General features: G+C 44.3%; 1 protein-coding gene across 1 annotated transcript; it reads left to right on the top strand.

The window, feature by feature from the left end:
- The first annotated feature begins 23,369 nt into the window (after positions 1-23,369).
- LOC309566578 (resistin-like beta) lies at positions 23,370-40,529 on the top strand. The gene is made up of 3 exons (XM_082271766.1): positions 23,370-23,548; positions 38,307-38,384; positions 40,373-40,529. Exons 1-3 carry the CDS (start codon positions 23,431-23,433, stop codon positions 40,504-40,506), a joined length of 330 nt encoding a protein of 109 aa, XP_082127892.1. The 5' UTR covers positions 23,370-23,430; the 3' UTR covers positions 40,507-40,529.
- Positions 40,530-72,089: the final 31,560 nt, after the last annotated feature.

Here is a 72,089-nt window from a genome sequence, read left to right as displayed (position 1 = left end):
GTGGAGTTGTGGGGGGAGGTCTTCTGTGACAAAAAGGTGCGTTTGCACTGCGATAACATGGGGGTGGTGCAGGTCATTAACAGCTTGTCGGGTGCTTCCCCGCCGGTGATTCGGCTGTTGCGCCATCTTGTCTTGCGTTGCTTGCAGTTAAATGTTTACTTGTACGCCGTGCATGTCCCAGGTGTTACCAACTCGGTGGCGGATTCTTTGTCTCGTTTTCAGATGGACAGGTTTCGGGAGTTGGCGCCGGCTGCGGAGCAATGGGGGGAGCCTTGTCCATCGGAGCTCTGGACGATTGCTTTGGGATCGCCACCGACTTGATCAGACGGTCCTTGAGCGCAGGCACTTGGGCGGCGTATTCAAAGGTATGGGGGGAGTGGCGGGCCTTGTTGACTCGGACAGGAGTGGAGGGGGTGAGTATGGGCTCTCGTTCTCTTTTATTGTATTTCGTTTGCTTGAATTTTGAACAAGCGGTGTCAGCGGCGGCCATCACTCGGAAGTTGGCTGGTTTGGCGTTCTTGTTCAAAATGTCTGGGTTGGAAGATTTTACAAAGGATTTTGCGGTACGGCAGGCGTTGAAGGGGTACAGGAGGGGTGTGAGGCGCCCGGATGGGCGTAGGCCGGTCTCCTTTCACCTGCTGGGGGAGTTGGTGGGCAGGTTGGGGAGCACCTGCTCCTCGGTATATGAGTCGCTTTTGTTTACAGCGGCTTTTGTTTTGGCTTTTTACGGGGCATTTCGCATTGGGGAATTGGTTAGCCCTTCTAGGAATGTGCATGGCGGACTGCAGGACGGGGAGGTGAGTTGTTCTGCCTCGGCTGTGGTGATTTTTCTGAGACGTTCCAAGACGGACCAGGATGGCAGGGGTGTGTATGTGCGCCTGTATCGGGTGGGGGGTTCCTCTCTTTGCCCGGTTGCGGTGGTGGAGGAGTTCAGGCGGGTGCGTCCGTCGGTGGCGGGTTCCTTTTTGATGCACAGGGATGGTTCGGCTCTGTCGAGGTTCCAATTTGTGGCTGTGTTTCGGAGGTGCTTGTCCGAGCTGGGTCGTGATGCCGGTAGTTACGCTTCTCACTCCTTCCGCATCGGGGCGGCTACGGAGGCGGCCAGGTGGGGTGTGGATGAAGTGACGTTGAGGCGGATAGGCAGGTGGGAATCTTCTCGTTTTCGTTTGTATGTTCGTCCTCATTTGGTTTAGGTACTTGTGTGGTTTGGGGGGTGGCTGGTTGTTTTGCTGTTTCATTGCCGTGGTTTCTTTTCTTTACAGGGGGAGCTGCATGCCTCGTGTGGATCTTAGGACACTCGTATGTGTATTGGGGGGCCAGGAGGGCTGAGGTGAGGCATGACGGGAGGCAGTTGGGTTTTACAAAAGAGGAGGCCACCGTCCGGTGGATTGGCGTCCCGGGGTTGCTTTGGTGCAGGGTCCTGCCGGAGATTAACCGTTTTGTACAGTTGGACAGAGCCCCTGGGATTTTGGTGTTGCATGCGGGGGGCAATGATTTGGGGGTCAGGTCCATGCGCCACCTTATCCGGGACATAAAATACGATTTTCTTCGTTTGCGATTGGCATTTCCTGACACGGTGGTGATCTGGTCGGAGATTGTCGGCCGCACGGCTTGGCGTTTTGCCAGGTCGGTCGCCAAATTGAACAAGGCCCGCATCAAGGTTAATGCGGCGGTTAGCCGTTTTGTCGTTAGGAACGGGGGGTTGGTGGTCAGGCATCGGGAGTTGGAGGTGGATACCTGGCGGTATCTGCGGGGGGATGGGGTTCACCTTAATGCTGTGGGCACGGATTTGTGGTCACTCGGCATTCAGGAGGGTGTCCAGCGTGCCTTGCGTTTGTGGAGGGGCTCGCAGTTGTAAGGTGTCACGCCTGCGAGCGGTGGCGGTTGGGGGTCTTTGGAGGCGGTATAAAACAGTGTTGGTATAAAAGTGTTTAGGGTGACCCATCTAGGTATGGAGCCCTCTGGTATCCCGGTTAAGAGTGGATATTAACCGGAAGTGTAGGAGGTATCAGTGGTCAAGTGGGTTGTCCCTGAGCTGGTGTTGCGCGGCTGGGGACCGTTTAACGGATTACGCTGATACCAGGTTAATTGGAATCTGTGCCTCCCAAGACCAACAACTTATTTATGGTACTGGAATATTTATGGTTATGTTAATATGTGTTTTTGGTTATTTTGGTTAGTTGTTAATAAATGGCCCACCGGGCCAATTTTTCTCCAAACTGGCGTCACTGGTATTTTGTTTAGTTTAAGTATATGGTTGGGGCTAACAGGGAGTAAGCCTTAGGAATACCCTAATCATGTGTGTACATATATATGTGTGTGTGAGTGTATGTATGTACAATGTATGAAATATGTGTGTGTGTATAGATATATATATATATATGTGTGTGTACAGCATGTGTGTGTGAGGGGATGTACAGTGGGTGTGAATATTTGTGGATGTATGTACGTTACTTTTGATCCTGACCCCTACACTTTGTATGATCAGAACTGCTTTTCTAAGCTAGCAGGACTGCTTTTTTTAGGGCTCCTTTACACTAGCGGTAGAGAATGCTGCTCCACTGAAAAGCAATCCATTCTCAGATTGCTTTTCAGAGGCATTTACAGACAGTATGGAGGCAATGTCGCCTTTTCACTCCCTTTATTCACCACCATTGTGCTGCAACTGCATGCAGTGCATGTGGTTGCAGCAAGGCCCCATTCATCAGTAATGCCCGCTAAACGCAACAGGGGGTATAATTTCTGCAGTTTATGAAGTTTTGTCATGTTATTGTTTTTTTTTGGGGGGGGGGTGGGTGGGGGTTCGCTGGGAGGGAGTCTCGCCCGGGGAGCAATTTAATGTAGAACCGCCACTGGTTGTTAGACTGCACCTAGGGATACTGCCGGGTTAGTTAATGTTAGGATAATATCATCCGCAAATAATCCCAGTTTATGTTGTGTAGGTCCTACTCTGATACCTGTTATGGTGGGGTTTGACCTAACTGCTTCAGCCAATGGCTCAATAGCTAGAGAGAACAAAACTGGCCGATAGTGGGCACCCTTGTCTCGTGCCATTCGTGAGGCTAAAACGTTGCGAGAGCAGGTCATCAATATAAACACTCGCTGACGGGGCAGAATATAGTGCCATGATAGCCGAGTGTATATTGCCTTGGAATCCCAATTTTGTGAGAGTGGCAGATAGGTACCACCAGTGAACTCTGTCAAATGCTTTTTCAGCGTCTAGCGCTAGCAGAACTGAAGGAGTATGGTTAAGCTCTATATGGGACAGTAGATTAATCATACGCCTTGTACCATCTGGGGCCTGTCTACCCTTGACAAAGCCCACCTGGTCTAGTCCTATAAATGACGGAGTTATCTGGAGCAATATATTAGCCAGCACTTTAGCATAAATTTTAATATCGACGTTTAGAAGGGAAATGGGTCTAAAGTTCTGGGGTGTGTCTGGGGCTTTACCTGGTTTGGGGATCGTTATTACCGCTTCTTGCATTTCTTTAGGGAACTCACCCGTGGAAACTGCAGTATTGAAAACTTTAGTTAAATGGGGGATAAGATGTGGGGGAAAGTTTTGTAATACTCCGCGGAGAAGCCGTCGACTCCTGGTGATTTGTGGAGAGGTAGAGATTTTATCACCGAGATTATTTCTTCTTGGGTTATTGGGGCATTAATCGCTTGAAGTGTGGGATCATCTAGACAGGGAAGGTTAAGTGAGTTTAGAAATTTTTGAATGGTTGATGTAGAGGGTTTAATAGAAGGGTCAGAGTCCTCGAGGTTATAGAGGGATGCATGGTAGTCTTTGAAGGCTTCAGCAATGTCTTTGGGATTACTAAATAAATCGTTCGTCCAGTGGTGCTTAAGGTGAGGTATGTGAGCCTTAAGGCGTTTCTGCTTAAGCTGGGAAGCCACCAGATTCCCTGCTTTGTTGTTACTGGAGTACCACGACTCAATCGCTCTCAATCGTTTGTAATGGAAGTCATAATCAGCCAGAAGGGTTTGTTTGAGTTCAGATCTCAAATTGGTAAGATTTGAGAGAATCGCTGCACTCCCATCAGGGGATTGTTTATGTTGGCGTTCTAGTCTAATGATTTCTTCCTGTAAGGATTGAATATGTTGTGATCTCTTCCTTTTTTCCCTAGCAGCTTGTTGGACGAGGAGACCCCTAGCTATGTCCTTGTGGGCACACCAGATCGTGGTGGGGGAGCAGGAACCATCACCATTAAGTTCATAATAATCTGTTAGTTTCTTATCTAATTCTGCACTGAATTGAGGGTGGGCCAATATGAACGTGTTATTGCGCCAAAGGGGTCTATGAACCTTTTTGGTATTATTCACTATATGTATGGTGACTACGGCGTGATCGGACCATCTGATGGGGTGAATGTGAGCTTTAAAGATTTTTTGGAGAGTAAACTTATCCGTTAGGAATAAATCTATTCTGCCATGAACCCCTGAATAATATGAATAATCTTTTTCAGTGGTGTGGAGACACCTCGAGGGGTCATATAAACCCTCTCCATAACAGAAAGGACCTACTGTATATTCGGTCTACGTCTCTGCCCCAATGAAGAACAATCAATGTCTGTATTCATGACAGTGTTGAAATCACCGCATATAACCAATGAACCTTTCTTTTGACTATTAGCAAGTTGTACCATTTTCTTAAAGCGGTAGTATCCCGCTTTTTGACACTTTTACCTACAGGTAAGCCTATAATAAGGCTTACCTGTAGGTACAAATAATATCTCCTAAACCGGCACGGTTTAGGAGATATTTACAGTGCATGCAGCCGCTCGCGCGAGCGGCGCATGCGCTCTGAAGGTCCGGGGGACCTTCAATTAAGTTGCCGGGAGCTTGCCGGAAAAATCACTCCCGCGCGCATGCGTGGGAGTGACGTCATCGCGGCTCCGGCCAATCATCGCGCCGGAGCCGTCTCTTCCGGCCAATCAGCGCGCCGGAGCCGCCGAACCCGGAAGAGACGACGAGGGACCATGGCAGCGCCCGCAGCGATGTCCGGGGGTCCGTGTCGGGGCTTCGTTTTAAGGTAAGTTACACATAATGGGCTAGTATGCGATGCATACTAGCTCATTATGCCTTTGTCTTGCAGGTTTTTATTTTTTTTTATTTTTTTTTTATAGAGTTTACAACCGCTTTAATAAATTTAACCGGCTTTTTGTTAGGTGCATACTGTATATGTTCAGCAAGGTGTAAAGGGCACCGTTTATCTCAGCCACCAACAGGACATATCTACCAAACTCCTCAGATTGTTCACTTAATAGTTTGAAAGAAACAGGTTCCCTTATCGCAATTAGCATACCATTGCGTTTGGATTGGTTATGAGCAGTAAATACATACGGGAATTTTGGATGCAAGCATCTAGGGGCTTTGTCCTTAGCAAAATGAGTCTCTTGAACGCAGATGATGTCGCAACTGGTGTCCAAGGCAGTTTTCCAGAGATTCCTCCTTTTTGCTGGATGGTTCAGGCCTCTGACATTGAAAGACATCAGTTTAAGTGATATGACAAGGATGAGAAGTGCTTTGGCTCCCTCCAGTAGTAGGAATGGAGAATAAGGGAAGGGAAAACAGAAGAAAAGTCAATGGCATAGGGATAATATGGCCATAACAACCGGCCAACAATGCTGAAGTAATTGCTGCATGGTTTGCTCGTGCAAAATGATCCAACATCTCTATTAGGATGCGAGCAATCTCGCAATAATCTTCGGGGTGTAAAACACATGAAACGAGCCCGGGTCCAAGGGCTTCAGCTGCTGTATAAGTGCAAGGAAGGAACATTAAAAGAGGAGCAGAAAATTCTTTCCTTTGGCAGGTATCAGCAGAATGAAATTGCAATCAGCTTCATCTGGCCGGCTTATTGGGACCAGGTCTCCCTTTAGATCTAGAAGCCGGAATTAGGGAGCTTTCATCACGTGGGAGAAGGCCCCATTGCCTCAATAATTCAAGTCCTCTGTCCAAGGAATTGATTGTGATAGCGTTATTCATAGTGACTGTCAGCTTGGCAAGGAATCCCCACTTGTACATTATTTTGTGATTTCGCGGGATTTTGGTAATTGGAATCAGGTTGTTGCGAGCAGCTAGCGTTGCCTGTGAGAGGTCTGCATACAGCGAAATTCCTGCATATGGGTCGGGGAGAGATGCATTTTGCCTGGAGTACCTCATAAGCTGGTCTTTGATGTGGAAGAAGTGTTTTCTAGCTATCACATCTCGTGGTACCGCATCAGGGATGTGAGCTGTTTCGGGAGCCTATGAGCCCTATCAATGATCACGTCTGCTTCTGTGAGATCTGGTATAGTTTCTATCATCAGCTGCTGCAGAAATGATGTGAGTTCAGCTGGTTTCACCGTTTCTGGGACCCCCCTGAACTTGATATTATTTCTGCGGGATCTATCTTCTATATCCGCTACTTTAAGTTCATCTTCCAGTTCAAAATGGACATCAACCAGCTCATTGTGTGCTCCTGTAAATTCGTCCATTTTATGTTCTACATAATCCACTCTGTCCCCCATTTTAGATAGCTCTCTATTACTAGATTTCATGAAAGTTTCCATGTCTTTCTGGAGGGCCCCCCTTAAAGTTTGCAACATGTCTTTCATGGTGATGTCCATTATAGTTTACCCTGTGGTGGGGAAAGCATCAAGTCTTAGGTTTCATCCATATCTTCACACACAGATTGATCAGATATGGCAGTCTCATTAGGGCCAGGGAACCTCCTTTTCTGTTTAACAGGGCTTGTAGAAGGGGAGAATGGTGGTGGATGCTGTGCATCATCTGACTCACCCACAGCTTGGTCAGATGGAGATGGATGCCCGCCGCTGACACACTGTGGAGACATGCTGCTGTGTCTTTCACCGGCGCCATCTTGCCTGACTCAGCCCGCCGCTGGGGAGAAGACTTCTGTGAGTTTTTTCGGCTTCTCACGCTCCTTTCTTTTCCCCGCCGTAGCCATCGTGTTCCTCAGATAGTAGGGCTGGTTTGTGGCTGAAATTCCTGCTCGAATGATCGCTTAGGATAGCTGTGTAAGACCCGGTGTGCAGAGCAGAGGGATTACACTGCCATCCTCTTTGGCTGCCGGCTCCCCCCCCCCCAAAAAAGATTTTCTAATTTCGATTTGACCACAGAATAGTTTTCCGCTTTGCAACAGACCATTTTAAATGAGCTTTGGCCCAGAGAAGACGGAGGTGTTTCTGGATCATGTTCAGATGCGGCTTCTTCTTTGCACAATAGAACTTTATCTTATATCTGATATTCTGGAAATATTCCTGAGCCCGTGCAGTGATGTCCATCACAGAACCATGTCTGGTTTTAATGCATTATAATCTGAGGGCTCGAAGATCACCGTCATCCAATATTGGGTTTCGTCCTTCTCACAGAGATTTCTCTGGATTTTCTGAATCTTGTGATTATATTATGTACTATAAATGATGAGATATTCAAACTCTTTGCATCATTTTTAAGTTGAGGAACATTATTATGACATTTTTAAATGCAGCTTTCACAGATTAATGAACCAGTGCCCATCTTTACTTCTGAGACACTGACTCTCTAAGATGCTCTTTTTATATCCAATCATGTTACGGACCTGTTGCCAATTACCTTGCAAAATGTTCTCCCGGCTCTTCCTTTAGTTAGTTAAGTAAAATGTCCCAACAGTTTCCCAATTTCCTTTGGGTTTAAAAGTATTCTGTTTTATTTACTCTTGTTAATACCATTTACTTTGCCAGCTTTTGGTCGCTCTGTCCCAACTGTTATGAGACATGTTGCTGCCATCAATTTCACAATGACCTGATTTTTTTAAATAGTCAATTTTCTCTTTAGCCTACATTAATGTGGGAGTTTTTAGCTGATGTATTTAGCCATTGTAAAACTAAATGAATTTATTTTGTGTATTATGTATGTGAGTTTTGTGCCTGAGAGAGGTTTTTTGATGCAGCGATCATCAGGGAGGCTCTGCGATATATTATTTACTTTTCCCCCGTCTTTGTCTTCCACTTCCTCCCTTTTGTTTTGCTTATATTGAGGGGAAGTAGTTTTGCATTGCACCTTCCGGTGTTGTAAAATTTTGTCGGACCCGTGAAAAAATCGGACCTCGTCACTTCCGGTGATAGAGCATCACAAAACAGCGGATGGGAGTCGTCCGTGCGCATGCGCAGAAGACATTTTTCGAGGTTTGGCAAAATTATAACAGAGAGCGGACAGCTGATTGAGAGGAGGCGGGGCTGAGGTGCGACGGAGGACGGAGGACACATATGCAGAGCTGGTGGAGGAGGCGGGACGGAGGTGCGGCCATGTAATATATGCAGGACTTTAGCGACTCCTTATGTTTTATTATCTTTAGCAATTATCGTATTATTTATCCTTAGGATTTCATTACATTTAGTATTTCTTATTTTGTATTATATAAATAGTAAATGTAATGAAATCCTAAGGATAAATAATACGATAATTGCTAAAGATAATAAAACAAGGAGTCACTAAAGTCCTGCATCTATTACACGGCCGCACCTCCGCCCGCCTCCTCTATTCAGCTCTGCAGATGACGCGGCGGTGTCTTCCATCCCACCTCAGCCCCGCCTCCTCTCATTCAGCTGCTCGCTATGTGTTATAAGTTTACCAAACCAAGATAATGTCTTATGCGCATGCGTACTTGAGACTCCTATCACCGGAAGTGACGAGGTCCGATTTTTTCACGGGTCCGAGAAAATTTTAGAACACCGGGGTCATGAGTTACTATAGTAGGTTCATTTAATGCAGACAACGCTCTGTGATACTTCCTGGTTGGGCGGGGATACTCGTCTTTCCTCTAATGATGTTCATTTAATGCAGACACTGCTCTGTGATACTTCCTGGATAGGCGGGGATACTCGTCTTTCCTCTAATGATGTTTATTTAATGCAGACAACGCTCTGTGATACTTCCTGGATAGGCGGGGATACTCGTCTTTCCTCTAATGATGTTTATTTAATGCAGACAACGCTCTGTGATACTTCCTGGTTGGGCGGGGATACTCGTCTTTCCTCTAATGATGTTTATTTAATGCAGACAATGCTCTGTGATACTTCCTGGTTGGGCGGGGATACTCGTCTTTCCTCTAATGATGTTTATTTAATGCAGACACTGCTCTGTGATACTTCCTGGTTGGGTGGGGATACTCGTCTTTCCTCTAATGATGTTTATTTAATGCAGACAACGCTCTGTGAAACTTCCTGGTTGGGGCGGGGATACTTGTCTTTCCTCTAATGATGTTTATTTAATGCAGACAACGCTCTGTGATATTTCCTGGTTGGGCGGGGATACTCGTCTTTCCTCTAATGATGTTTATTTAATGCAGACAATGCTCTGTGATACTTCCTGGTTGGGGCGGGGATACTCGTCTTTCCTCTAATGATGTTTATTTAATGCAGACAACGCTCTGTGATATTTCCTGGTTGGGCGGGGATACTCGTCTTTCCTCTAATGATGTTTATTTAATGCAGACAACGCTCTGTGATATTTCCTGGTTGGGCGGGGATACTCGTCTTTCCTCTAATGATGTTTATTTAATGCAGACAATGCTCTGTGATACTTCCTGGTTGGGCGGGGATACTCGTCTTTCCTCTAATGATGTTTATTTAATGCAGACAATGCTCTGTGAAACTTCCTGGTTGGGCGGGGATACTCGTCTTTCCTCTAATGATGTTTATTTAATGCAGACAACGCTCTGTGATACTTCCTGGTTGGGCGGGGATACTCGTCTTTCCTCTAATGATGTTTATTTAATGCAGACACTGCTCTGTGATACTTCCTGGATAGGCGGGGATACTCGTCTTTCCTCTAATGATGTTTATTTAATGCAGACAACGCTCTGTGATACTTCCTGGTTGGGTGGGGATACTCGTCTTTCCTCTAATGATGTTTATTTAATGCAGACACCGCTCTGTGATACTTCCTGGTTGGGTGGGGATACTCGTCTTTCCTCTAATGATGTTTATTTAATGCAGACATCGCTCTGTGAAACTTCCTGGTTGGGCGGGGATACTCGTCTTTCCTCTAATGATGTTTATTTAATGCTGTTTATTTAATGCAGTCAACGCTCTGTGATACTTCCTGGTTGGGCGAGGATACTCGTCTTTCCTCTAATGATGTTTATTTAATGCAGACACCGCTCTGTGATACTTCCTGGTTGGGTGGGGATACTCGTCTTTCCTCTAATGATGTTTATTTAATGCAGACAATGCTCTGTGATACTTCCTGGTTGGGCGGGGATACTCGTCTTTCCTCTAATGATGTTTATTTAATGTAGACATCGCTCTGTGAAACTTCCTGGTTGGGCGAGGATACTCGTCTTTCCTCTAATGATGTTTATTTAATGCAGACACCGCTCTGTGATACTTCCTGGTTGGGTGGGGATACTCGTCTTTCCTCTAATGATGTTTATTTAATGCAGACAATGCTCTGTGATACTTCCTGGTTGGGCGGGGATACTCGTCTTTCCTCTAATGATGTTTATTTAATGTAGACATCGCTCTGTGAAACTTCCTGGTTGGGCGAGGATACTCGTCTTTCCTCTAATGATGTTTATTTAATGCAGACACTGCTCTGTGATACTTCCTGGTTGGGCGGGGATACTCGTCTTTCCTCTAATGATGTTTATTTAATGCAGACAATGCTCTGTGATACTTCCTGGTTGGGCGGGGATACTCGTCTTTCCTCTAATGATCTTTATTTAATGCAGACATCGCTCTGTGATACTTCCTGGTTGGGGCGGGGATACTCGTCTTTCCTCTAATGATGTTTATTTAATGCAGACAATGCTCTGTGATACTTCCTGGTTGGGCGGGGATACTCGTCTTTCCTCTAATGATGTTTATTTAATGCAGACACCGCTCTGTGATACTTCCTGGATAGGCGGGGATACTCGTCTTTCCTCTATTGATGTTTATTTAATGCAGACAACGCTCTGTGATACTTCCTGGTTGGGCGGGGATACTCGTCTTTCCTCTAATGATGTTTATTTAATGCAGACAATGCTCTGTGATACTTCCTGGTTGGGGCGGGGATACTCGTCTTTCCTCTAATGATGTTTATTTAATGCAGACACCGCTCTGTGAAACTTCCTGGTTGGGCGGGGATACTCGTCTTTCCTCTAATGATGTTTATTTAATGCAGACAACGCTCTGTGATATTTCCTGGTTGGGCGGGGATACTCGTCTTTCCTCTAATGATGTTCATTTAATGCAGACAATGCTCTGTGATACTTCCTGGTTGGGCGGGGATACTCGTCTTTCCTCTAATGATATTTATTTAATGCAGACACTGCTCTGTGATACTTCCTGGTTGGGGCGGGGATACTCGTCTTTCCTCTAATGATGTTTATTTAATGCAGACACCGCTCTGTGATACTTCCTGGTTGGGCGGGGATACTCGTCTTTCCTCTAATGATGTTTATTTAATGCAGACAACGCTCTGTGATATTTCCTGGTTGGGCGGGGATACTCGTCTTTCCTCTAATGATGTTCATTTAATGCAGACAATGCTCTGTGATACTTCCTGGTTGGGCGGGGATACTCGTCTTTCCTCTAATGATATTTATTTAATGCAGACACTGCTCTGTGATACTTCCTGGTTGGGGCGGGGATACTCGTCTTTCCTCTGATGATCTTTATTTAATGCAGACACCGCTCTGTGATATTTCCTGGTTGGGCGGGGATACTCGTCTTTCCTCTAATGATGTTTATTTAATGCAGACAACGCTCTGTGATACTTCCTGGTTGGGCGGGGATACTCGTCTTTCCTCTAATGATGTTTATTTAATGCAGACAACGCTCTGTGATACTTCCTGGTTGGGCGGGGATACTCGTCTTTCCTCTAATGATGTTTATTTAATGCAGACAACGCTCTGTGATACTTCCTGGTTGGGCGGGGATACTCGTCTTTCCTCTAATGATGTTTATTTAATGCAGACACTGCTCTGTGATACTTCCTGGTTGGGCGGGGATACTCGTCTTTCCTCTAATGATGTTTATTTAATGCAGACATCGCTCTGTGATACTTCCTGGTTGGGCGGGGATACTTGTCTTTCCTCTAATGATGTTTATTTAATGCAGACAACGCTCTGTGATACTTCCTGGTTGGGCGGGGATACTCGTCTTTCCTCTAATGATGTTTATTTAATGCAGACAACGCTCTGTGATACTTCCTGGTTGGGCGGGGATACTCGTCTTTCCTCTAATGATGTTTATTTAATGCAGACACCGCTCTGTGATACTTCCTGGTTGGGCGGGGATACTTGTCTTTCCTCCAATGAAGAATACCGGCTGTCCATCAGGCCGGCTTTAAAAGGCTGCTGTTAGTGTGTGGGCTCCACCTCTACTGTTGAAGTCAGTGCCCAATAGGCTTAGACGTAACGCGTATAGGGGCGGAGCCTTCCCTGCTGCTCGGTGTATCCTCTCAGCTGTGCGATCTCATTGTTACAAGCATGACTCTAAGTGGCTGTTTGTGAGTATATTGATTTTTAATAAACGGTTGTTACCAGCTTATCCGCACGGAAAGCATTCGATTTCTTTTTGCCTCTTTGCTTATGTGGTGATCTCTATGTGCCCTCTGTGAAAGCTGCACCATTGCTGTTACCTTATTCCTGTGCATCCGTCTGAGACCTCCTTACCATTTGGTGACACCTGCCTGTGACCCCAGAGGGGTAAAAAAGCTGTTTTTGACTCAGTGTTCTGGGTCAAATCTTAAGGTGAGAGGCTTTGATCTCTGGTGGCGGTGGAGTGAAGCACAATACCGTATATTAATCACGTCTGTGGTGGCCATTACTTTGAGGATTGGAATGCACTTATTTATGGACATGGGATAATTTCATGATTTTGAGTGTATGCACATATTGATTTATTGACACTTATTTATTTTTTGATTATTTGTGTGAAATTGGAAAGCGCTTATGATTTAAGGTCATTGAGTTTGCTTATTTTTTACACACATTGTCATTATACATATATTTTTTGTGACATATTCACTATTCATTTTTCTGACGCAGCACCTGTTTGTTTTGAATTACTTATATTGTGGAAGTGGATAACACTATTTGGTGGTGGCTGCCAGATATTTTTTTTTTTTTTTTTTTTTTAATTTTCTCTATTTCACATAACTGCGCTGATAGCTTTTTTGCACAAATTTTCTCAGTTCTCATTTTATATGATTTCTGTTTTCTGTTGTGAATAAAATATGGCTTTATGTGATTTGCAAACCAATGCATTCTGTTTTTATGTAGATTTTACACAGTATCCTAACTTTTTTGGAAATAGGGTTGAACAAAACAGTGAATCTGATGCTCAGACATATACAGACAATCAGACGTAATATATATTCCAGTGTGTCTAAATCACAATGCAGGGGCAGTGTATCTCGGGTGACAGGCCTTAACACACAACACAGACAATTCCAATGCACATGGAACAACCACTTGAGTCCTGTGAGGATTTATTACCTGAAAACATTTCTTCAGACTGTCTGCCAAACTTGAAGATAGAATGTCCACCTACCACAAACCTCTCACTCTTCTCCCATACACCAACTCATCCTGAATTGTGTTACCTAATACCTCCTTCCCTTCCCCTGACCATGCAGCTCTCTTTATACACCCCCACACCTTCTATCTCTTTCCATCTTCTCTCTCCTTACTCTTCACTTGGCATCTTACACTTAATCAGCTGCCCAACGAGCTGCAACCAGCACAACCCCAAAAAGCCCTTTAAATCCAATACTACGATGACTTCCTTCTTACTACTGTCTTGTAATACCAATGTCTTTATGAACAATTTTTGTACCTCATCTGCTTCAAATAGATTTACAAACCCTCCTTGGTTCAGCCTCTGTATGTATAATCTTCTTCTATTTAATAAAAAATATTAAAGAAAAACATTTTTCAGATAGTGATTCTACTCGGCCTATGGGCAATTCCCATTCCTTACAAACAACGTTCCATTTTCAGGAGGTCATCAAAAACCCAAAAATCTGAGGTCATCAGAAACTCAAAAATCTGAGGTCATCAGAAACTCAAAAATCTGAGGTCATCAAAAAATTCCAAAGTCTAACAATTTATGATCATAAATCATTCTCGATATGATCTTGATCATGCTTGATCTTCTTATGGACTGAAAGGTAGGACTTCAGCAATTCTCCTAGACAAGATTTTATCCCAGCCTCCTGCACACGCACAGATGTGCCACAAGGCTTGGGTCCCAAGTAAGCCTAGCTTTACGCCTGCGTATGCACAGAAGTCTGAAACCTTCCCTGTCTTTACGCATGCATGGAAAATCACCTGTGCACGTGCAGAAGTGCCAGTGGGCTTTGCCAGGACCCAAAGGCTAGACAGAATCTGTGCGCTCATCTGAGCATGTGTCATAATGGTGGCACCTGAGTGGGAGCCAAGCCACCTGCAAAGCATGAATGAATGAAAATCCATTTTAAGAACATTGTCAGTAGAGTGTCTGTGGTTTTCTCAGTATCATGTTGGGCAGGTTATCTTCTAAAAGTGTCAGTGCTAACCCCCCCCCCCCCTCATAGATCTTTAAAGTTATCACAGCTGAGTGTGAATGTTTATGGAGCAGTACAGATCTTGGAGGATATTTAAGGGGGTGGTCGGATCATATCTGTGTGTCTATTCTTGTTCAAAAGTCAGCGTTAGGAAAACAAGCGATTTTAGTATCAACCAACAAATGTTTTTTTTAAAGCGGCACTATGGGAGTGTGTGTGATCCTTGCTTTGCTCATTGTCCAGTAATTTGTATCCTACCAGACTACTAGATCCTACCAGAGATCCCTCACAAACCTTTTTAGATCCAAGTTTGCCTCTGGTGAGTAGGTATTTTACCTATTGGTGGTGGACAAGAGCACAAAGATCACAGTATATCTTGTGGAGGATCCAGGGAGGATTCCTGCAAACTTAAAACTGCACGATTTGGAGCACTCTGGTGTTTGGTCGACCAGACTGCAGTTTGTCATCGTAACTGACTTGAGTGGGCAAATACTCACATTTGATGGCGTCCGGCACTTTGGAGAGATGTTCTCTTCACGGATGAATCCCGGTTTTCTTAGATCTTTGAGTTCAGCTCATGAAAAATGGGGGCAAAAACAAGTGTTGCGTTTATAATTTAGTTCACCCCTGGGTAACGGGGTAACGTGACACGTCACTTCCGCCAGTTGGAGCGCAGGTTGAACCTAGTCTGCGTAACCTACTAATTGATTAGAGCTCTGAACACTCGCAAACATTGTAAGTGTATTTTAATCTTTTGTGCTTAATAAAATACTAAATTACTACTTCTGCTTTGTTCCCTTTGATATAGTATATCGCCTAATATAGTATCTCACAAAAGTAAGTACACCCCTCACATTTTTGTAAATATTTTATTCTAACTTTTCATGTGACAACACTGAAGAAATGACACTTTGCTACAATGTAAAGTAGTGAGTGTACAGCTTGTATAACAGTGTAAATTTACTGTCCCCTCAAAATAACTCAACACACAGCCATTAATGTCTAAACTGCTGGCAACAAAAGTCAGTACACCCCTAAATGACAATGTCCAAATTGGGCCCACAGTGTCAATATTTTGTGTGGCCACCATTGTTTTCCAGCACTGCCTTAACCCTCTTGGGCATGGAGTTCACCAGAGCTTCACAGGTTGTCACTGGAGTCCTCTTCCCCTCCTTCATGACAACATCATGGAGCTGGTGAACGTTAGAGACCTTGCTCTCCTCCACCTTCCATTTGAGGGTGCCTCACAGATTCTCAATAGGGTTTAGGTCTGGAGACATGTTTGGCCAGTCCATCACCTTTACCCTCAGCTTCTTTAGCAAGGCAGTGGTCATCTTGAACGTCTTGGAGGTGTGTTTGACATTGTAATGTTGGAATACTGCCCTGCGGCCCAGTCTCTGAAGGGAGGGGATCATGCTCTGCTTCAGTATCTCACAGTACATATTGGCATTCATTGTCCCCTTAATGAACTGTAGCTCCCCAGTGGCGACAGCACTCACTTGACACCATCTGAACCAAATAAGTTTATCTTGGTCTCATCAGACCACAGGACATGGTTCCAGTAATCCATGTCCTTAGTCTGCTTGTCTTCAGCAAACTGCTTGCAGGCTTTCTTGTGCATCACCTTTAGAAGAGGCTTCCTTCTGGGACGTCATCTATTTCCCAAAGACAACCTCTGGATATGACGCTGAGCACGTGCATTCAACATTCGACCATGGTGAGGCCTGTTCTGAGTGGAATCTGTCATGTTAAACCCCTGAATGGTCTTGGCCACCGTGCTGCAGCTCAGTTTCAGGGTCTTGGCAATCTTCTTTTAGCCTAGGCCATCTTTATGTAGAGCAACAATTCTTTTTTTCCGATCCTCAGAGAGTTCTTTGCCATGAGGGGCCATGTTGAACTTCCAGTGACCAGTATGAGAGAGTGAGAGCGATAACACCAAATTTAACACACCTGCCCTGCTCCCCATTCACACCTGAGACCTTGTAACACTAACAAGTCACATGACACCGGGGAGGGAAAATGGCTGATTGGGCCCAATTTGGACATTTTCACTTAGGGGTGTACTCACTTTTGTTGCCAGTGGTTTAGACATTAATGGCTGTGTGTTGAGTTATTTTGAGGGGACAGCAAATTTACACTGTTATACAAGCTGTACACTCACTACTTTACATTGTAGCAAAGTGTCATTTCTTCGGTGTTGTCACATGAAAAGGTATAATAAATATTTAGAAAAATGTGAGGGGTGTACTTACTTTTGTGAGATGCTGTAAATGAAAATGTGGCTGTTTTATACTAACCATTTAATAATGACATCTAAGTGCTCCATTTTGGGGTGTTTGATTGGTACATAGGTTTTTATTAATTCTTTGTAAACCCGACATCAATGGTTGGTTATAATTGTTGGCTCCTATTTACTTTATACAGGTGTGTCTGTCCCTTTATATAACGCACTTTAGGGTCCCTGTCAGTGTGAGCCTTTGAGTTTTGGATGTATTTAGCCCCATATATAAAAATGTGCTGTTTTTATAGATTTCCTATAGTTTGGAATTTTTGTCCTTTTTGGAGATGGCTAAACAGAACACTGATGGTGTACTAATCACCTCTACGGTAGTATACTGTCTTTAATATAGCCATTTTTTATTTTTAATTTGTAATTTTTAATCTATATAGTTTTTATGTGACAACTTATTTCTTACAGTAAGTTTATAAGTGATTTTAGGTGTTTCCACTAGGGGCCGCTCTCAAATCCAATTGTAGGTGGCTCCTCATGAGGGGATTAGTGACTTCCCCTTATCCATGAAGTCAATATAGAGCAGACAATATATTCATACTGCTCGAGCTGGAGTTAGTTAGAGTATATTTACACTCTCTACTTATTCATGGCACTTTTTGTCATGAGTCTCTCAACAAGACCATTGCATTAAAACGACCCTAGGGATAACTTTAGCATGTTGTTCTATTTTTATTTTATGACACCTCGGAGGCACTATATTTGGTTCTGTTGTTAAGTCATTTAATATAACTATAGTCTGTTTGCCTTTGAGGCTTTTTAGGTAAACACGATTAGATGTGGATTGACATTTTGTATTTTAGGGCCGCTCCATAGGTATTAACCTTTCCCAAATTTGTAGATATAGTAATACAAATCATCCAATGCTCAGATCGAGATGTGGTTGCTGTCTTTTTTGTATATATAGCAGTCAGTGCGCCGCCCGTGCCCAAGGATGATGTCAGATTGCGACGAAACGCGCTGGGAGGAGCGACGTCCTGACATCACCGTGTTTGCGCAAATCCCCTAAGGACGGGCTATTGTACAGAGCCGGCCAGCTTTTATGCTATGTGTGTTTTCAAGTGTTTTATGTAAGTGCAACTTTTAATTCACCCATTAAACATTATAAAGATTTTAAGCTATGGAAGCTTTATTTCTTTTGAGGTTATCTGTGACCGAGTCTCCTCAAGAGTGTCGGGTTTCATTCTCTTTAACCTGAGTCCCCTTGAATGAACAGAGGCCTAGGCTGGGCTATAGCCACAAGTGAGAGAGGCCTTCCATGATAGGATGTCATTACTATTTGGTAAGCAGCCAATCTATGAGGTGGAGGTCTTTTTCACGTGGGATCACACATCATTCGGGTGATGAAAAGTACGCTTTGAGATTGGATGGATTTTGTGTTATCCCTCTATGAACTGTGTTTATTTCTTTTTATATTGTAAGTGCAACTCTATTTGGATTATAATGTTATAACGGATGTACCCGTTCCTATCCGTATCCTTAACCACCCACGATCACTCCCCGGGAAGACAGACTGTAAACATGGCAGACTGCTGTTCTGTCAGTGCTGTTCTGTCAGTGCTGGATTTTTTTCCATATTGATTGGCAGTAATAAATTCAACAAAGTCATCAAATTTCTCACTTTTCCCGTTCCCTGTGAGGATAATATCTATAAACCTCCTGTATAGTGATATTTGGGACCTAGAGCCAGTGTTTGCCAAATGTCTCCTCCTCCTCCCATTTGTGCAGGAATATATTAGCCACACTTGGTGCATATTTATTCCCCATCCCTATCCCCTTTATTTGTTTGTAATACTGATGTTTATACCAAATTTTTTTTTATCCCATTGCTATTTTCATTCCCTCTAATATGAACTTCTCTTGCTTCAATTTAAGCTCTGATTGTTTTTTGAGTGCCCATGTTACTGCTGCCAGTGTATGTTTCCTTAATGTTAGTGTATAACGACTCCACGTCTATTGTTACCAGTAGCCTGGAGTCATTTATATCCACACCTTTTAATTGATCGATGATATCCTTACTATCTTTATTAAAAGCTTTTCCTTTGGTAGCTAAGGGTTGTAGGACTATATCTAGGTATTCCCCCAATCTAGAATGAATAGACGCTATTCCACTAATTATTGGCCTCCTCGGTGGTTCAGTTTAATTCTTATGCACCTTAGATACTTGGACTTTCGGTGTTTCAGGCAATAGATATTTACCTTCTTTTTTATTCAAAATTTTACTCTTAATGTCATTATTTAAAAACTCTTTCAGTTTTTCCTGAGCTCCCTAGTGAGGTTACCCTTTAATCTTTGATATGTGGAAGTGTCGCCTACAATTTTCTCCGTTTCTATGTCGTAATCCTCTTTTTTCAAGATAATAACCCCCTTATCCGCTGGTCTTCCAAACAATGTTCTTCCTTTTCTCCAATTTCTTTATCCCATGCCAGACCCTATCTTTCTTTTTTGCTCTTTTAGGTTTAATATTATCAATATCCTGCTCTACCATTTTAGGATTTAGGATTAAATGTATATTTATTTTTCAAATGACTATGTGTATATTCTGTAGTCAATTGTTCTTTGCATACCACTCCTTTCTCTAAAAAAATGCTTTTTAACCACTTGCCGACCGCTGCACGACTATTTACGTTGGCGGTCAGCCCCTCACAGGCAGAGGGCCGTAGGGCTACGTCACTAGCCTCTGAGGGTCTAGGGAGTGAGCGTGCGCCACCGGAGGAGCACTCCCGCTCCCGCGTGGTCACGGACCCCCCCCGCGCGTGTGACCGGCGGACCCGATCTCCGCCGGTCACTCGCGATCGACGGGTGGAGAGGGAGAAAGGCAGGCGGCTGATGTAAACACAACCAACTGTCATTCTCCCCTGTGTAGGAATGGTGATCATACGGTTCTACTATGTAGGACTGTTGATCACTGGTCCTACACCTCAAGCCACAGCCAATCACAGTTAGAATCACACCCCTAGGGACACACACAGCCCCTCCCTCTCCAATAAAGTTAACCCCTTCACTGCCAGTGTAATTTTACAGTAACAGTGCATATGTATAGCATAGATTACTGTAGTAATGTCACTGGTAACCCCAAAAGTGTAAAAAATGTCAGTCAAGGGTCCGATCTGTCCGCCGCAATGTCGCAGATCGTCGCCATTACTAGTTAAAAAAAAAACAACAAAAATCTTTCCCTTTGTTAGTAAACGCAATAACTTTTGCGCAAACCAATCAAAATACGCTTTTTGTGATTTTTTTTTTTACCAAGCATATGGAAAAAAAAAAAAAATTGGCCCAAAATGTTAAAAAATTTAGATTTTTACTTTTTTTTGGGGGGAATTTCATATAAAAAAATGTGAAAATATTGTTATTTTTGCAAAATTTACGCTCTTTTTTGTTTTTATAGCGCAAAAAGTAAAACTCGCAGAGCTGATCAAATACCACCAAAAGAAAGCTCTGTTTGTGGGAAAAAAAGGACATCAAATTAGTTTAGGTACAGCGTCGCACGATCGCGCAATTGTCCGTTAAAGTCACGCAGTGCAGAATCGCAAAATAGGTCCTGGTCAGGAAGGGGGTAAAATCTTCCGGGGCTTAAGTGGTTAAGATTTAATTTCCTGATGAACCTATGAAAGTCTATATAAGCTTCAAATTTGTTAAAAGACATAGTAGGTGCATATTTTATTCTCTTTTCTAAGACTAAAGCTCCATACACACGTACCGATTGTCGGCCGTAAATATTCGGCCGACGACCGATCGGCCGATTGTAGGCTTGTTAGTATGATGCTTCCGACAGCCGACAGCGCATTTTCGGCCGAACAGAATCTGTCGTGCAAGCATTAAAATTTTTGTTGGCCAACACCAGAACGGCCGATTGTTCGCCAGTCAGTACAGATTTCGGCCGACAGACAGCCGATTAGCAAGACTGGGCATGCTCAACAAAGAAAAAAGACACAGAAAGTTAACCATCACATGACATCACTTCTGCAGTTGGCTGTTGTTGGCCGACAAAATTCGTGTGCAGTCTTTTGCAGTTTTCAGCCGACATGACAGCCCTGGACAAAAGACGGCCGATCGTTCGGCCGACGATCAGTACGTGTGTACGGGGCTTAATAATTATTCTTGTGTGAATACCGTATCACTTAGGTTGAAGATCCCTTCACCTAATCTTCCCTTTTTCTTTTTGCTCCCTCCCCTACATCCTCTGTACCTCTTGTGTTTTTGTTCCAACCTCCCCTTTTGTTGTGATTCATGGGTGTACTTGGTTTGTCGTTTTTTACAGACGCCCTCAGATCCTAAGAGACCTCTGGAGACTGGCAAAGATTCCCAAAGATTCTCAGAGACCCTGAAGACCAACACAAATCTCCTCAGAGACCACCATAAATCCCCACAGATTCCCATGACCACCAGAGACTAACAGATTCCCACATATCCTTAGAGATTATCAGAGATCCCAGTAGACCCTTGGGGTCCTCAGAGACCACAATTCCTCAGAGACCACCATAAATATCCAAATCCTCAGAGACTCTGGAGATCAATACAGATCTTCTCAGAGACCACCATAAATCACCAGAGATTCTCATGGCCAGCAATGGTCACCAGATCTCCTCAGAGACCACCATGAACACACACACATTCTCAGAACCACCAGAGACTAACAAAGATTCTAGCACAGGGGAGGACTGGGCCAGGGGGCAGGGGGGCAATTGCCCCCTGGGCCGCTCTGATGTCCTGTAAAAAGGCTGCACCGCTTCTGTCACAGACATGCCTAAATGATTCCTGGTGAAGAGAAGTAAAAAGTCCCCACCACTGACCTACTGAGTGTGGGTTGAAGACAAGGACAGAGTGCAGGCCTCCCTCCCCAGCATGGATGGTGTAAACTGTCTGAGCAGAGGCTCCTCCCCTGGCAAGCCCCAACCGAGCTGTCCCAGCTCCCCAACCGCCCCCTGCTGGCCAGGTTGGGAACCCGGGTTCAGCCAGTGAGTAGAGTGTACCTGGAGCAGGCCTTCAGCCTGGAGTGGGGGTCAGGAGGAGGACGGGAAGAGCGAGAGTGGGAGGGGCGTCGAGTCGCTGCACCATGGGCCTCTGGTTTGTACCTGCCCCCTGGGCCGAAAGTTGCCAGTCTGCCCCTGTTCTAGCATATCCTTAAAGATCTAAAGAGACTAACAATGGTCACCACAGATCCTCAGAGACCCCCAAAGATTGACACAGAAGCCACAGAGAGCATAGTACTGTGTGATCAGTAGAACTAGTAAAAAAATAAAATACTAAAAAGCTGTAGAATACAAAATATCTGAAGCAGATACAGGATAAGGGACAGTGTGTGGGCTCCTCATGTGTGATGTCATACAGCCTATACTTCTTCTGTAATGTCCCTCATCACATAGGCACCTTTCTGCTCATAACAATGTCAGGAGCTCCTACATCAGAGTATGAATTACAAATATGTTTACTGTGCTCTATAGCACCCCCCAGAGGAGATAGAAGGTGGGTCGGCCTGCTGGCCTGCACCCTGCACAGTCCTAGTTCCCATCACAATATAATAAGTAACCAATTAGGTTAATAACAGAACAGTAACAAAGTTGGAGTGTTTTTTTTTTTGTTCTGCCAAAGTTAACAAAAGCAAAATGTTGGCTGCAAAACTCAATTCCATAGTATTATGTTGCAATCTGTACAAGCGATGAGGTCTCCTCTGGAGTGTCAGCTCTTTGGACACAAAAGGGAGATCTCAGAGAATACACATCCTATCCTCTTGCAGAAAAGTGTCTGGTTGGCCAGACTCCAGCAGGGGAGGGTTTAAAGAGCAAAATGACTGTTTCCTTGCTGTGATTGGTGGAAGGTTGGTTCTCATTGGGTATATAAGTGTCCTCTTACCTTCAGGAGATGTAGAACTTCTCTCATATCCCTCAGGTAAGTGTTATGAAGGGGGGAGGGTTTAGCCCTGGATGGGGGTCCTGAATCCTTATATCACTGGGATAATGATAAGGGGAATGGGTTCCTGCACCATATATGGAGCTCAGGGGGTATTTACTAAACGAGTGGGGGCATGGTCACTCTTCCAATAATCCCCATTACTATCTATATAGGAGGATCTATGGGACATTTCACCAGAAGTAAATGTAGGGGACAAATTATTCTTCTGTAATCTTCCCAAATACATTCCGAAGGTACAAAACTCCATTTATAAAGCTGCTGAAGGCTTATCCAGATCACTCCACATAAAGTTGGTGACATCAATTATTTTCAGTGGAGGGAGCCAGAGACGGAACGTTCCTTAAGCTGGTGTCACCGTTCCATGTTTCATAATTGATGCAATTTGGCTGCTTGTTTAACTTTTTACCTTCATTTACATTTCAAGTTCCTTATGAAATGTCTCCCCATTGGGGACAGAACGGGGAAAATGTATCAGTAAAATAAAGTGAAATGGTTTTGTCATTCCTAGAACCCGTAATCCTGGTGTAGATGGAGGTTGGGATTCCTTGTGATGTTTCCATTATTCATGTCACATTTGGTGTCACGATTGTCGGCTGTATTTGTATAATGAATCGTTATTTTTGCAGTTTGTGGTAACAATGCGATTCTCCGCACACACCTGTCACTCTCCATCCCTCTCAGGTGTTCCTGGACTCTGGAAGATGAAGCTTCTGATTTGTTTCTTTCTCCTGTCTGCGGTCACAGCACAAACCAACAACTGTGGTGGGGAAAGTTGTCTGAAAGATGTCGTCTCCCTCACCAACCTCATGAAATCTATGGGTAGGTCACACTCTGCTGGCTTGCGGTATTTCCATCTGCTATATTTGTCTGCTTATTGCATGTTTCTGAATCAATGGGCGTCACCACAAAGTTCTCATAACGTTTCCCCGGGACAGATCCAATCTTTGGTAAATTGTTATATAAACCCCGGTAGTAGAGATGTGCACGACAAAAAATTGTGTTTAGTTTCAGATTCATTCGTTAAAGTGGTTTTAAAGGCTCAAGGATATCTACCTTTATGCATTCTATGCAAGAAGGTAAAAATCCTTCTCTGTGCAGCTCCCCCCCTAACACTTAGCTGAGCCCAATCTTCCTCCAGCACTGTGCATAGGAGCCTAGGCTCTCTGGGGACTCTCTTCTCATTGGGTGAGACAGCAGTGGGCACCATCGGTTCCCACTGCTGTCAATCACAGCCAGTGAGCCAATGAGGAGAGAGGGGTAGGGCCAAGCCACAGCTCTGTGTGTGAATTGACATGCAGAGCAGCGGCTCGGGAGTGAGCCTGCCTTGGTGCTTCCATAGCAAGCTGCTTGCTCTAGCGGCAGGAGGCAGGAGGAAGGGGACCGGAGCACTGGCAGGGGACCTGAGAAGAGGAGGACTGGGGCTGCTCTGTGCGATACCATTAGAGAATAGTAATTCTCTAGTATATAGTATAATATAATATAATATAATATAATATAATATAATATAATATAATATAATATAATATAATATAATATAATATAATAGTAAGAATTAGTAAACAAAAAAAATCCAAAGTTTTAATATCAGGAGGAATTATCTTCTTATTTCACTTTTATACCTTACTGTATTTATTGCAGTATGTTTCCATTTCAGATTTGAAATTCATTTTTAAATTTAAATATATTTTTGAATTCAATTTCATTTTCTGATTCCGATAATTTGTTTTATTATTTTTTATTTGGGATTTGTTGAATTTCATTGCTATTGTGATTTGGAAATTTGAATACATTAGATTATTCGAATAATAAAACATTATCCGAATATCGAATTGTAATGAAACAAATTGCACATGTCTACTGGGTAGCACAGGCTGGGGTTGGCACAGGCAGATGTTATCTTGTTGAAGTACCAGGAGCCCTTTAGCTCAGGCACAAATAGAAAATCAGCAACAAACTGTGGGTGACCCTTATATGAAGTCCTCGCTGGGCCCCACCAATCCTAACAATCTAAGAGCCATTTCCTTGTTCCCGTTTCCCTTCAAACTCCTAGAATGCCTAGTCTACATCTGCTTGAGATAGCACATCACTGATAACACCCTTCTTTACCCCTTTAAGTCTGGATTTTACCCCAAAAAACAGCCTCACTATCTATTAACTGATAAACCCAACGGTCTCTACTCTTTACTCATATTATTAGACCTCGGTGCCGCCTTTGATACAGTTAACCTTCTCCTCCTCAAAAAAAAGAAAAACTCCATTCTCTTGGTCTCTGTGATTCTACTCTTTGCTTGTGCTTCTCTAAACTATCTTATTACACCCTCAGTGTAACTTTCTTCTCTACTTGCCCTCCTTTTTCCATTGGGTACCTCAAGGTTCTATCCTCCGATTTCTTTTATTCTCTGTGTACACCTCCTCCCTGGATCATGTGATCACTTCCTCAAACTCAATCCATTCAAAACCGAGCTTGTATTATTTCCTCCCCCTGTATCCCCTCTCCTAACTTCTCTGTCGAGATCAATGGTACAACTAACTGTCTCTCCCCTCATTCCAGGATACTAGGTGTATTAATGGACTCTGACCCTTCCTTTTAGCCCCACTTCCAATCACTGTCCAAATCTTGCCAACTTCCCCTCCATGACATCTCCAATATACAAACCATCCTAAATCTACTAATTCACTCCCTTGTTATCTTTTGCCTTGACTTGCAACTCCCTCCTCATTTAATTGCCTTTACATAGACTATCCCCCTTCACTCCATCATGAATGCTGCTGCCAGATTCATCCACCTTATTTACCAACCCTTTAATGTCCACCACCACTCTCCTGCCAATCCCTCCGCTGGCCTTTATTCAGTGTCCTTCACTCCCCCTCTGCCATCCCTTCTACTGGCCTCAATTCAGTGTCCTCCACCCTTCTCTGCCAATCGCTTCACTGGCTTTCTTTCAGTGTCCTCCGCCCCCTCTGCCACTCCCTCCACTGGCTTCTGCTCAGTGTCCTCCACCCCTCTCTGCCAATCCTTCAACTGGCCTCTACTCTGTGCCCTCCATCCCCCTTTTTCACTACCAGCACTGTCCTCTGCTTTGTGTCCTCCATCCATCTCTGCCAATCCCACCACTGACCTCTGTTCAGTGCTCTCCACCTCTTTCTGCTAACCCCTCCACTGGCCTTCATGCAATGTTCTCCACCCAACTCTGCAAATCCCTCCACTGGCCTCTGCTCTATGCCCTCCACCTCCACTGGCTTTCACTCTGTGTTCCCCGCCCTTCTCTGCCAATCCCTCCACTGTCCTCTGCTCTGTGTCCTCCACCTTTCTCTGCCAATACCTTCAGTGGCCTCCACTCAGTGTCCTCCCCCTCTCTCTACCAATCCCTTCACTGGCCTCCACTCAGTGTCCTCCAACCTTCTCTGCCAATTCCTCCACTGACCTCTGCTCTGTGTCCTCCACCCCTCTCTGCCAATCACTTCACTTGCCTCTGCTCTGTGTCCTCCACCTCTCTCTGCCAATCTCTCCTCTGACCTCTGCTTTGTGTACTCCACCCATATCTGCCAATCTCTCCTCTGACCTCTGCTTTGTGTACTCCATCCCTGTCTGCCAATCCCTCTTCTGGACTCTGCTCTGTTTTCTCCACCCCTCTCTCCCAATCACTTAATTTGCTTCTGCTCTGTGTCCTTCACCTCCCACTGCCAATCCCTCCACTGACTTCTACTTAGTGTCCTCCGCCCCTCTCAGCCAATCCCTCTACTGACCTCTGCTCTGTGTTTTTCACCTCTCTCTGCCAATCCCTCCACTGGCCTCCACTCAGCGTCCTCCACATCTCTCTGAAAATCCCTCCACTGACCTCTGCTCTGTGTCTTCCACCTATCTCTGACAATCTCTCAATTGGCCTCTGCTCTGTGTCTTCCACCTATCTCTGCCAATCTCTCTATTGGCCTCTGCTTTGTGTCCCCAAAATCTGTCAATCCCTCCACTGGCTTCCATTCAGTGTCCTCCACCTCTCTCTGTCAATCCCTCCACTGACCTCTGCTCAGCGTCTGCCATCCCTTTCTGCCAATTAGACATGTGTAATTAGTTTCAGTCCAAATACAAATTCGGCTGAATTTTTCATTATTCAGAGATTCGGATTTATCCTAATCTCCGAATAAAAACAGTAATGAATTGTAATGAATTTAGTTGAAATCTGTTAAAATGCATTTCATTTATTCGTTTTCTAACTAATTCCAACTTTTCAGAACAATTCATCGACTGATCCGAATTCTGTGTGAAGAAATAGATGGTTGTTAAGCAGCAGGCTGCGAAGCCAGCTGCCCGCGCCAGCTGCCCGCGTCCCTAACAACCATGAGCTTTAATCTGTCAGCGGGCTTCCCCACTGACAGATGAATGTAGCGATAAAGAATGCTGTTAAAAAAATAAAAATAAAGAATGCCGGCATATGCTCGGCAATAGAAAAATGTAAACAAAACGGCATAGGGTTTGGTATGGATTTTAAGGGGAATGTAAAAAAAAAAATGGCGTGGGGTCCCCCCCAAAATCTATACCAGACCCTTATCCGAGCATGCAGCCTTGCAGGTCAGGAAAGGGGGGGGATGAGCTTGCGCCTCCCCCTCCTGAACCATAAGAGGCCACATGCCCTCAACATGGGGGTTATGTGCTTTCAGGCAGGGGGGCTCTGCGCCCCCACCCCAAAGTACCTTGTCCCCATGTTGATTGGAACAGGGGCCTCCTCCCGACAACCCTGGGCTGTGGTTGTCAGGGTCTGCGGGTTGTGGGCTTATCATAATCTGGAAGCCCCCTGTAACAAGGGGGCCCACAGATCCCGCCCCCCTCCCATGTGAATGGCTATCTGGTACATCGTACCCCTACCCATTCAACAAAAAAGTTTCAAAAAGTAAAAACCACAGGAAAGTTTTTGAAAAGTCCTCTATTAAAAAGAAAAAAAAAAAACAGTGTCCCTCGATGTAAATCCATTCACGACGCCCGCCTACTCGAAAAATAGAAAAATTTCACGTGACGGCAGAAAGGGTGGTGCCACGGGGGTGATGTAACCGGGTGCCCCCCACCCCCCTTTACCTATATAAGAACTGTCAAAGCCGAAGAGAGGGCATGCCTCCTAGGAGGCGGAGCATTTTTGGAAATGTTTCTATTTTTTGGGTTGGCGGGCATCGTGATGGACAATAGATTTACATTGAGAGACACTATTTTTTTTTCTTTTTAATAAAGGATTTGTCAAAAACAGTTTCCTGTGGTTTTTACTTTTTGACACTTTTTTGGTGAATGGATAGGGGTACCCATTCATATAGGGTGTGTCCGGGATCTGGGGGCCCCCTTGTTAAAGGGGTTTCCAGATTCTGATAAGCCTCCCACCCGAAGACCCCTGTAACCACAGCCCAGGGTTGTCGGGAAGAGGCCCTTGTCCCCATTAACATGGGGACAAGGTGCTTTGGGGTGGGGATAAAGAGCCCCATATTGAGGGCATGTGGCCTGGTATGGTTCGGGGGGGGCGCTCACTCCCCCCTTTCCTGACTTGCCAGGGTGCATGCTCGGATAAGGGCATGGTATAGATTCTGGGGGGGGACCCCATGCCAAAATTTTAAAAAGAAACGGTGTGGGGGTTCCCCCCAAAAATCTATACCAGATTTTGTGAGCGCCCCCTCCTGAACCATACCAGTGGGGTTCCCCTTAAAATCCACACCAGACCGGAAGGGCCTGGTATGGACTGGGGGAGGACCCTACACCGTTTTTTTTTTTTTTTCTATTGCCGGACATTCTTTATTTTTTATTTTTTAACAGCATTCTTTATTTCTACAGTCATCTGTCAGTGAGGAAGCCCACTGACAGATGATGAGTCATGGTTGTTAAGGACGCGGGTGACCGGCTTTCTGGCCCACTGCTTAACAACTAGCTATTTCTTCACACAGATTTCGAATCAGTCAATCGTTTTTCGACCGATCAGAATTGTAATCTTTCTGAAAAGTTGGAATTCATTAGAAAATTAATAATGTAAACTAATTTTCATGAAAACAAAACTAAATTTTACGAAAACGTAATTAAACCAAATTAAATCTGAAACCAAACTAAACTAATTCCATAACTAAATGAAATGAGTAACATAATGAATCTATCCGAAACTAAACAAATTCTTTGTTCTGCACATGTCTACTGCCAATCCCTCTATCAGCCTCCATTCACTGTCCTCCACCTCTCTCTCTTGCAATCCCTCAACTGCCCTCTGCTCAGTATCTTCCATCTCTCTCACACTGGCTTCTGATTGCCCAACAAATACAATTATAAATGTAGCAGGTTTTCCAGGCATTGGGCCTGATGTGGGTCTGCCATTAGTACCGGAATCACTGCCAGCCCATGTGAGCGGAGTCCCTGGGTGTGACAACTGAAGAAGCGATAACTCCGGCATCTTTGTTTGTTGTTTTTATTGTTTTTTGTATTGGATGGGAGAAGGGAGTGAGTGGGATACTTCTTGTGGCTTAACTAATTACAATTGGGACTTTGCTCTGGAAAAATGCCCATTGGCGCTTCCTTGACGCCAGCCAACGCCAGCCAATGCTCACTAACTTGGAGAACACTCTGAATAGCAGAGAAAGTGTTGAATCCCCAACATGCAGATCCAAGACTGAAGAACTGTAGCACTCCTGACTTTGTAGAACTTGCAAAAGTCACTCTCCCCCCGCTTCGCACATCCTGAGGTAGTATTATGAAGAACTCTTTGTAACTGTCCTTGTTACTGACACGCTTGCACACTTCAGGGCCCAAGCTACAGGCGCCGCCTTTAACCTTTACTCTTCAGGGTCACTGGCACTGTACCCCCTTTAACCTTCAGGGTCCTCAACCTAGGTACCCCCTTTAATGCTAGCTGGCACCAGATCCCAGAACCTCTACTGGAGTGGGCCCCTCTAACTTCAGGCAGACCCCCAGGGGCAATCTGCAGTACTCACGACCTTTGTAGGCTTTCCTGGGATTGGGCCCCTCCGACCCGCAGGTTCTCAGCACACTGGATCCCTCAGCTCAGCACTCTCTCTCATGATCCTCAGGCGGCCCCCTGAGATCCTCTTCCTCAGACAGGAGGAGAGACAGCCGTCCTCTCCCTCCTGGGACTCTGCTTCCCACCAAAGACCACGTGTCAGGTGCCTCCCCCAAACTTATACCCACTCCCAGAATCCTCTGTGGCATAATCTGCCTTGTGGGGTAGCTACAAGCCTGGATGTGTCCTCTGATTGGGTTTCCCTCACTGTCCTAAACATAAACAATAACAACAGCATACAAAGTCATCCACAACAACAGAACCAGCTCCCAGGTATGTAACCACTGTTACAGCCAATCACAGTGGTCACATGATTGGGCAGTCCCCCGGGCCCCCGGATTTGTTTTGGTCTGATAAATGCACGCATCCCTGGGGGTCACTGCGCCTATGTAAGGGGTGCTGGGGCTGGTCAGGAAGGATCTAAAGTGCATGTAAATACAAACAACGAACCTCTTCTATTTGTCTGTTTCCCTTTTTAGTCTGTTTCAGAGGCGTAACTAGCATCTTCAGGGCCCCGGTGCAAGAAACCAAAGAGGGCCCCCTGACCCCCCCACCCATCGGTCCCGGGGCACTTCTCACTGATCCAGGGGCCCTTTATTACTGTTCCACAGCCAGAATCTTTAATTGAAGGGTCCAATGTTGTGGCTGAACTACCAAGCTTGCTAAGGTTACACTTGCAACCAGGCCCTGGTGTTCCACCACTGTGGGGGGTTCCCAATTTCCTCTTGCTGTCCTGTCCCTTCTATTTACAGGGTCGGTCCAGCGTCTCTGTCTTCGTGGCACTGCATTAGGATCCAGTGCTGGTTACATTATGGGGTTGAAGGACAAATGTGCGGGAGGGCTGGCACTACTGGTTGTAGACAGCTGAGCTCTCCACCAGTCACCTAGCAGCGATGACACTGCATAGCTTTCTCTGTTGACTTGCCGACTGGGATGTGATTTGGATGATGCTCCCGACTGGATCGAATAAGTGGACATAAACACAGTATTTAATAGAATCAAAAGTACAAAATACATATATATCAGCCATATGCTCAGCAACCGTGGGGGCTCTAAGCAATAAAACCACTATCATATTTATTATTAGATACGATTGGGAGCATCGCCCGGATCACATCCAGATCACCATATTAACAGAATCTATACCATACTCTTATCTGAGCATGCAGCCAGGCTAAACAATGTAGCAGCTGCTAGGCAACTGGCGGAGAGCTCAGCTGTCTACAACCACTATAACCAGTACAACCCCCCCTGTGTACGCACCCATGAGCCCCATAATGTAACCAGTACTGGGTCCTAATGTGCTGCAGCCGCTGCCAAGGAGACAGAGACACCAGATTGGCATTGTCAATATCAGGGGCAGGACAGCAAGAGGAGGCTGGAAACCCCCCTTGTGGCGGAATGCTAGGACCCGGTCACAAGTGCAACCCTGTTAGTTCCGTCACTGTCTCAGTGGGAGGATTCCCCTGTCCACCTTGAACATTTTTTGTTGAAGTCCGGTTCACACTGGTGCGGTGAGGGAACTGCAGAAATTCCTGTCCGGGTCCTGCAATACATCAATACAGGCAGTTCACACCGCGCTCTGCAAACCACTGCGAGTATCGATATTACTGATCAAAATTAATAATAACCCCAAATTGGTTTGCCGAACGCAGTGCAAACTGTGGAAACCGATGGAATTGGATCTCATGGGTCTGAACACCCTTGCAATCCGATTCCAGTGTAGACAAAAAAAAGGGCCTTATTGGAGCAGATCCAATGCCAATGGAGCCATACATAATATATGGCTCAATTCGCACCACACTGAATTTGCATGTCATTTGTATAGGAATCTGGTGCGATTCCTGTACAAATGAGATGCGATGCAGTAAAGTGTGAACCCAGCCCAAATGAAAAAAAAAAAATCAATGTATGGGCTGCCTAAGTGCAAACTGGAAGTGAAGTTTGTGAAGTTCTTGGAAGAACAGAGAGGGGGGGGGGGGGGGGGGAGATAAGGACAGTCCGGCAATCACAGTATACTGCACAGCTCAGTGTTCACTTACCAGAGGACTAAAGCTATTATCTCTGGCTCAGACCGCGGCATCATTCATATTTCCTGCCTGCCCGGATAGGAGAGTGGGCGGTCCGAGCATGCCTACTGAGGCAGGAGGAGGAGCAGCTTGTATTCCTCTCTCTTCTTCCCTCTCCCATCTGTGAGGGGAGGGGGAGGGGGGAGTGTGCTCCCTGGGCTGTGCGAATGTCATATAGACAGTCGGTTTAGCTGCAGCCACCTGTCCCCGCTTCCGCTTCCTGTCCAAATCAGGTTGTTTTTTTTTAAACTGAACAGCACTGCCTTGGGCCCCCGAACAGTGGCGGAACTCCAGGGCCCAGTCCCAAGTGCGACTCCTGCAACCCTGGTAGTTCCGCCACTGGTCTGTTTAATATGCCGTTAAAATAATTTTGTTAAATTTGTTTGATAAGTGCAAAAAAACATCTGCTGATCCTGTCGGAAATCCTGCAGGCTGACAACTTTCTGTGCTCACTATTATTGGTTACATTGTTCCCAGCTATCTATGAGGACTACCGGGCTTCCTCTTTAATTCATGGAGTACAAGGGGGGTGCATTTTGTAGTCCATTCCTACAATGACAACTCTGCTCCTCCATAGATAAAGTACAGTGAGTGACATTTTTCTTCTTAGGTTTAAATATATTTTAATAATTTCGGTCCCAGCCACTGATTTCCACCAGCCATGATAACAGGGAGCAAAATGATATGTGATTTGTTTCTGCAGATGTGTAGGTTATGTATGTAGTGGTGTGCCCCTTTATCCAGATGCAGGTGCAAGTCCCTTTAACTCGATTCCCCACAATCCTCTGGGCTCCCAGCATCCCCTGAGTTCCAGGACACACCCAGGGAGTATACATGCCAGCTCCGCCCAGCTTCCTGTGCTCAGAGAGATCCTGCCTGATGGGACAGCAGTGACTGGGCAAGTGAGCTGTCCTCAGGTGCTGGGTCCTTATCTGATCAGTCTGGTGTGTGGGCCACCAGCAGTGGGCACAAGAGCACGCAGCATCTATCCAAGCCCCAGTCACTGGAGAGGACTCTGTTACAGTCCATAGGGAGAAGCTGTCCAAGCAGTGGGTTGGTCCTATCTACGGCCCCCAGAGCCTCCTGACCGAAGTCAGCATCAGCAGTGCCTGTGTGAAGTCTGTGCCAGCAGGAAATGCCCTCAGCTTACAGTCTGCTGAATGAACGATTAATCTCTTGGAACATGTGAGAATCTTCAGCTCTTTATCCTATCAGTAAACTGAACTCAGAACACTCTGCCATAGCTTCCCTTTTGCTGACAGGATTGCTACCACAGCAACTGCCTAAGTACACAGTCATATGGGGTCCCACCCCCACAGCAGGCAGATCTGGCCATTAATGCCCTTGAAGGGGAAGCAAGGAAGGTAATTTTGCACCTTTCAGCAGAGGACCAGGATTCCCTAGACAAGATAATCAGCCGCTTGGAAGCAGTGTACACCCAACCGGTTGCATTAGGGGATCTTCGGGCTCGCTTTATCAGTGGAAGGCAGAGAGTGGGAGAATCCATTCCGCAGTACGCTGTGAAACTGCAGGATATAGCAGCCGAGATCCGACGCAAAGAGAGGAGGCGAGCAGGACGTGCTGGCTGGAGTGATACAGACGGGTGGCTGAAGGATCAGTTTTTGGATGGGCTTCTGTCTGACAAAGTCAGGGAAAAGCTACAAGAAAAGGACAGAAGTAACCCAAACTTAAAATTTGTCAAAATTTTAGAAGCAGCTATCCTGTATTCAGAGCCCAGACGTGCCAGTGCGGACGTTCTCATGGCCAGCACAGGGGATAAACCATGTAAACTGCCACAAACTGAACAAATAGCTCCATGGGAGGTGGCCATCCACAAGCTGACAGAAGGAATGGCCCAGCTCCAGACAGAACTTGCCACGCTGAGGCACGAGCAAGATAATCCAAGGGGGCCAAGGGAGAACATCCCTTCATGGAGAAACCGGTCACTGCCCCGCCGGGGACCAAGAAGGGAGAGGTCACCCTCCTCATGTTGGGGCTGTCAACAAAAGGGACATTGCTCGAGGGACTGTCCTGATCAAATACCAAGGGGGCCATTAAACCCAGAGGAGTCAAGCAGTGGGGCGGTCCAGCAAAACGACTCCCCAGTCACACACGGACGTGGGGGTCGATTGCCCTGTGGTACATGGGTACTTTGATGGTCAAGAGATCGAGTGTCTCTTCGACACTGGCTCCCATGTCACTATTCTACCAGAACCTTTGTTCCAGCGATACTTCCCAAAGAAGAAAATGAGTCTGGATACCCCATGGACCTCACTGACAGCTGCCAATGAACTTCCTATAGAAGTGGTTGGGATTGCCTGGATGAAGGTAAAACTGTGGGGACAGGACCTTGGCAAAAAGGTGTGGTGGTTACACGTGCATCCGGAAAAGGACAGCCGCAGGTGATATTGGGCATGAATATCATCCAGGGGCTGAAGCCTGAGCTGTTGAAATGATGTCCTACACACCTGGAACCACCTAAAGAAGTTAGAAATCTGCTTCTTACCTTGGCAGCACTAAAGGACAAACACGTGGCCAATGCCCTATCACGGTACCCTTCAGTACAACCACAGCGAGATGTGGATTAAAGGCTGAAGAAGAAGAAATTCCACCCGTAATGAGGGCTAGACCTAAGAGTCAACCACGGGTGGACATCATCCATGTATTTGAAGAGTATAACTGAGCGGAAATACAGAAGAATGATCCTGTGATTGCCCCAGTAAGAGAGGTGATGCAGTTACGGCGGTGGCCCAGTAGAAGAGAAAGATCGCAACTGCTGCCAGAGACACAAAAACTGTTGGGTGAATGGTCACGTTTCCTCTTGAGAGATGGCATATTGTATCGCAGAATAATGTTCCCCCATGACTCTTCGGGAACCTGGCAGGTTATACTGTCATGGGCCAGAGCTAGACAAGTGGCAGAAAGAATCCATGTGGAAGGATGACATTGGGGTGTCCACAATACATTTGCCTGGTTCAAAAGGCAAGCCATGTGTGTGAGGCTGTTCCAGTTGATCAATCAGATATCTCAGCACTGCGCGGTATGTTCCGTGACAAAAGTGGCTGAGGCCCAGGTGCCTCCCATGACTTGGAACACGTCAGCCCCATTGGAAGTAGTGACAGTTGATTTTCTCACTCTCGACATGTCAGAAGATGGACATCGCCATGTCCTTGTTATGGTGGATCACTTTACTAAGTTTGCAGTAACTGTGCCAACTCATGACCAGACTGCAAAGACTGCAGCCCAAGCAGTGTGGAAGCACTTCTGTCTCCCTTATGGCTGCCCTCAGAAGATACATTCAGACCAAGGGCCCTGCTTTGAAAGTGAGTTCTTCCAGGAGTGGTGTCGTGCCTTAGGTGTCATAAAGACACATACGACCCCATACCACCATCAGGGTAACTGAGCATGTGAGAGGTTTAATTATACCCTGATACAACTGTTGAGAGGACTGGCTCGTGAAAAACGAACCAAATGGACCCAATACTTGGCTGAAGTGGTTTGGAAGTATAACCATACTGTGCACTCAGCGACAGGTCGCTCTCCTTACCATGTGATGTTTGGCCGTACTCTTGGGGGAACTACAGATCTATGGGGTGTGGTCCCCAATGAAGAGCTGGAGTATACTCCAGCATCCTGGATTCAAGAGGTTTAATAGTTTGTAAAGGATCAAACTTGGGTGGAACAAGAAGAGTCAGAAGCTGAGGTCTATGACCTGAAACCTAGAGACAGGGTCCTGATCCGGTGCAAAGGTGCACATCAGCAGGGTAAGCTGACAACTCCATGGAAGGAAGTGCCTGGAGTTGTGTTACAGCAACCCATCCCAGGAGTGCCAGTCTATGACATCCAGAAGGAAAGTACTCAAGACAGGCCAAGACGGTTACACCGCAGGCTTCCTAAACCTTTTAGAAGCTACAGGGAGATTCCTGGGAGTTCAACTAGAGAGCCAGAAGAACTGGGTTCAGAGCCACCAGTAGCAGCCCCAACAGAGAATCAGTGTTGGCTACTCCCTGTTCCCCCACTGCTACATCCAAGTCTCTCAGGAGAGATTACGGGTACAGATGATGCCGTACAGCCCAATGATTACCCAGCTCAGGTTACTACTCCTGTTGTGGAGCCCTCTGACCCCCTGTCTACTGAGAGGCCTGAAAGTGAGGATGTACCTTTGTCTGCCCCTGGAGAACAGCCTGAACCTCAACCCTTGAGATGTTCTCAGAGGCACAACTTTTGGGAAACCACCTGAACACTTTGCACAAGAGGACTTTGTATGGTCTGTGAACTTGCCTGGGATCGCAAGTTCAAGTGGGGTGGAGTGTAGTGGTGTGCCCCTTTATCCAGATGCAGGTGCAAGTCCCTTTAACTCGATTCCCTACAATCCTCTGGGCTCCCAGCATCCCCTGAGTTCCAGGACACGCCCAGGGAGTATAAATGCCAGCTCTGCCCAGCTTCCTGTGCTCAGAGATCGTGCCTGATGGGACAGCAGTGACTGGGCAAGTGAGCTGTCCCCAGGTGCTGGGTCCTCATCTGATCAGTCTGGTGTGTGGGCCACTAGCAGTGGGCACAAGAGCACGCAGCATCTATCCAAGCCCCAGTCACTGGAGAGGACTCTGTTACAGCCCATGTGGAGAAGCTGTCCAAGCAGTGGGTTGGTCCTATCTACGGCCCCCAGAGCCTCCTGACCAAAGTCAGCATCAGCAGTGCCTGTGTGAAGTCTGTGCCAGCAGGAAATCCCCTCAGCTTACAGTCTGCTGAATGAACGATTAATCTCTTGGAACATGTGAGAATCTTCAGCTCTTTATCCTATCAGTAAACTGAACTCAGAACACTCTGCTGCCATCTAGTGGCCATTAGTAGTACTGCAATAGAATTGTTTTCACATGTTTTATGCCTGTTTCTCCCTTCCTCATTTTGCTGTTTTGTACTGCAAACCCCTATCCACATGATCTCCTGTGTAATCTACATTCTGCATTGTTAAGTAAAGTAGAAATTGCACATTTTTTTTAATTTTTTTATTTCAGGTACTTATATAGCGCTGTCAATTTTACGCAGCGCTTTACATATACATTGTACATTCACATCAGTCCTTGCCCTCAAGGAGCTTACAATCTAGGGTCCCTAACTCACATACATACACACACAGTAGGGTCAATTTTTTTTATACAGGATCCAATTAATCTACCAGCATGTCTTTGGAGTGTGGAAGGAAACCGGAGTACCCGGAGGAAACCCACGCAGGCACAGGGAGAACATGCAAACTCCAGGCAGGTAGTGTCGTGGCTGGGATTTGAACCAGCGACCCTCTTGCTGCTAGGTGAAAGTGCTAACCACTACACCACTGTGCCGCCCCATAAAATTCCAATCAAATTAAGACCCAACCCAACACGGACACCTTCATGCCTAGGAAAGACAAGCTAGCGATCCAATGCCGTACAGGTCAGAGGTTATTCCAAAATAACCCATGTTTAGTGTCTAAAGATAGGACATTCCAAACTGGACCATAAGATATCGGTTTCAAGCGTGTAACCGTTTCATATCTCAAGATATGAGTTCTTTTATTAATCTGTCAAACGGGGAGGTCCCTTAGCAGTTTATAAGACTCAGAGCCTATTGGCTAAGTACTTCTGGTGACACCCCCTGGAGGGTCAGAGAAAAGGACAGGGACTGATAGAGAGCTCAGTTCTCATTCTAAGATCGAAGGCATAACACCGCCCAAGGGGAACCAAACATACCTGTTCAACTCTGAAACTAAGGTAATACCAGGACCGTTTAATGCAAGTATTTTCATCCTTTTGCTTCATATTTCTCAATTGCTGTATTGTGTCTCTATTTCTTTGTAACCCATTTTTCTGTAAACATTTTTATTCGCACCAATTTTAACCTTTCTTATAATTAAACCTTATTTTGAAAAGTGTTAACTTTGTCTCTAAGCTCTTAAATGCAACTTGACCCAAACGAACCTGCCTCCTGAAGTGCGCTACTGTGTGTTACAGACGGTTATTTTAAAGTCATAATTGATATTTGTACTGTTTAGGCTAACCTATCTGAACCATTCTGGTCTGAGGTGACAGTGGGTGTTACAGACGGTTATTCTAAAGTCATAATTGATATTTGTAAAATCACGAGCGTCCTCTCCGCTCATCATAACGTAGAGGTGGTGGCAGGGAAAGGGTTAATCGTTTAATTAACCCGGTGACAATCGCTCTCAGTCTGCTGGCATCTAGATTGTGGTCCTGCAGGCTGGACAATCTGTGTGCTGGGTGCAGCTGAGAGTGGCATTGTTACGCAAGTGACGGCAGGGTGTGAGATTGCTTGGTCTTTGGTCACGAGGTGGATGAGAAGGCCAGGGGTCTGATACCCGCCACCGTCACATCACTACTGGTCTGATCATTTGGCTGATATCGTTACATAACATGTATAATTTTGCATGGAGGCGGCTATATCTGCCCAGGTTCCTCATATTTCTGTCTTCTTTTCCAGCTTCTACAGTCCTGGAGAACAGTAAAATTGTCTGCTATGATCACAAAACGAATGGAGCATTCTCTACTTGTCCTACAGGTAAATGATCACAAGACCTCGAATAGAGCTCAGGATCAGTGTGAGAGTGACCTATTCTTCAGTCCAGACCACCCATGGGGTCCTAGAGATCTCAGACCAACTAGAAGAAGGTTTACACTTGTGGGTTTGTTGGCCTTAACTTTATTGGGGCTTTGATGTGTTATTCATATACTTCAGTCCAGATCAACCATAGATTTATTTGTAGGTTTGATGGCCTTGACACTATGGTGCATATATGACTGACACATAGCCTCCTCTATAGATGATGAGCACATAGCCTCCTCTATAGATGATGAGCACATAGCCTCCTCTATAGATGATGAGCACATAGCCTCCTCTATAGATGAGCACATAGCCTCCTCTATAGATGAGCACATAGCCTCCTCTATAGATGAGCACATAGCCTCCTCTATAGATGATGAGCACATAGCCTCCTCTATAGATTATGAGCACATAGCCTCCTCTAGAGATGATGAGCACATAGCCTCCTCTAGAGATAACTGACACATAGCCTCCTCTGTAAATGATGGGCGCATAGCCTCCACTGTAGGTGACTGACACATAACCCCCTTATTAGATGGTTGACACATAGCCTCCTTCTGGAGATGATGGCCACATATCCTCCTCTGTACATGACTGACACATAGCCTCCACTGTAGGTGACTGAGAAAAGCGTTCCTATTATATGGCTGACACATAGCCTCCTCTGTAAATGGATGACACATAGCCTCCTCTGTAAATGGATGACACATAGCCTCCTCTGTAAATGGATGACACATAGCCTCCTCTATAGATAGATGACACATAGCCTCCTCCTGTAGATGGATGACACATAGCCTCCTCTGTAGATGAATGACACATAGCCTCCTCCTGTAGATGGATGACACATAGCCTCCTCCTGTAGATGGATGAAACATAGCCTCCTCCTGTAGATGGATGACACATAGCCTCCTCTGTAGATGGATGACACATAGCCTCCTCCTGTAGATGGATGACACATAGCCTCCTCTGTAGATGAATGACACATAGCCTCCTCTGTAAATGGATGACACATAGCCTCCTCTGTAGATGGATTACACATAGCCTCCTCTGTAGATGGATGACACATAGCCTCCTCTGTAGATGGATGACACATAGCCTCCTCTGTAGATGGATGACACATAGCCTCCTCCTGTAGATGGATGACACATAGCCTCCTCTGTAGATGAATGACACATAGCCTCCTCTGTAAATGGATGACACATAGCCTCCTCTGTAGATGGATTACACATAGCCTCCTCTGTAGATGGATGACACATAGCCTCCTCTGTAGATGGATAACACATAGCCTCCTCTGTAGATGGATGACACATAGCCTCCTCTGTAGATGGATGACACATAGCCTCCTCTGTAGATGGATGACACATAGCCTCCTCCTGTAGATGGATGACACATAGCCTCCTCTGTAGATGGATGACACATAGCCTCCTCTGTAGATGGATGACACATAGCCTCCTCCTGTAGATGGATGGCACATAGCCTCCTCCTGTAGATGAATGACACATAACCTCCTCCACCCTAAAGAAGTGACTCTGCTTACCCACTCTTGATGTACAAAATTTAGATAAGGAGAAAGGGGGGGCGCTAATTGGTGTTAAGTTATAGTTACAAGGAGCAAGCTGCACATTGATCTGCTAATAAGAGTTACAACAAAGTATACAGATACAATGTATCCATGTATGAAGAACATGGCACCCGGGGAGCTCCTCCTTTACACAGGGACCGCTGTCATGGCCCCACCCCCAGGAGAACAAGTTGGGAGAAGACTAAGAAGTGTCAGTAGAGTGCTGAACATCTATATAAGGGTATTTTGGGGGTACACTTTGGGGACCCCAAACATCTGCATATTGCTGTGTGTATATATATATATATATATATATATATATATATATATATATGATTGCAGAATGCTATGATATTTAATCACTGCCTCTTCTCATTTTATGCAGATTACAGCACCACGGGATGTGCCTGCGGGTTTGGATGCGGCTCGTGGGACATCCAGGCTGAGAGAATGTGTCACTGTCAGTGTCCTGGCATGGACTGGACAACGGCTCGCTGCTGCAAGATCGGATCTAAGTAGAGTCTTACCACCAGAGGGTGGACACTCCACTGAATAAACTCTTCTATCACAATCAGCTTCAACAAAAATATGCAAATAATGATAGAGACGACCAGTCTCTGCTCTCCATGGTCAGGAGAGAATGGACCAGAGGCTCCAATTCTAAAAGGCTGAAATTGATATTTTTTCATTTTTGACAATTTGACAAATAAAGATTTTCTGAAACTTTAGTTCTATTACTTCACTCTAAACCCAGAGGCTGGAGAAGGAGCTTTCCCTGGGGTGACTGTTACAGATTAGGGGTGTACTGAGAGGGTACAGGGATAAGGGAGACTTTACGATACGCAAGGTATCACTATCCATTGGGTGTCCTCAAGAATCAACCAACATGTTGGCCAATTATCACAATAATCCCAATGTTTCTCAATCTGTACTTAAGGCAGTGGTCAAAAAACAACCAGCACACACTAATATCCAATCTACCAACACTCACGTGTTAGGGGCTTGTGATGAACCTGACTCCTGACACCTCCGGTTATTATACTTAGCTCTCCAGCAGACTGACATTCAGGACACACGGCAGAACCAGGCGATACCACTAATAGACTCAGTACTAACACCCACTAATGTCTCTTACCACCAGCCACCACTAAGGGGAGACAAAATGTAGGTGGTGGGAGCACACAGGCAGATGCAAATCCCGCACACAATCTGGTTGTCCATCTTGTTTTCTTTCAACCAACTCCTGCAATACAGGGGGAAAAATTCCCATGAGTCTGGATCAGGATTGGCCAGCAAATCAGCCAGTGGATCAACTTCATGCAATTGCCTCAAACTACATACTAGAAGGGTGAAAGCAACTTAATCTTTGTGTGCTGTCATCACTCTTAGACACTGGTCCTGGTCATTAGGGATGATCGAACGGTTCGGGTCGACCATCGGTTCGACCCGAACATTGGCTGTTCGAAATTCGGCCGAATTCCGGACTTTTTGGGGTAAAAGTTCGGAATTCGGCCACCAGAACTGCCCAAAATGCAATGGGACAGGAACTGGGCTTTAAAAGCCTGTGATTGGCCCAGAAACGTCAGTAAAAGCCAATTGAGGGGGCAGGAGTCTGCTAGGAATGTGATTGGAGTGACTACGGGGTCCAGAGGCCAATCAGTAGTGAATACGCCCCCCAGTATATAACATATCCCCGCCAAACCTCTAGCACTGTAATACAGGGGCTGTTGAAGAGAGTGGAAGCATTTGTGTTACTCTTGCTGTATGGAGCTGTTTTCTTAGTGTGAGGAAAGGGATATGCAGTGTAGTTAGGGTACTATATACCACTATACAAATTGAATGGTTGGTACAAGGCTATGCCGAACCAGCCCAAAATCCCTTCCCCACTGAATTCATGAAAGAAACAACTATAGGTGTCCCTGGGGAATTTGAGTGGAAGGGCTGGAGATGGTAAGTGTAGTAATGAAAGGTATAGAAAAGAATATATAAAATTTCAACATTTATTGATTTATATTAAAATTCAACAAAATACAAGAAATAACATATTTAGACTTTAAAATAACATTCCATATACATATCCTGATAGGGATAATACATTAGGGGTTCATGAAGCAGGGAAGTGTATCCTCCAACATGTTTCGGAATTTTTGTTCATGTAATTCCTTCTTCAGGGAAGTTTATATACACATAACCGTGCATTCACCACCTGTGTATCTACGGATGTATAGAATGTAAGCAATATTATTTAGAACAAATACATGAGCATAGAGGCAAACAATATATCTTATCATCAATGAGGGATCCCCAAGTCCCATAAGGGTAGGGAATACCCATAATAGGTATATGTCTGTATACACAAGTATATCCTTAAGAGTAAACAGTAACTATAAAGATATCAACTTACCCCTAGAGGGAGTATGGAGCAAAAAGCGTCCTTTTAGTTGTCTCCTCACAGAAGGTATACTGCAAACGTGGCTGTTTGTATGGCAAAGGATACCTTATATTCATGCAGTCTGACTGTGCAGCTCTGTAGTTTGAATGTGCAACAAGTATATGGACTTGAGAGAATACAAGTCCCTCCACACGTTGTCAGGGTATTAATGTTAGTACCGGCGGTTCACTCAAATCCCCAATGGCCATATGCACATTGTGTTCACGAGGAGCACATAGGGCGGATGAGTCCACACCTATCAAAATGCACAAGTGGGGGAAGAAAATATTTAGCCATAATGACTGATTTCCCATATATAAAAGTGTGATTAGGAAAGGGGAATTCAAAATCCACATACCTTGTCAGAAATCCTATGTGAAATGCAGATAACCGATCTCTCTGTGGTGACCCAAAGGTACTGAGTCCCACTAAGCTTGAAGCATTTATATGCTCCACCTGAGAGTTCTTACCTGAATTAGGAGGAGTGTATACACCTGGTTGGATGATGAGGGGCGGGTAAAGAGCAGGTGGGTGGTTCTGAGCTAGTTGTCCCCATATGTTGGATTTCAAGTTTTCCTTTTATTAGGTGTCTCCACTGATGGTACATTATCCCTCTCTATCCTACCATTCCAAGCAGGAAGGGAGATCGAGAGGAAGAGGAAGGGCGTGGGTAACATCCAGGGCTGCGCTCCCCCGGTCTAAGCGGCGCCGAGGGCCGCCGCGTACCTGTGACGCGGCGGCGTCCGGCGTCACATGACCGCCGGCACGTTGATGCGCAGCTCTCGCGAGATGATCGATGGATCTCGCAGACGGGGTGTCAGTGAAGGATACATGGCGTCCGGAGGCGCCATGATACCGACACCTCCCCTGGATCGCTGCGCAAACTACAGGCCCCAGCATGCATTGCAGGGGCCTGGGCGTGCCGTGGAACACCAATGGGAACAGGCCAAAGCGAGGAGGGAAGGCCGTATCAAGTGACATTTCAGCATAGCTGGTATGCCGTGGAGCATAAAAAGAAAAAGGAGATAAAGATACATAAACAATATGAATAATGTAAATGCATAGGGCTGCACAGTGAGCTGCATGAGAGGTACAGATTGTTTAATCATACCCATACGTGAGATAGGGATCCCTAATGATTGATGAGCAGACAGAGGCCCCTCTGCAGTGATATAAATAATATTAGATTTAATACATAAAGTAACAATATTGCATAATATTACATAATTAACGATTTCTTTGATTTCCACATTGTAACTGAGAACATCTTAGGCATATAATGCGACCATTTAAGCATGTATGATCATACAAATACATAAGCAGAGACATTTCATGAAAAATATATATTTTTTTATATATTTGATGACAAAACAAAAAACAAGAAATGGAAATAGGGAAGCAGAGATGGATACGAGAGAAGAGAATGTGTATTGGGATTCAAATATCTTTAGTATTTTATTTTATTTGACAGAATCTGGGTGTTACTCCAGAGAATTAGTATATTTTCCCGCACATCTCTATTCCCAACCATTACAAGAGCTAAAGATTCCATTCAACATTTTCCCACACCCCCTCCCCCCTCTCTCCCCTTTCCATCCATAAAAGGGGCTAGAGATCCCATTCAAAACCCCCTGAACTAAAGCCAGGGAGAAACGGCTTAAAATTGAAGGCTTCATTCAATCCCAGTGGAGAAGTGGCATTTAGGTCCGAAATCCAACGAAGCTCGCGCTGGAGGAGAAACTTGTTAAGATCTCCTCCGCGGGAGCTGGGGTGGATTCGATCCAAAGCCAAGAATTTTATACGTGGAATATTGGCACCATGTACCAAAGCTGAGTGTCTACCTAGCGGTACTTCTGGATCTTTCTTTTTAATACTTGCTATGTGTTGGCCAATACGTTTGCCGAATTTTTGGATAGTTTCGCCAATATAATAGCAGCCGCAATCACAAGACAGTAGATATACGACTGCCATAGTCTGGCAGTTCACATAATGTTTTGGACGAAAGTTTTTACCATTAGGCAGTATAACATTTTTCTTGGTGTTAATATATCGACATTGGGCACATGACCCACAGGGGAATGTGCCCAAATGTGTACAAGGGTCCTTCCTTGACCGGCCCTTGTATTCACTACTAACAAGGGCATCCGACAAGGAAGGAGCTCGTTTAAATGTTATCTGCGGTGTTTCTGAGATAAAGGGACTGATCGACGAATCAGACATTAACACATGCCAGTACTTTTTTAAGATCTTTCTAACCTTATGGTGTCCTCGGGAGTATTTTGTTATAACTCTCGTAGTGGTATCACTTGAGTCTTCAGCTTCTTTTTTGTTTTTGTATGAAAGAAGATCCCGACGGGATTGAGTTTTTGCCTTTTTTTGCCTTTTTAAAAGCTCGTTTCAAACATTTTGGGGTATATCCCCTTGCTGATAGTCTTTTCTGTATGATTTTAGCCTCTACATCAAACGCCTCCTCCGTGGTACATATTCGTCTAGCCCTCAAGTATTGAGAATATGGGATGGAGTCTACTAACGGCTTAGGGTGCGAGCTCGAGGCATGCAAGATAGTATTGCCTGAGGTTGATTTTCTAAAGAGCTCACAGTGTAGCATGTCATTATCCCCCCTGACTATCCTGAGATCAAGGAAAGTCACTGAGGAGGTGCTATGCTCAACCGTGAATTTTAGATTTAAATCATTACAATTGATGTAATCCATACACTCCAAAAGAAGGGAAGGAGGTCCATCCCATATCATAAGAATGTCATCGATGTAGCGGTACCACATAGGTATGTGGTCCGCATACATCGTGAATTCTTCAGATAGGAAGAGATTTCGCTCCCACTCCCCCAGGTACAGGTTGGCGTATGCCGGAGCACAGCAAGTGCCCATGGCAACGCCCTGTACCTGGAGGTAGTGGGAGCCAGCAAAACAAAAGACATTATGTCTTAGGATAAAGTCCAAGGCAGATAGAATGAAATTTTGAAATATTCCATCAATCTCATTGGTTCTCATCATGGCCTTCCGGATAGCTGCCAGTCCCAGGGTATGGGGTATGGAGCTATAGAGTGATTCCACATCTATAGTAACTAAACTAGCATTTGGTGGTATGTGAATATTTTCTAGAATGCGTAGCATATGGATTGTATCTTGGATGTATGATGGGAGGTCAGCTACCATGGGCCTAAGATGTTGGTCAATGAGCTTGCTGAGATTTTCGGTAATTGCCCCATTTCCTGATATAATGGGTCTTCCTGTAGGGTCTGATATGCTTTTATGGACTTTTGGGAGGGCATAGAAGGTGAGGATACGTGGGTGAGTGGTTCTCACGAAATCCCAAGTTGTTTTTGGGATGACGTTATTATAGTATGCTTCATCTACAAGATTGTAGAAATCCTTATTGAATCTCTCGATTATGGTTTTGTTTATGGGACGGTACCACTCAGTGTTTTTTAAAATGCGAAGGCACATGTTGGTGTATTGGCTGTTATCCATGAGGACAACATTGCCACCCTTGTCGGATGGCTTTATTGTCAACTCATGGTTGTTACGTAAATTATACAGGGCTTTTTTCTCCTCCATGGTGATGTTACTTTGGACTTCTATATCGTCCATTCTCAGGGCTTTGATCTCTCTTGTGGTAAGTTTTAGAAAGGAAGCTACAGCCTGGTTAGAGCTGGGTGACGGGTAGATGTTAGATGGCTTTTTTAGAAGTTTTTGTTCAGACGACATTGGAGGCGCTGGAGGGTCGGGATCCTCTACCTGGGATAACAGCATTTCAATATCAAGGCGGTCAATTAAATCTAGAGGTTCATTCTCCTCGAGGAGAGCCTCTAAATTGGTCAGAGCTTGTCGTTCTTTTAGGGTGTGTGTAGTGTCACAGGTTTTTTTGGAATACATACTTTTTAACAAGAGTTTACGGGTGAAGAGGTGTATATCTTTTGTGGTCTCAAATTTGTCGAGACTGGCGTCTGGGCAAAAAGTGAGACCTTTGTGCAAAAGTTGTGTTTCAATATCTGTGAGAATGTGCGAAGAAAGATTAATGATACTAAGTTGGTCAGTGCATTTGGGATTTAAAGTGTTGGGGATCATTGGGTTTGGGAATTGGGAGGAGGCACTTTGCCTAAAAAAATCTGGGGGATTTTGGGGGTGGTGGTGAGTGGGGTATTACTTGGAATGACAAGCTCCGGGGCCTCATTTGAAACGTTTGGTTGTTCACCTGTAGAGGCAATTGCTCCTTCCTGGGTGGACCCAGGTGGAAACATTTTGGTAGTTTTGTTCTTAGGAGTTTTTGGATATTTTGTAGGGGGACCCTCACCTTGTTGGCGTCTCTTTTGTCGTCTGTTACTTGTGGTGGACTTAGATGAGCTAGAAGAAACAGAGGAGTTATCAGAGGTATATGACAATTTACGTGGTTCATTATTCCTAAGAGCATCTCTAGGGATATGATATTGAGTTTGTTTCCATTTATAAGCTTTACCCTCCTTAAACGCACGTCTGTCACGCAGGTACTTTGCTTCTTTCTTTTTGAGTATTTCTCTATTGAAAAACTCTAGGTGTTTTGTAAGTTTTGTATTAAGTTCCTCGGTTGAGCATAGCACCTCCTCAGTGACTTTCCTTGATCTCAGGATAGTCAGGGGGGATAATGACATGCTACACTGTGAGCTCTTTAGAATATCAACCTCAGACAATACTATCTTGCATGCCTCGAGCTCGCACCCTAAGCCGTTAGTAGACTCCATCCCATATTCTCAATACTTGAGGGCTAGACGAATATGTACCACGGAGGAGGCGTTTGATGTAGAGGCTAAAATCATACAGAAAAGACTATCAGCAAGGGGATATACCCCAAAATGTTTGAAACGAGCTTTTAAAAAGGCAAAAAAAGGCAAAAACTCAATCCCGTCGGGATCTTCTTTCATACAAAAACAAAAAAGAAGCTGAAGACTCAAGTGATACCACTACGAGAGTTATAACAAAATACTCCCGAGGACACCATAAGGTTAGAAAGATCTTAAAAAAGTACTGGCATGTGTTAATGTCTGATTCGTCGATCAGTCCCTTTATCTCAGAAACACCGCAGATAACATTTAAACGAGCTCCTTCCTTGTCGGATGCCCTTGTTAGTAGTGAATACAAGGGCCGGTCAAGGAAGGACCCTTGTACACATTTGGGCACATTCCCCTGTGGGTCATGTGCCCAATGTCGATATATTAACACCAAGAAAAATGTTATACTGCCTAATGGTAAAAACTTTCGTCCAAAACATTATGTGAACTGCCAGACTATGGCAGTCGTATATCTACTGTCTTGTGATTGCGGCTGCTATTATATTGGCAAAACTATCCAAAAATTCGGCAAACGTATTGGCCAACACATAGCAAGTATTAAAAAGAAAGATCCAGAAGTACCGCTAGGTAGACACTCAGCTTTGGTACATGGTGCCAACATTCCACATATAAAATTCTTGGCTTTGGATCGAATCCACCCCAGCTCCCGCGGAGGAGATCTTAACAAGTTTCTCCTCCAGCGCGAGCTTCGTTGGATTTCGGACCTAAATGCCACTTCTCCACCGGGATTGAATGAAGCCTTCAATTTTAAGCCGTTTCTCCCTGGCTTTAGTTCAGGGGGTTTTGAATGGGATCTCTAGCCCCTTTTATGGATGGAAAGGGGAGAGAGGGGGGAGGGGGTGTGGGAAAATGTTGAATGGAATCTTTAGCTCTTGTAATGGTTGGGAATAGAGATGTGCGGGAAAATATACTAATTCTCTGGAGTAACACCCAGATTCTGTCAAATAAAATAAAATACTAAAGATATTTGAATCCCAATACACATTCTCTTCTCTCGTATCCATCTCTGCTTCCCTATTTCCATTTCTTGTTTTTTGTTTTGTCATCAAATATATAAAAAAATATATATTTTTCATGAAATGTCTCTGCTTATGTATCTGTATGATCATACATGCTTAAATGGTCGCATTATATGCCTAAGATGTTCTCAGTTACAATGTGGAAATCAAAGAAATCGTTAATTATGTAATATTATGCAATATTGTTACTTTATGTATTAAATCTAATATTATTTATATCACTGCAGAGGGGCCTCTGTCTGCTCATCAATCATTAGGGATCCCTATCTCACGTATAGGTATGATTAAACAATCTGTACCTCTCATGCAGCTCACTGTGCAGCCCTATGCATTTACATTATTCATATTGTTTATGTATCTTTATCTCCTTTTTCTTTTTATGCTCCACGGCATACCAGCTATGCTGAAATGTCACTTGATACGGCCTTCCCTCCTCGCTTTGGCCTGTTCCCATTGGTGTTCCACGGCACGCCCAGGCCCCTGCAATGCATGCTGGGGCCTGTAGTTTGCGCAGCGATCCAGGGGAGGTGTCGGTATCATGGCGCCTCCGGACGCCATGTATCCTTCACTGACACCCCGTCTGCGAGATCCATCGATCATCTCGCGAGAGCTGCGCATCAACGTGCCGGCGGTCATGTGACGCCGGACGCCGCCGCGTCACAGGTACGCGGCGGCCCTCGGCGCCGCTTAGACCGGGGGAGCGCAGCCCTGGATGTTACCCACGCCCTTCCTCTTCCTCTCGATCTCCCTTCCTGCTTGGAATGGTAGGATAGAGAGGGATAATGTACCATCAGTGGAGACACCTAATAAAAGGAAAACTTGAAATCCAACATATGGGGACAACTAGCTCAGAACCACCCACCTGCTCTTTACCCGCCCCTCATCATCCAACCAGGTGTATACACTCCTCCTAATTCAGGTAAGAACTCTCAGGTGGAGCATATAAATGCTTCAAGCTTAGTGGGACTCAGTACCTTTGGGTCACCACAGAGAGATCGGTTATCTGCATTTCACATAGGATTTCTGACAAGGTATGTGGATTTTGAATTCCCCTTTCCTAATCACACTTTTATATATGGGAAATCAGTCATTATGGCTAAATATTTTCTTCCCCCACTTGTGCATTTTGATAGGTGTGGACTCATCCGCCCTATGTGCTCCTCGTGAACACAATGTGCATATGGCCATTGGGGATTTGAGTGAACCGCCGGTACTAACATTAATACCCTGACAACGTGTGGAGGGACTTGTATTCTCTCAAGTCCATATACTTGTTGCACATTCAAACTACAGAGCTGCACAGTCAGACTGCATGAATATAAGGTATCCTTTGCCATACAAACAGCCACATTTGCAGTATACCTTCTGTGAGGAGACAACTAAAAGGACGCTTTTTGCTCCATACTCCCTCTAGGGGTAAGTTGATATCTTCATAGTTACTGTTTACTCTTAAGGATATACTTGTGTATACAGACACATACCTATTATGGGTATTCCCTACCCTTATGGGACTTGGGGATCCCTCATTGATGATAAGATATATTGTTTGCCTCTATGCTCATGTATTTGTTCTAAATAATATTGCTTACATTCTATACATCCGTAGATACACAGGTGGTGAATGCACGGTTATGTGTATATAAACTTCCCTGAAGAAGGAATTACATGAACAAAAATTCCGAAACATGTTGGAGGATACACTTCCCTGCTTCATGAACCCCTAATGTATTATCCCTATCAGGATATGTATATGGAATGTTATTTTAAAGTCTAAATATGTTATTTCTTGTATTTTGTTGAATTTTAATATAAATCAATAAATGTTGAAATTTTATATATTCTTTTCTATACCTTTCATTACTACACTTACCATCTCCAGCCCTTCCACTCAAATTCCCCAGGGACACCTATAGTTGTTTCTTTCATATATACCACTATAGTTACATTCAATAATCTAGTTTCTTTAGGGATACCTTTAAGTGTCAGGGTGACCGTAGTGTAGTTTAGGTGACCTGACTCTGCCATACCAGGGTGACCGAACTTTTCCATGTCAGGGTGACCATAGTGTAGTTTAGCTGACTCTGCCTGCCAATGCCCATACCAGGGTGACCGAACCCTTCCATGTCAGGGTGACCCCACTATGCAGATTTTGGGTTAGGGGTATACATATATATATATATGTACATATATATACACACACACACACACACACACATATATATATATATCCCTATACAGAAGTTCAGATGTCATGCCTGCCTCCACACGCCTGAAAAACGCCTGAAACAAAAACGCCCGGTTGTGAAAGGAGGGTAACACCATCCCTGCACTACTGAAATTTTAAGAAAAATAATCATTTTTTTTCTGGTTCTGGACATGCTACAGAGCTGAAACTTCACAGGTACACTTTTTAGACCCACCAGACACTAAATCCAAAGAAATCTCATTTTTTTTCTCAATAATTGGCTCTCTATGAAAAACGACAATTTTTAAGAACTTTTTTTGCCTGATTCATAGTCCCTGGGCATGACCCAGAACACTAGGCACTTTTTAGGGGCATTTATTGGGTTTTAGGGCTTCAAAATTGTGTTTTTTGATTCCAGAAGTTCAGGTCCCATTGAGTTCAATGGGGTTCTGGAATCCGAACTGAACTTTCGGGAAGTTCGGGTGTTCTGGCCGAACCGAACTTTTCAAAAGTTCGATCATCCCTACTGGTCATCTGGGGGTGCTTCATTGACCTGGTTACTGGTATTAGTCCTGGTCATCTGGGGGTGCTTCATAGATTTGGTTACTGGCATTGGCCCTTGTAATCTAGGGGTACTTCAGAGACCTGGTAATTGGCATTGGCCCTGGTCATCAGGGGGTACTACATAGACCTTATTATTGCCATTGGTCCTGGTCATCTAGAAGTACTTCATAGACCTGGTTATTGGCATTGGTCCTGGTCATCTGGGGGTTCTTCATTGACCTGGTAGTTGGCATTAGCCTTTGTCATCTGGGGTATTTATACAGTATATCTGAGGTGTTTGGTGGCTGGTCATATGCCTGCTTAGATGTGACCTGGAACTCATTCGGTGGCATTGGCAATGACTGGGTACTGGCATAGAGCAATGTCATCTGGGGGTATTTCATAGACCTGGTAATTGGAATTCACTCTGGTCATCTGGGAGTAATTCATAGACCTGCTTACTGGCATTGGCCTTGGTCATCTGGGGGAACGTCATAGACCTGCTTATTGGCATTGGCCCTGGTCACCTGGGGGTATTTTATAGACCTGATTACTGGAATTGGTCCTGGTCATCTGGGGGTACTTCATAGACCTGGTTCCTGGCTGTGGCCCTGATCATCTGGGGGTACTTTATAGAACTAGTTACTGGCATTGGTCTTTCACGCCTACCCCAAACGCAGGTGGTCAGACACTATAGCTGGCTAGTGTGTTCTTCACCTATATTAGCCCCATTTCCCATAAGGCAAGCAGGCCTACCGGTACTTGGTTGCCCCCAGGACTTTTGTGCAATGCTATAGTGCCTTGCTACTGTCACAGACTTAGGAGGCTTTTTGGAAAGGATTGCAGGCTAGACTCCTAGCCACTGTCTGTGTGGAGCAATCCTTATTGGTAATCTCATCAACTCAAGCCACCTGTCTTTCACACAACAACCTACTATCTACTGTAGGGATGTGTTTACACTTTAATAATGTCTTTTGTTCTGTGGGAGCTCGCTGCCGGTGTGTCTAACCTAGAATGAGATCCCTGATTGTTCAGGTGGTGGTTAATTGTGTCATCTATTGTTTGCCTGCTAGCCTTCTGTGCATTCCGCCTAGGCTGATTTAAGTGCTCAGTTAATTTGCATGTTAATGATATCATGGTCAGAAATTATTTTGGGGGGGGGGGGGCATTTCTTTTGGGGTTCAGGTTGTTGTTTCAATGAAGATTGAACATATAGCTAAGCCAATAATCATGCTCATCACTCATAAACATCCTTAATAAGCTTGGAGTTCTAAGGACTGAGAAATAGCACAATGATTATGGAGTCTGCCTTCCTGCTCTAGGTTTGTGAGTTCAAATCCAGAATGAGCCCTCTGTATGGGCAACAATTGGAGGTCTCCAACCCTCCAAATGTTAGCATCAATACTTTTGCTATTGTTTGACATAGGCATGTGTATCACCAAACTCTTAATATAAAGGCATTACCAAAATAAAAAATATGCCACAAAAAGTTAATATCTAGCAATATTGAGAGATAGAGCTATATTTGTATTTTGAGCAAATTTTGCCAATTAGCCAAGTAGGGGGATGTACCTGCAGTGAAATCTGTTATAAAATGCAAAAGCTTGGCCATACGTCTTTCCTGAATAAATATTTTGTGGAATACCCAATATAATGTTGGGGTTCTATATAAAAACTATATATAAGATTGTTCAAGTGAAACATGATTGAGCAGGAAAGGTTTCTAGAACGTTGTGATGTGATGGTGTTTACTAAGGAATCACTTGCTAGAAGTATGAACTATGTGCATGTTTTACAAATCCGCCAGTTCATTCCATTTTACATGGGCGATACAGCGGATTTTACATTGGAATTCACTATATCGCATGCTCCATTTTGTGAAAACACAAATTTTTGAGCCCAGTTGGCGTTGCGCATGCGCACATGAGCTCTCTTGCAGCTCGGGACTTGAGGAGCTATTTTGACTTTTTACACTTTTGAAGAAATCTCTCTTTCTAGGTCAGTTTTTGACACAGTTTAAAAGCCATTCGTCTCCAAATAATCTCCCACATCTTCCACAGTGATTTGAGATTTTTTGGGGTACTCAAAAAATTTTGGATAAACATTAGTCGAGCTTTTAGCTGACCTGTTTTTAAGTCGCGCCCTGACGTTGTAGGGTCTTAGTGAATCCAACACTATACGTTATTGTCCGCCGGCGGTACCGTGAATACCAATTTCATGCGTTCAAATTCGCCATTCCGCAAAAATCCCAGCGTTAGCGAAATGGCGGTTCAGTGAATTAGGCCCACATATTGGTGAAACACTTTTTTTCCTTTTAATTGGAGAATTAAATCCCTCCACATTATGGGAAATAAATTGAATTGCCATTGTTACTATTTTGTAAGTATCAGATGGAAGTGAGAAATGGTATCAATCAGATCTGGGTGAGATTTGGGGCTAGTGAGAGTAGCATATGTCTTAAATGAGGACGCATCTTGGGGTACATCAATGGTGCTGTACCGCAAAACCATTGCATGTGAGCAGGTGAGGCTTACCTGAGCACACGATTGAAAAAGAAAAAAAAAGGAGCAAAATATCGATGAGATGACAAAACCAGTGCATGGACACCAAATGGGAAGAACAAATAACTGTTAACCACATGCCGACCGCCGCACGACTGTTTACGGTGGCAGTCAGCCCCCTACAGGCAAAACGACGTAGGGCTATGTTGCTCGCCCACGAGCCTCTAGGGGGTGAGCGCGCGCCGCCGGAGGTGCCCTCCCGCCTCCCTACTTTCCCTGCGCGAGTGACCGGCGGGTCCGATGTCCGCCGGTCACTCGCGATCTCCCGCTGGAGAGGGAGAAAGGCAGGCGGATGATGTAAACAAAGCCGTCTGTCATTCTTCCTGATGTAACAGCAGAGATCATACGGTCCTGCTATGTAGGATCGTATGTCTCTGTGGTTACATAAAAAGCCACGCCCCTTTACAGTTAGAAGCACGCCCCTAGGGACACACTTAACCTCTTGATCTCTAATAAAGTTAACCCCTTCCCTGCCAGTGTCATTTTTACAGTAACAGTGCATATGTATAGCACTGATTACTGTAGTAATGTCACTGGTAACCCCAAAAGTGTTGCAGTCCCACAAAAAAAATCGCCGCCATTACTAGTAAAAAAAAAAACAATAAAAATGACAGAAATCTTTCCCGTAATTAGTAGACGCAATAACTTTTGCACAAACCAATCAAAATACGCTTATTGAGATTTTTTTTTACCAAACATATGTAGCAGAAAACAAATTGGCCTAAAATGTTAAAAAAATTTGATTTTTACATTTTTGGGGAGAATTTCTTATAAAAAAATATGAAAAATATTGTTATTTTTTCAAAATTGTCGCTATTTTTTTGTTTATAGCGCAAAAAGTAAAAATCACACAGGTGATCAAATACCACCAAAAGAAAGCTCTGTTTGTGGGGAAAAAAAGGACGTCAATTTCATTTGGATCCAGGGTCGCACGACCGTGCAATTGTCCGTTAAAGTCACGCAGTGCTGAATCGCAAAATAGGCCCTGGTCTTTGAGCAGCCAAATCCTCCGGGGCTTAAGTGGTTAAGTAAGAACAAACAACCAAAACAATAGAGCAATGGTTCAGTATACCCGGTGGGTACTGAAAGCATTTCAAAAGGACCCGAGGAAACAATCCTCTTAAACAGCCAGTTGAGAGCCACCAGACCAGCACAATGGAGAGCAACAAGACCAGGGGTACCAGATCACCGACCCCCCCCCCCCCCTGTTTCTGACCGCCCTCAACTAGCTGAGTGGGTGCGGCATGTACAAGCACGGAACATTTACTATAGACAGAACATTTAATTAAATATGCAGAAAGATGAGCAGACAATCCAAAACTTCCTGGAAAATTTCCCCAGAGAAGAAAGAAAAAAAAAATCTCCCGCTAGTTATCACTGTTAATCCAAATATGGTTTATATATATATATATATATATAAAAAACTGCTGTTATTTAAAGTGTGGTTTGCTAAAAAAGAAAAAGTTTCCATCTTCTGCAATGTGTAGCCACATAGAAGGTCAAATAAATGATCTTGAGTGTAAGGCAGTCAGTGCTCTTACTTATGCAATAACTGAAATTTCCACAAGATGGAGCTGTAGCGGAGAGGGCCTGAACAGAATGGGATCAAAAACACTCTGTGAGCACCTGAGAAAAAAATAAAAGGACTTTCCACCAGATGTCACTGTTAAGCCAATTCTAGTTTTCAAGAGGCAAACTGCTATTATTTTATATAGGGTTTACTGAAAAAGGTTATCTTCTCTTCCTCTTCAAAATGTATCAACAGAGAAAGTCGCATGAATAAACTTGAGTTTTAAGGCAACAGAGGTACATCCCTGAGCATGTGATCAGATCCATAAAATTCCAAAAAGAGAAAAGAAAGAAAAAAAAATGGAAAAAAAAAAGAAAAAGAATAAAAGGGGAGAAAACAAAGGATCCTCCAGGAAATTAGGGAGCGTCCGCAGAGACATTATATAACATCAAACATGTTCATTGTCTGAACTCCGCAGATAGGGGGCTGTATAGAGCCATTATTAACCACTTAAGCCCCGGAGGATTTGGCTGCTCAAAGACCAGGGCCTATTTTGCGATTCGGCACTGCGTGGCTTTAACGGACAATTGCGCGGTCGTGCGACGCTGTACCCAAATGAAATTGACGTCCTTTTCCCCCCACAAACAGAGCTTTCTTTTGGTGGTATTTGATCACCTGTGCGATTTTTATTTTTTGCGCTACCCTTCAGCTCCCGGATCAGACGTTGGTACCCCCACTTCATGGCAGCATTTACCAATCTGATTTAGCCAGATGTAAGTGTGATTTCCACACTTGGGTCATACATTTGTTGAAATTTCACATTTGCTAGCCAATATAACTTACAGTAGACATTGACATTTTAATTATTTACTTTTAGACAGATCTACTTATATACTCCTGATGAGTGGGCGCACAGACCCACGAAACGCGTCGAGTTTCCAATATAGATATATTTACTGTTATGTTACATGTTGGATGCTGCAGTGTTGTCATCATGTGCAATATGCTGTTATGCTGCTATTTTGTCATTTGTCTTACATGCTTTATATGTCTTGCAATTATTCTTTTGGCTATGTTTATATATTTATTGTATGCTTTTACTCTACAAATAAATTTACTCTTTGACTCCCCATGACTATTGTGTTATTAACCTCATCTAAAGGGCCATCAGGGCGACCGTTCTCTTGTTTTTGCATGTAAAAAAATGTACCAAAAGACATATAAAGAGTGACTGGTTGTAAGTGCCGAGAGGAAAAAAAAAAATAATAATACGAGAGAAAGAAAGGGATACTGTGATACACAGACATATATACACATATACTGTGATACACAGACATATATACACATATACTGTGATACACAGACGTATATACACATATACTGTGATACACAGACATATATACACATATACTGTGATACACAGACATATATACACATATACTGTGATACACAGACATATATACACATATACTGTGATACACAGACATATATACACATATACTGTGATACACAGACATATATACACATATACTGTGATACACAGACGTATATACACATATACTGTGATACACAGACATATATACACATATACTGTGATACACAGACATATATACACATATACTGTGATACACAGACATATATACACATATACTGTGATACACAGACATATATACACATATACTGTGATACACAGACATATATACACATATACTGTGATACACAGACATATATACACATATACTGTGATACACAGACATATATACACATATACTGTGATACACAGACATATATACACATATACTGTGATACACAGACGTATATACACATATACTGTGATACACAGACATATATACACATATACTGTGATACACAGACATATATACACATATACTGTGATACACAGGTGCACCAAGGGTACTGATAAATATACAGAAAAAATATGAAATAAAACAATATTAGCTATATTAGGCATTCCTCTATATTAGCCATTGAGCAATATTTAGGATTACTGCCCCCTTACTCTGGGGTCAGGTGACACATTTTTTGTATTAATATCTATTCCCATTCCCTGCTGGCTCCACATATATTTACTATTTAAGGAGTTATTTCCTTTATACCTTGTTATTTTTTCTTTTAATATTGCTATTTTTCAAGTCTCAGTCCCTTTGGGCTGTGCGGTATGCCCAGAACTGCTGCGTCTGCCATCCAATTGTGGGAACTGCGATGCACGCCGGAGGTCCTCCCCCCCCCCCCCTTCAGGAGGAGAAGGTGGACTGTTCCGCAGTGCATCAGTGCCACGTTGCCCGCGCCGCTGTTGTGACGTCATATCTTGGCGCCGCCGCATCGGCGCGCAGTATTCATCGGAGCCTCATTGCACGTGGGCGTTGGTGCCACACACCTGAACGGCTCCTGCCACTCGGTTGGTGACGTCTACCCTTGTGCAGAGCACCTCATGTGACATTGGGAGTCACCCTGGGCTCACATTGGGGTGTGTATATATCCCACCCCTCCTCCAGAACCATATCTTACTCTCATGTTTCTTTCTTCATGGACCTTTATTTTATGGACACCATTGCTGGCAATGAGGTAATCCTGGTGATTATATACCATTATTTAATTTCCATTCACTCATTCTTCTTCTTTCACTTTTTCATCATCTTGGTATTTTAATATATTTTTTTCAGGTACTCCCTCACCTACACGAGGCACTTTTTCACTCCTTGTACTTTCCACCCACATCCTCTATGTTGTTCCTTTGGGCACTTTTATTGTTTTCATTTCATATTTTTTCGGTATATTTATCAGTACCCTTGGTGCACCTGTGTATTACAGTATCCCTTTCTTTCTCTCGTATTATTATTTTAATTTTTTTTAATCTTTTTTATTCCTCTTGGCACTTACAACAAGTCACTCTTTATATGTCTTTTGGTACATTTTTATACATGGACATATTCACATGTATATACTTCCGTACTTTGTTATTTCATCCCCAGGATCCTCATTGCCTTGTCCATTCTATTGCTCCACTCTCATGGCGATTTATATATATATTATATATTGGTTCCTGGACATGTCCATGCCTTTGGGTTTCACTCCCTCAGTTCCCATTAGGGCCTTTTGGATGCTGCTACAGCCCTGGGTCATCAGCATTCATACACTACAACATGCTGGTTTTGAGGTAAATTATTGAAATGGAACACACAGATGGGGATTTTTTCTTTCCCCCCTCTGGTCCCACTATCTAAGAAATACAGATTGAGCTAACTTAATTCTCTGTTTATTATTTATTATTTAAAATTTACATTTTTTCTAGATATTCTGTTGTGCATCCGCTCTTGAAGAAGTAGCACACGGTTGTAATGTTCCGGTACCTTTGGTACCCTAAATTACTCTTTTTCACAAGTGTATGCGCCCCACCATTCTCTTTTGGAAAGGTGCGCATACACCTTTAAGACTGAAGCTGTCATCACTCAGCGCCGGACTAGATGGCTATTTAAATCGCCGGTTCTCACTCACATGTGTTCGTTCAAACACCCTTACCTGGATGCTAACTTGGCTTGAAGCTTTCGTGCTTGCAAGCATACTTCGCTGACGGAACCTCGCTGCGCTGATCCCTGCATCCCGCTTCCGGATCATCCGCTCCTCCTGAACCAACCTTCGGCTGTATTGCTATTAGTGCTAAGTACCCCGCAGGGGAACCCTTTATAAACTTATACTAAGCTTACACTATCTAGCTCTGCATAGTAAAGACTATTTATCACATCTGCATATCTAGATTGCTAGCTCTTAAGACTACTGCTACTTATTCCTGCACTGGGTTGATCACTCTTGTATGTCCACCTGCTACTCTGTCATCTGCTACCATACATGATTGCTAAACCTACCTGCATCCATCTGCTACTGTCTTACCTTCAAGTGTCTGTCACCTACCACCTCCACTCAACCTGTCTCTTAAATCTTCATCACTGTGTTACTACATACATAAAGTCACTCTAGGAACCAGCTTGTTGAGTGTGTGTATTTACTAGCTGAATTAAGACCTTCCACACATGATGAGTCATTGAGGTTGGGAATGGTATCTCAGCATCTCTCTTACATGACTACTGAAGTGGAATATTTCTGCAGCTGAAAATCCACACCATACATGAAACGCAGGAGCGTTACAGATTGAACGAACCCACAAATGGATTCAGCAGAAATAACCACTCAGGTGACACAATTAAAACAGCAAGTAACTGCGTTAATACACGCACTTGCTGAATTAAAAGAAGACAATCAGGCTCTGTCGCAGCAGGTAATTAGACTGACACAACTTACCTCTGCTCAGTCCCCTGAACCCAAGATAAATCCCCCTTTGGTATTTACAGGCGATCGCAAAAAATTTAGCGAATTTAAAAACGCATAAGAGTTACTCTTTTTGCTAAAACCTCGTACCTACCTTACTGATCACATTAAGGTTTGTACTATTATTTCTTACCTAACAGGCGATCCTCGAGCCTGGGCAGACTCTCTTTTTGAGAAAAACGACCAGCTTCTCAACTCCTATGCCTTGTTCCTGGCAGAACTCACTAGCCTATATGATGACCCCAATAGGCAGAGTACTGCCGATCTTCAATTAAGATCCTTGAAACAAGGAAGGAGGCCTGTAGAAGACTTTGTCGCAGAATTCAAGAGATGGACCCTTGATTCAGAATGGAATGATGCATCTCTGAAAACCCAATTTAGGCTTGGCCTATCAGAAGCCGTTAAGGACGAGCTCGCCCGAGCGGATCTACCAAAAACCCTGGATGCATTAATACAACTCAGTATTACCATAGATAGAAGACTACGAGAAAGAAAGGCTGAGAAAATGGGAATGCCATTATCCGTTTCCTCTCGGATTCCGGCCGTTAACCCCGTTCCTATGGAGGTAGGAACCATACGCCCACCGCTATCAACTATGGAAAAAGCCAAAAGACGATATGAAAATCTCTGCTTGTACTGTGCATCCCCGGATCACAAGATAAATGTCTGTCCCCTAGTCAACAAAAAGAAGGGTGAGTGTTCGTATGTCCTCCTAGGGGGATTGACAACTTCATTCACTAACCCTTACATTTTTGTTTGTTTGACATTACAGTGGGACCAGAACAGGATTACTACTAAGGCCATGATTGACACAGGATCTTGTGGAAATTATATGGATATATGTTTTGCTGCTTCAAATAAAATTCCTATTATTTCTAAACTTAAACCTGTCTCAGTAAGTCTTATTACCGGTGTTCCGTTATCCTCTGGTCCGATCACCGATCAGACACAAGCACTTCTAGTCACTATTAACGAGTCTCATAGGGAGACTACTACCTTCGATTTAATATCTTCACCCCACTTTCCCATTGTGTTGGGACTTCCCTGGTTACACACACACACCAACCAACCATAGATTGGAAGGAACGGTCCTTGGCCTTCCTCTCTTGCTATTGCGAGGATACGTGTAACCTCCCGTCTTCTGGGAAGATTCTGTCTATGGTGACAGATGAGATTGCACCACTATGTTATCAGGATCTCTCTGAGGTTTTTCTTGAGAAAAATGCTCAAGCACTACCTCCTCATCGAGACTATGATTGTAGCATTGATCTACTCCCAAATAGCAAATTGCCGTTCGGTCATGTTTATCCTCTTTCACAGGATGAACTTTCCCATCTCAAAACCTATTTGGATGAGAACTTGGAAAAAGGTTTTATTAGACCTTCCACTTCTTCCACAGCAGCAGGACTCTTTTTTGTTCGCAATAAGGACTCAAGTCTCAGACCTATCATCGACTACAGGAAATTGAATGCTATCATAATAAAAGATCGCTATCCTCTACCGCTTATCCCTGAGCTCATTGAGCAGGTGCGTGGAGCTACCTATTTTTCAAAATTGGACCTGAAAGGAGCATACAATCTCATTAGAATCCGTGATGGAGACGAGTGGAAGACTGCGTTCAGAACTAGATACGGATTGTTCGAATATCTTGTGATGCCATTCGGGCTATGCAACGCCCCTGCAGTTTTCCAACGATTTATAAACGATATTTTTAAAGACTTACTAGATGTCTGTGTTGTGGTATATCTGGACGATATACTTATATATTCACGGACCCTGTCTGAACACATAAGACATGTAAGACTTGTACTATCGAGATTGCTTGCACATAACCTTTATGTGAAACTGAAGAAATGCTTGTTTCATAAAGACGAGGTACTCTTTCTAGGCTACATCATATCCAAAACAGGAATCGAGATGGACATGAGTAAAATATCCTGCATTCAGGATTGGCCTACACCAACCACACGCAAGGCGCTACAGCGATTCCTGGGATTTTCAAATTTCTACAGGAAGTTCATTAAAAACTTTTCTGCTATTGTGAGACCCCTCACACAGCTCACTAGCATAAAAAAACCATTCAAATGGTCAGAAGAAGCCAATAAAGCTTTTCACTTGTTAAAGACAAGGTTTACTTCCGCTCCCATATTACGCCATCCAGACCCATCCCTCCAATACATTCTGGAGGTAGATGCGTCAAACATGGCAGTAGGAGCAATACTCTCCCAACGACCAACCCACACTTCACCACTTCATCCAGTCGCCTTTTTTTCTAAATCCCTAAGCAGTCCCGAGATAAATTACCCCGTGGGTGAAAAGGAACTGCTTGCTATAAAATTGGCTCTAGAGAATTGGCGACATTTACTCGAAGGCACCCAATTACCAATAATAATATACACGGACCATAAAAACCTCCAATATCTTCAGACTAGCAAAACTCTCTCGCACCGACAGGTACGATGGTCACTATTCTTTCTAAGGTTTAACTTCCTAGTGACTTACACACCTGCAGATAAAAACAAAAACAAAACTAACTGAAGAAAACTACTTTGAAATCCCTTCCGTTCCTATAATACCTCACAAACGCATTATTGGAGTTGTCCGTTCCTTGAAGGAAGAGGTTTTGCATGGTATAAGTTTAGATTCACCCCCACCACAACTAAATACTGATGCAGAAGGCTTCCTCTACTACAACGACAAACTTTACATACCACCTACCCTACGCACCAAGATCTTGGAATTATCTCATGATGTGCCTATGGCAGGACATATGGGTATGACAAAGACTCTTAATTTGATTTCCCGGCAATTCTGGTGGCCTGACATGAAAACATCTATACAAAAATTCGTCTCTTCATGCAATGTCTGTGCCAGGTCCAAAATTGACACTACGAGACCATCCGGTCTACTATGCAGTCTACCAATACCCCAAACTCCATGGGAAGTTTTGTCCTTGGACTTCATCGTAGAATTGCCTCTTTCCAAAGGATTTAATACCATCTTGGTGTCAGTGGACCATCTGACAAAGATGGCACATTTCATTGCTATTCGCAGACTACCTTCGTCCAAACAAACGGCAGAACTCCTGATAAAACATGTCTTCAGATTACATGGTATCCCAAAAACTCTTCTGTCTGACCGTGGATCCCAATTTATTTCTAAGTTCTGGCAAGAACTATGTCACATACTACGGATCGAGCGGAAGCTCACTTTTCCTTACCATCCGCAGACCAACGGACAGACTGAAAGAGTCAACCAATGCATCGAGCAGTATTTACGTTGTTACACATCATACCAACAGGATGATTGGGTGGATCTTCTCCCTCTGGCAGAATTTGCCTACAACAACGCAACCCACAGTACAATCAAGCAGAGTCCGTTCTACTTGAACTATGGGTTTCATCCCTCTATTCTTCCACCACGCATCCTTCCTTCAAACAACCCAGTAGCCTCAGACTATCTTACCCAAATAAAGGATTCTCTGGGTTTATTAAATACTACCATTGCACACGCTCACAGTCAACAAAAGAAGTACTATGATCTTCGCAGAAGACCTTCTCCACAGTACACTATCGGGGACCTCGTTTGGCTCTCAACAAAAAATTTAAGACTGAAGATCCCTAGCAAAAAGCTTGGACCTCTGTTCTTGGGACCTTTCCCAATCAAAAAACTTATTGGAAAAGCTGCAGTACAGCTTACATTGCCAATAGACCTAAAAATCCATCCCATTTTCCATGTGTCGCTACTGAAGCCCCATGTTCTGGACCAAGGAATAAGGCCTAATATTCCACCTCCGCCTCCTGTACAAGTTGAAGGTGGAGAAGAATACGAGATAAAAGAGATTCTGGATTCTCGTATCTACAGAAGAAGACTTCAGTACTTGGTTAAATGGAAGAACTATGGGCCCCAAGACGACACCTGGCTAAACACCTCTAAAATACATGCCCCTAGATTAATCCGCAATTTTCATGCGAGATACCCAGACAAACCAGCTCCAGAGGCCTTCAGGAGCCGGCCTTAAGGGGGGGGGTATTGTAATGTTCCGGTACCTTTGGTACCCTAAATTACTCTTTTTCACAAGTGTATGCGCCCCACCATTCTCTTTTGGAAAGGTGCGCATACACCTTTAAGACTGAAGCTGTCATCACTCAGCGCCGGACTAGATGGCTATTTAAATCGCCGGTTCTCACTCACATGTGTTCGTTCAAACACCCTTACCTGGATGCTAACTTGGCTTGAAGCTTTCGTGCTTGCAAGCATACCTCGCTGACGGAACCTCGCTGCGCTGATCCCTGCATCCCGCTTCCGGATCATCCGCTCCTCCTGAACCAACCTTCGGCTGTATTGCTATTAGTGCTAAGTACCCCGCAGGGGAACCCTCTATAAACTTATACTAAGCTTACACTATCTAGCTCTGCATAGTAAAGACTATTTATCACATCTGCCTATCTAGATTGCTAGCTCTTAAGACTACTGCTACTTATTCCTGCACTGGGTTGATCACTCTTGTATGTCCACCTGCTACTCTGTCATCTGCTACCATACATGATTGCTAAACCTACCTGCATCCATCTGCTACTGTCTTACCTTCAAGTGTCTGTCACCTACCACCTCCACTCAACCTGTCTCTTCAGTCTTCATCACTGTGTTACTATATACATAAAGTCACTCTAGGAACCAACTTGTTGAGTGTGTGTATTTACTAGCTGAATTAAGACCTTCCACACATGATGAGTCATTGAGGTTGGGAATGGTATCTCAGCATCTCTCTTACATGACTACTGAAGTGGAATATTTCTGCAGCTGAAAATCCACACCATACATGAAACGCAGGAGCGTTACAACGGTCTACGAAATGCTTTAAGAAAATGATGATGCCAATATTGAATTGAATATATTTGGTTCATCTTTTATGATATTCAATTTCCATGACCTACTCACCTTTTCAACCAACTCATTGTAATGTATCCATTTGTACCATCATGTCTTTTGTCATTTGTTATGATTCATTTTGGTGATGCAATTGTTTTTCATCATGTCATCCCTTTGTCAATATGTGCTACAGGAGTTATGCTATGGTAGCTGCAATAAACTTTGATATTTTTTATACATACTTTTTATTCATGCCCAATTTGTGCATTGCTTCTCATTAAAAGTCCCAACCCTCTCTTTTTTTCTCATTTGAACCAGGGATGGAGACACTCTTTGTGTCTCATTGAAAGTCCCAAAACCCTCCCCTTTATGTTAATTGCTTACTGTAACTTTGACGTGTTTCACGGGTCCATGCCCGCTTCATCAGGAAAACAAATACTGCCAAGCGCTACAATGATAAAAAGTAAATTTTAAAAAAGCAAAAATAGTGCAGCGCTATCATATATGGTGCAATCCATACAGTGTATTACAGTAAGATACAATAGACTGTGTATTTAAATGAATAAAAAAGTCCATTAAAATAATTGAATGTAAATCCAGCAATTGTGCACAAGTCCCAGAACAAGTGATGACAGAACGAGAGGCTTGAATCCCAAGGTAAAAGCAGGAACACACCCGTGATAAACGTATCAAAGTGGCTGCTTACCAGAAGCTCAGGCCTCCAATTTAATGGAAAGGCCACACACGCTTAGATGTAGATCCACATGCAATGCATCCTTCAGGAACCAGGGAGAGAGATATAATCTACTGCAACCTCTTAGACTCAGAACTCCAGGAGTGTTAACATGTGTATATGGAGGGAAATAACGGGCACATAGCGTAATCCCACATATAACACACAAAAAGTTTATTTAAAATTGCACTTACAATAAGCACACTTGAATAAAGCACATCAAAGGAAAGAAACCGATGCGTCCCGCATGTGTAGAAAAGCCGGCGTCTAGGGGGCGTGACAGCTGTGCATCCGGTACCGCCCGACCGGTTTCGTCATACGTGACGTCGTCCGGGGCGTAAAAGTACATTTTATCAGAACAAAAATGTGGTGACATTACATCCAATGTGTTTGCCCTCCCTATAGGAAAAAGAAATACAACATACCTGTGTTTTACATGTGAAACATCAACAAACATAATTACAGATACCTCCAACAATTTCAATCTTCTGGACAGAATCGATCAGATCCTTGGAAATTTGTAAACTCAGAGTCCAATACCAGGAACCAGACTTGTGTTCTAACTGATTCGTTGTCCCATTTAGAAATGCAAAAAATAGAATGGAACGGAAAAAAAGGCTGATGGTAATACTAAATATAGGCAGATGTGATACGGTAGTATAATTAGAGTCTATCACATCTGCCTATATTTAGTATTATCATACTTCATGACTGTGCCTTCAGACCCTGTGTCAATTAGGAGTGGAACCTCCAGTCCATTGACAATGGTAGATACCACTGGACTTGGGACAACCATGACTGAGGTTGGCTGGGACTTTGTGTTGCTGGTCCTGGGGGGTCATCCCTCTGCCCCGGGAGCCGCTAGTTAATGGCAGGCTGCTCATGCTTTTCATTTCAGACCTGCAACAGTTCTTATTCTGGGGCCCATGATGACCACACTGCCAGCACTTATGGTCTTCTCCTGGATCCCTCCCCAGTGGATTCTCGCCCTTAAAAGGATGGGTCAAACCCCAATGATTCGCAGACACCTGTTGTTTCAAGGAAGCCATGTAAAATACAGCCTGGCTGGTCTGAGTCCAAGTGGGGAGGTTTCCAAGAAGTATGGCAGATCCCTAAGCTTCCCCTACTTATCTGTAACCTTTCCTTAATGCTAATTCTGTCCCTGACAAACGGGTAACCTGTCCCTATACTACCCAAATGCTAAAAGCATGCCAAACCCAGGAGCCAGGGTCTTAAGTAGACTCTGCCTGACCCAGGATGTCTGACAGAGTCACATGGGATGTCAGAATCCAACCGGATTGCTGCCCCAGTGACTCAGGAAAATATAGAAGAACCATATTCCTCTTGATTTCCTCTCCCTCTGCAATGTCGCTGTGGTTGAGTGCCACCCCCCTACATGTGGGCTGTACCATAGTGTGTGCTCTGGGTGCTGTGTGAGCTCTGAAATTTTGACATGTGGGCCACTATGGGGGCTCATGGGAAGCAGCAGGACATGTGAGTTTCACACAAATAGTTTTAAGGTAACAACTCTTTTTGTCAAAATTTCCTAGTAACGAAATTTCCCCCTCATTCATACTGGAAAATGAGAGAAGAAAACCATAATTTTTCTGGATGGGACACTTTAGGGCAATGCTGTTATGGGGAAATTTTAACAAAAAATTCTGCAAGATTTCTGCTGACAATTCTACTCTTCAGGTGACTAGTTGTCACTTTTCACACACAGAGCCGTACTTGTATGGAAAATGTCTTGTGTGCAGTGGAATGGTTGAAGTGACATTCTATTTTCTTGTGAATTTCATGGTATACAAGTTCTTGTCATGCAAAGTTCATGTTATGCAACACTGTAACCAAACAACATTTTTATCTTTTTTTTTTCACACAATTAGAGATTTCTTTTGGTGGTATTTAATCATCACTGGGTTTTTATATTTTGCAATATAAACAAAAAAATACATGCTATAACACAAATATTGTTCTTAGTTTCTGTTTTAAAATTTTGCAAATAAATAATTTTTTTTCATAAATATAGACCAAAATGTATTTTGCTACATTTCTTTGGTGAAAATAACCCAAATCGGTGTACAGCCGTGGCCAAAAGTTTTGGGAATGACACAAATATTAATTTTCACAAAGTCTGCTGCTTCAGTGTTTTTAGATCGTTTTGTCAGATGTTACTATGGGATACTGAAGGGATACAGATCCTTGGAAATTTGTCCATTCAAAGTCCTATACCAGGAACCAGATTTGTGTCCTAACTGATTCGTTGTCCTATTTAGGAATGCTAAAAAACGGAATGGAAGAGAAAAAAAGGCTGGTGGTAATACTAAATATAGGCAAATGTGATAGTATGAGTCTATCACATTTGCCTATGTAACGGAAGTGTAGGTGGGACAGAATGCACACGGAGAGCAGGAATGCCAACAAAGCCTTTTATTGAATGGTAGCGGGTAGGTTCACAAAGAAAGGGGCCAAAACAATGGTGCCCAGGGTCAGACCCAACATGGGTAGGACAGAGTTCCAGATAACAGGGGTAGTCCATAACAGGGGCTCCCGATAGAACGGGCAAAGTCCTGGCCACTGAGGGATTGGGCCACACGGGGGTCGGGGCAAACAATGAGGTGACAAAGTCCAGGCAGAGTTTGGGTAGGACCAGGGTTAATCCAATCACCAGCAGGCAGTGTTGTGGAAATTTTATTGTGGACATTTCTTTAGGATGTATTTTTAGTTAAATTGCCATTCTGTCTCCCAGTGTCAGTTTATCGGTAATCGCTATGCACAGCGAATATTGTTTTACTGGCAGTGAGGAAAGGCCTGTTAGTGAAAATCTTCCATTAGATGGGATAGCACAATACTTGTAACCTGATTGATGGCAGCGCAAGAAGAAATCTATCAAACAAATATATACCCGCCATCTGGGGCCCCGTCTATTTACTGTGGAGATATGTTTGTGATGTGGAATTCTTATCATTTTACCAAGATTAATGGATGGCATCTTTCTGTCATATTTGATCCATATGACTGAAATACTGCTGCTATTGTCTTATGCAGATATAATAAATTCCCATCCACTGGAACAAATAGCATGGTCACTATCAACAATGGTTTTCTATGAACTATATTTGATGGGATCCACTAACAGGTAATGAGTCCTTGCCTTGTTTGTGATTTAACTTGCCTGAATCATGAGAAGCCTTGTGCTTTGTCCTTTGTGGCAGTTGGGAGTCTCTAAATTCAGCCATGTTCATGCATAGGCATTCACTCCTCCTTTTCTATTGTACATTTTGAATGTATACATGTTCTGTGATTGGTGGTCTTGAAGCCACTCCCTGTAACACCCCTTTTTGTTCACAGACTGTAAATAAAGCTAGCCTGCTCTGGGACACACATAGAGGAAGCTCACACACAGACATACACATAAGGACACAGAGACTCTCACAGACCACACACACACACAAATTCTCACACACACTCACGCATTCAGACACAGAGGACACTGACACACACACAACCATTCACTTTCACCCACACACGCACCCACACACACACACACACACACACAAATTCTCACACACACTCACGCATTCAGATACAGAGGACACTGACACACACACAACCATTCACTTTTACCCACACACGCACCCACACACACACATATACACATATATACATACCCACAGAGGGACCCAGACGATGGTATCAATATGACCCAGCGTGTCTGTTCCTTTCTTATAGCCGAGCGCTTGGTTAACCTTACACAAAAGAGCGGTACATTTGTACTTTAAAGTACAAGGGATTAATGGCATTTGGAGTGTATTAATATTCACAAGTGCGCTTTTCAGCGCAGCGAAGTCTTCAGCGCACTGAGTGGGTTTCTATGCTCCAAAATCCATTAATTACCACAACAGCAGGTACAGGTTTAATCCACACTCCAGGTGGGCAGGCAGGTACAGGGTAAATCCACACTCAGGGTTGTAGGCAGGTACAGGGTAAATCCACACTCAGGGTTGTAGGCAGGGACAGGATTCATCCACACTCAGGGTTGTAGGCAGGTACAGGGTAAATCCACACTCGGGGTTGTAGGCAGGTACAGGGTAAATCCACACTCAGGGTTGTAGGCAGGTACAGGATTCATCCACACTCGGGGTTGTAGGCAGGGACAGGATTCATCCACACTCGGGGTTGTAGGCAGGTACAGGATTCATCCACACTCGGGGTTGTAGGCAGGTACAGGATTCATCCACACTCGGGGTTGTAGGCAGGGACAGGATTCATCCACACTCAGGGTTGTAGGCAGGTACAGGGTAAATCCACACTCGGGGTTGTAGGCAGGTACAGGGTAAATCCACACTCAGGGTTGTAGGCAGGTACAGGGTAAATCCACATTCGGGGTTGTAGGCAGGGACAGGATTCATCCACACTCGGGATTGTAGGCAGGGACAGGATTCACCCACACTTGGGGTTGTAGGCAGGGACAGGATTTATCCACACTCAGGGTTGTAGGCAGGGACAGGATTCATCCACACTCGGGGTTGTAGGCAGGGACAGGATTCATCCACACTCAGGGTTGTAGGCAGGTACAGGGTAAATCCACACTCAGGGTTGTAGGCAGGTACAGGGTAAAGCCACACTCAGGGTTGTAGGCAGGTACAAGGTAAATCCACACTTAGGTTGACAGGCAGGGACAGGGTAAATCCACTCCAGAGGATTGGCAGGTAGGATTAAAGAGGCCTGTAGGAGAGTCTGTGTTCTCTGGCCGCAGCCTAGAGACACAAAGTCTGACAAACAGCAGAGCAGACACAGGTGGAAATCTCCTTCCAGGACCCTGCTCCACTATCTAAGAATGGAGCTGCACTCATGCTGGTGGACAGGTAACCCCCAGCCTGGCGTCGAGTTGCCTCGGCAACCAGCCCCACCCCCCCCCCCTCTGCTCCAGCCCACACAAGCAGTGTGTCCTTGGTTCCCAGCGGGGAATCAGACTTTTTGGTGCCTGGCTGGGGAGGGGAGAAGGACAGCACAGTGGGGGAGGGAATCCCTTGCTGGGGAAAAGGGCAAAGTCCTGGGAGTGCAGGGAAGAGAAAAATTAGGGGGAGGAAAAAAGTAGGGCCGTGACATCCTATATTTAGTATTATCATACTTCATGACTGTGCCTTCAGACCCTGTGTCAATTAGGTGTGGAACCTCCAGTCCATTGACAATGGTAGATACCACTGGACTTGGGACAACCATGAGCAACCATGACTGAGGTTGGCTGGGACTTTGTGTTGCTGGTCCTGGGGGGTCATCCCTCTCCCCCGGTGTAAGATTCTTCTGGGTTCTCCTCTTCCTGGTTGCGTTCCACCTGACCGAGAGGTGGAACGCATGTGGGCGTGGTGACGCTGACGTCGTACGTGACGTCATTCTTGGGCGCCGCTCACGGCGCCTATTTCAACTAGCGGTTTGCACGGACAGATTGTTCGTGCAACCGCTCATATCGGAAGCCTTACCCTGCAACGCTGCTTGTGCCTACCAGTGACCCCGCACCGCTGCCTACCCTACAACGCTGCTTGTGCCTACCAGTGACCCCGCACCGCTGCCTACCCTACAACGCTTCTTGTGCCTACCAGTGACCCTGCACCGCTGCTTTACCCATCTGACTGAAACAGCCTCCAGCTACATTTCACCTGGAATCCTGTCTGCCACCGTTTCATTAAGAGATTCTACTACTGATAAGTACCCCACAGGGGACCTCTCCCTACCCTACTACTAGTGCCATTACCATATCTTAATTGTACCCTGCATCTGGATAGAATATACATTTCCTTGTCTGTCTGCTTGCTAACCTACTGTGTCTACATACCAATTCCTGAGTAATTAACCTATTGCTGCTTGTTACTCTCAATGTTGCATACAGATTGATCTGCTGTGCTTCTGCTAGCAATTGTGCTTTGTGTGTCCAGAAGCTTCCCTACCACTATGATGAGTAAAGAGAGTTAGGTCGGGTGACTTAACATATTCTCTGCAATACTACTGAGTGGTTTCTGCAGCTGAAGATCCAAACCCCTAATTATAAATAACAGAGCGTTACAGATTGCACAAACCCAAAAATGGATAGAGCAGATATGGCCACTCATGTTATGCACTTAACTCAAAATGTGGAGGCACTTGTACATACTGTTACTGAAGTACAAAAAGAGAACCAGACCCTAAGACAGCAACTTGCCCGGGTTTCACAGCTTACTGCTGCTCAACCCCGTGAACCTAAAATAAATCCTCCTCAAGTGTTCACTGGTGATCGGAAGAAATTCCGTGAATTTATAAATGCATGTCAGTCATTGTACAGCCTGAAACCCCGCACTTATAACACAGACCGCATTAAAGTCTGTACCACTATTTCTTACATGTCGGGTGAACCACGTGCTTGGGCAGATTCCTTCCTTGAAAATGATGACCCAGTACTTAATTCATACACTGCATTTTTAGCAGAATTTTCTCGGTTATATGAAGACCCTAATAAACAAAGTACTGCTGATAGTCATCTCAGAGCATTAAAACAGGGTAGGAGACCTGTTGAGGACTTTGTTGTGGAGTTCAAAAGATGGACCCTTGACTCAGGGTGGAATGACGCATCTTTACGAACCCAATTCAGGCTTGGGTTGTCTGAGGCTGTTAAAGATGAGCTCTCCCGGGTGGATTTACCTGACACCCTGGATGCATTAATTCAGCTCAGTATTAACATTGATAGACGTTTGCGAGAAAGGAAGGCTGAAAAAACTGGGGTTTTACCACCTAATCCACCTCGCTATACAACATCTGAACCTACTCCTATGGAGGTTGGCATCATACGCTCTCCATTAACAGCTACTGAGCGGGCTAGACGGAAGTCTTTGAATCTCTGCATGTATTGTGCCTCTGCTGAACACCTAATAAGTGGCTGTCCCCTCGTCCACAAGAAAGAGGGTGAGTCCTTACATACTTTGGTGGGGGGCTTAACGATTCCATCATCTAACCTATACCTTTTCGTTCATTTAACTTTGCAGTGGGACCAAAATAGGATCACAACCAAGGCTATTATTGATTCTG

This window comes from Pelophylax lessonae, assembly GCF_965119305.1.
Source record: "Pelophylax lessonae genome assembly, chromosome: 1".
In the NCBI taxonomy this organism is placed as follows: domain Eukaryota; kingdom Metazoa; phylum Chordata; class Amphibia; order Anura; family Ranidae; genus Pelophylax; species Pelophylax lessonae.
This window is presented reverse-complemented; position numbering and strand designations above follow the sequence as displayed.

Excerpts from the sequence above, each read along its gene's own strand:
- LOC309566578 (XM_082271766.1), top strand. The coding sequence starts at position 23,431 with ATGAAGCTTCTGATTTGTTTCTTTCTCCTGTCTGCGGTCACAGCACAA. Across the intron at positions 23,549-38,306 it reads CAACCTCATGAAATCTATGG|CTTCTACAGTCCTGGAGAAC; the intron begins GTAGGTCACACT and ends CTTCTTTTCCAG. Across the intron at positions 38,385-40,372 it reads ATTCTCTACTTGTCCTACAG|ATTACAGCACCACGGGATGT; the intron begins GTAAATGATCAC and ends CATTTTATGCAG.